The sequence below is a fragment of the Gymnoscopelus braueri genome (genome assembly GCF_963280865.1).
Source record: "Gymnoscopelus braueri genome assembly, chromosome: 13".
Classification (NCBI taxonomy): domain Eukaryota; kingdom Metazoa; phylum Chordata; class Actinopteri; order Myctophiformes; family Myctophidae; genus Gymnoscopelus; species Gymnoscopelus braueri.
In genome coordinates this window covers 45,542,901-45,614,989 of record NC_137615.1, presented here as the reverse complement: position 1 = coordinate 45,614,989, position 72,089 = coordinate 45,542,901, and the positions used below count along the sequence as shown (strand labels likewise).

The 72,089-nt window shown below is 41.4% G+C and overlaps 4 protein-coding genes across 4 annotated transcripts; 2 read left to right on the top strand and 2 right to left on the bottom strand.

Annotated features, from left to right (window-relative positions):
* The first annotated feature begins 13,872 nt into the window (after positions 1-13,872).
* Positions 13,873-16,342, top strand: LOC308098507 (E3 ubiquitin-protein ligase TRIM39-like). Its single transcript, XM_080446895.1, has one exon. It carries the CDS (start codon positions 14,088-14,090, stop codon positions 15,714-15,716), a length of 1,629 nt encoding a protein of 542 aa, XP_080303021.1. The 5' UTR covers positions 13,873-14,087; the 3' UTR covers positions 15,717-16,342.
* An 11,224-nt stretch (positions 16,343-27,566) lies between these two features.
* On the bottom strand, positions 27,567-38,595 carry LOC308098509 (lysozyme g-like). Its single transcript, XM_080446897.1, has 5 exons — positions 38,492-38,595; positions 32,743-32,817; positions 32,321-32,529; positions 28,731-28,875; positions 27,567-28,095 (listed from the first exon to the last, which is right to left on the bottom strand). The coding sequence occupies exons 1-5, from the start codon at positions 38,493-38,495 to the stop codon at positions 27,956-27,958; spliced, it is 573 nt and encodes a 190-aa protein (XP_080303023.1). The 5' UTR covers positions 38,496-38,595; the 3' UTR covers positions 27,567-27,955.
* A 7,301-nt stretch (positions 38,596-45,896) lies between these two features.
* On the bottom strand, positions 45,897-47,758 carry LOC308098510 (lysozyme g-like). Its single transcript, XM_080446898.1, has 4 exons — positions 47,707-47,758; positions 47,290-47,492; positions 46,698-46,836; positions 45,897-46,366 (listed from the first exon to the last, which is right to left on the bottom strand). Exons 2-4 carry the CDS (start codon positions 47,470-47,472, stop codon positions 46,233-46,235), a joined length of 456 nt encoding a protein of 151 aa, XP_080303024.1. The 5' UTR covers positions 47,473-47,492; positions 47,707-47,758; the 3' UTR covers positions 45,897-46,232.
* Positions 47,759-51,971: 4,213 nt separating this feature from the next.
* LOC308098508 (E3 ubiquitin-protein ligase TRIM39-like) lies at positions 51,972-54,452 on the top strand. Its single transcript, XM_080446896.1, has one exon. It carries the CDS (start codon positions 52,203-52,205, stop codon positions 53,745-53,747), a length of 1,545 nt encoding a protein of 514 aa, XP_080303022.1. The 5' UTR covers positions 51,972-52,202; the 3' UTR covers positions 53,748-54,452.
* The last annotated feature ends 17,637 nt before the right edge of the window (positions 54,453-72,089 follow it).

The window sequence follows — 72,089 nt, the reverse complement described above, 5'->3', positions numbered from 1 at the left end:
TTGAGTGGCCCTGTCTTTCCCTATTTAGGACTGACCGTGGGTAGCTACCTGGGACGTAAGTCGGGGCTTGATCAACCCTGGCTGGGTCACCTGGGCGAGGGTGTATGTTGCGAGACCCGAAACATCCTATGACCCCAGGCTACAACACTGATGATACGTCCCAGGTGCATCCATGTGATGTTTTTTCGTTATATATATATATTATATATATATATATATATATATATATATATATATATATATATATATATATATATATATATATATATATATATATATATATATATATATATATATATATATATATATAGCTAAAATCTAAAATGACACAGATGCTTTCCCGGTTTTAATGGGTTAAAAGGGCCTCAGATTCTTTCATAGACAGAACCATCCTAGATGCATCTAATATTTAATGCCTGACATGAATGGGGGCAGACATAAATAACATGTAATCATGCATCTTGTAATGCATTTCGGGTCTAAATATGAATGGATTTGTAACACTTTCAGTAACAAATGGAGGTCTCCCAGCTGCAGAAAATAAAATATTCGCTTTCTTTTGCTAAATGCAAATGTTAAACCAGTGTGATGTGTTTACCTCACAGATATGCAAAACATTTAGTCTCATGTGTCTTTCAAGCCACAGCAGATTACAGGAGGTTGCAATAGGAGGTTCTCTCCCCCCCCCCACACACACACACACAGCGGGGCTGTAAACTGTGCCAGGTCTTGTCACTCACAGTGGCAGTGGTTCTCAAAGTGGGGTCCGGGGACCCACATGGGTCCTTGAGGGGGTTCCAGGGGTCCCCCAGAAAATCTTGGAAAATGTTAAGATTAGGAATAGTTTTAAAATATTTTATACAAGTCTTATATGGGGTCCCTGGCACAAATCCATATGCATTTGTATGCGATTACCTTGCTTATTGTAAGTTGTTCTGGATGAAGAGTCTGCTAAATGCCTAGATTGTAAATTTGGGGAGGTCCTTATTATGAAAATGTTTGAGAACCACTGAATTACAAATCAGTTTGATTTGTAAAAATAATTTAAAAACTAGAAAAAGTGCTCCTCGGAGCACAGGTCTCCGCCAGGTCAGGTAGGTTATTGTGGCCTCCTGGTGGCGCTATAATAGGCCAATGTGAAAAGGGTGCCATTTCTTCTTAGGCCTTTCACGGCAATCGGACACTGCATTCATGATTCGAGGCATTTAGTTCCAAAAGAAAATGTTAAATTAGACCTGCTGGTGGCGCTATAAAAGGCCAATCTAAAAAAGGGTGGCATTTCTTACTTGGCCTAGTGGGAATCCGTGTGCAAACTTTCATGGAAATCATGCTGCGTTCATGATTTGAGGCATTTTGTTCAAAACTGACCTATCCTGCAAACTTTGGAAGCCAATGTTAGCCAATTAGGTTGGAATATGGAAAATCGGACAGATCCTTGTTGATCACATGACTATAGAGATACTGTGTACCGATTTGTGTGATGTTTGGACAAAATCTGTAGGAGTAATATAAAGAAAAATGTTTTTTGCACAAATCGGCCTCCTGGTGGCTCTATAACAGGCCAATCTGAAAAATTCGGGCCAGAGGTTTGGCTTTGGCATCCAGGGAGTGTGTTTGCAGAGTTTTGCAGCGGCCGGGCCAACAGTGCCGGAGATTAGTTGTTCACAGACAGACACACACGGACGGACGGACGGACGGACGGACGGACGGACGGACGGGCAGACGGACAGGGTGCAAAACATAGTCTCGCCTTTCAGACAATAAACGTAATTCCTGAAATCCTGTATTCGTACAACAAATAGCAAAATAATTGCCGATAGACAGGCTTACAGCGCATCCCATCGCGTTGTAAGCTTATAGAATTTAAAAAAGAAAAAAATCTATATTTTGATGACAATTTTAGAGCCATGGATTTTTACCCAGATCTCCCCCCCCCCCCCCCCCCCCCCCCACTGACTACAGGGGTTGATTAATGCAAGGTGCACAGGAGCATTTCGATCACGACCAATCCTTTTGAAATTGGAAGCCTTGTGTCTCTCCACGAGGCAAGATGTGGGCTTCACTCTCCCTGCGCTCTACGCTTGAAGCAACTTGACACCTCCACAGCATAATCCCCGCCCCGGATCGTGACATGAGCCGCCGTACAGAGCCTGTCACGTCGAGTCGACTAACTCCTTTATCCTGCAGCGCTCATGGCTGTCCGGCCGGCGAGCTGCAGTTCACTAACGAGATCTGATGGTCTCCAAAGCAGAGGAGACGTATAGTATAGCTCACTGAAGGGTAATTCCGTTTGCTGTCGGGCAGAAACCTCTTATTTCCATATTTGAACTTTGTTGTGTTTTTTTCCGTAAATTAACGCCCTATTTGATCTTACTACAGCATCACACAAAAAGCTTCAAAAGTAGTAGATCCGCAAACGACGCGTTTTGAGCTTGTAGATCTGTTACTTTTGATACTTTTGAATCCGTCAAAGTGACTGTTTTGGACATACGAGGTTTCCACCCCACAGAGACGATGTAATCTGTAAGACGATCCTACAGCTCGGTGCAATTTAAGGGGTAATTCAGAACCCTGTGATTTGTTCTCAATTTGTGCTCCATTGTGTGGCGTGCTGGTAGCAACCGTTCTACAAGGATAAATCGGGCTTAAAAGCATAAATATAACTAATAGGAGTATACATTTGAAGTATGAATTGGGCTTAATACTGTTTCACCTGTGTTTTATACACATCGTGATGTTTTGAATGGATCTTTTAATTGATAAACCATCGGGCATATTTGCCTGATGAAGACCTAGAAGGTTGAAACGTTGCATAAATGAAAAGTACTTTTTTTTGGAGCTTGAGAACAGAGTGCGGACTTTCTTCTTCTTATCCTTAAACCATTAGGCAAAAATATTTTTCCCTATTACACAAGTTTGTCACATTCTGTCACTTTGAAGTCCAAGCTCAATTAGAAAAACGCTCATAAAACTGCTCAATTTATCCCAATTTAGTTTAAAGAGGTCTTGATTGACAGATCACTCCAGGGGCTCCACGGTGTGCGTGTGTGTGTGTGTGTGTGTGTGTGTGTGTGTGTGTGTGTGTGTGTGTGTGTGTGTGTGTGTGTGTGTGTGTGTGTGTGTGTGTGTGTGTGTGTGTGTGTGTGTGTGTGTGTGTGTGTGTGTGTGTGTGTGTTCACATCATCTTGAGCCAAAAAGGAAGGCAGAAAGGCACATAAAGGTATGGCTGTCGCTCCCAATCTCTGTCCCACCATTAGAGCACTGTTTCCCAAGCAGAGGTTCGGAACCAAATTATGAGGGTCCCCAAATTATTTTGGCCCCCAGAATGATTAGCTTAATGTGCAGCTGTTTTCTCCCTCAAAAGTAAACAAACCAACATACAGTATAAGTGTACACAGGGTACCTGCACATTTCTAAAGTGACAATTTAGGGACTTTTAAGAATTGTTTTATACCAAATTGACCAAATTGTCAAATATTACATAAAAAAGAAACAAATATTGTAAAAATAGCAGATCTACAAGCTCACAACGCCTCGCAGCGCTTGTAGATTGTAGATAGCTTGTAGATTTATCTGTGTCAAACTAAATGTAATGGCTAGAATTTCAAGTGCTTGTCAGGGTGGGGGGTCCCCAGTACAAATATGATTATTTTTGGGGGTCGAGGCCTGAAAGGTTTGTGCACTCTTGCATTAGAGTGCTCTTTACTGCCTCGTGTGCATGTGCGACCATAATGCAGGGGAGAATGGAAGCTTCCAGTGACTTTTTGGATTTAATTTAAGGACGTGCACAGACATTTCGCTGTTGTCCTATGGTGGAAAAAGGGCACTAATTTTTATGAGTTCGGTTATAGGCTACTCGTATCTCATATCGCCATGAATTAAATATCATAATGTCAAATAGACATTTCTGTGTATGAACTTTCCAGGCAATAATTGAAGACGGTGCCAGGCAAAATGCTGTTGTCTAGGTCCCACAACACAACACTTACTGTAGCTTCATATTGACTGTATGTAATGTACTGTAGCGTTATTAAAGCCTACGCATCCCGTATCTCTACAGAGCACACACATAACCCTTTCAGACCGGGAAAGCATCTGTGTCATTTTAAGATTTCTTTGGCTATTCAAAAATAGCAGATCTACAAGCTCATAGCGTGGCACCGAGTGCCACGCTATGAGCTTGTAGACCTGCTATTTTTTAGAAAAATCGTGAAAATGTGTGCAAATCTTTGAATATATTTTCTTCTGTAGCACACATTTTTAACTCTGTTACAACTTCTGGGGGGTCCCTGGAACAAAATATTTTGAGATGGGGGTCCGCGGCCAAAATTTATATAATTTTGGGGGTCCTTGACATGAAAAAGTTTGAGAACCACTGATTATAGCAACATTTTCTTTTTTTTAAACTAGGATTTAGAAGACATTTGTAGAAGCAAAGATTTGAGTTACAAATGTTTGCTTTAAAAATACATATTCAAAGATTTGCAAAAATGCTCACGATTTTTCAAAAATAGCAGATCTACAAGCTCATACTGTAGCGCGGCACTCGGTGCCGCGCTATGAGCTTGTAGATCTGCTATTTTTGAATAGCCAAAGAAATCTAAAAAAGACACAGATTCTTTCCCGGTCTTAATGGGTTAATATAATGGTCATAACTGAGGAGTTAAATTGCATGTAGCCTGCAGCCTGTATGCGAGCTAGCCAGCAAGCTAGCAAAGACTGGTTCATGTGATGGCATAATATAAGGCAATATTGCAAAATGTCATGCAAATGTGACAAGCTGGGGATTTTTGGGAAGCATAATAACCATGTGTTGTGAATAAAAATCTCCACATTTCGCGGAGATTTTTTTATTCAAGGAGCGTCCTGCATTGGTTATTCCATTTTTCATCAAACATTTCCACAAGGTATTTAGACTCACCCAGAGCCCTCACACGACGGCAACAATATCAAGTTGCAGTTTTTTATTTATTTTTGGCAGTATGCTTCATTTCAGTTAGGAGGATGTGGAGAGACAGGCAACCAACGGGTAGAGAGAGAGAGAGAGGAGAAACATGCAAGGAAAGATGGGACTCGGATTCAAACCACGGCCCTCATGCTCACAAGGAGCCAGTGGTGGACCTAAGTGCATTTACTCAAGTATTGTACTTAAGTAAAATGTTTAGGTACTTCTACTTAAAGACGGGGTGCCGTGATTTTCAGTGATCCCCCCCCCCCTAAAACATAATCATCAGGTATTATAATACTATAGTTCTATAAAGAAATAAAGGCAATGACAAAACCTGGAAAATACTTGTGTTTAAATTAAACAAACAACACAACTGTCTCTGTAAACTTATGTTATATCAATCATGAATTGTCAACTTTACAATATTTACCTCTCATATTCCATGTAATGGCAACACAGTGGAAAGCAGCAGCGGTTGAACCATTTGTGGATAATAACATTCTGAGTTGCTGGTTGCACGTCTCGTTTATAGGAAACCTACTAAATAGGGTGACCATATGTTCATGCTACCAAACCGTGACCGTTAAATAAACCACAAGTTCATACACGTGCATAATGTGCATGGATACACACACCTAAGGCATTTTCATTAGGATGGGGGACAATTATAGCAATTTAGCTCTTAGTACACCTGCATCTGTACCACTGCACTATGGCTAGAATAATGAGTAGACACGGCATTGATCTGAAAGATTGTACAGTCAGTCAGTGTGATGTGCAGTGGTGGAAAAAGTACTCAAATGTTTTACTTAAAAGTATCAATACTGTAATGTAGAAATACTCTGTTAGTCCGGAATTCAAAATTTGCTTGAGTAAAAGTACAAAAGTATTGGTATCAAAATGTACCTAAATTACCAAAAGCAGAAAGTACTCATTATGGAGCACGTCCCATTTCACAACTTTTCAAATGTACTGTATAAAATGTATAAAAATCTTTTGAAAATTGCAGATCTACAAGCTCACAATGCGTCACATCGCGACGCACTGTGAGCTTGTAGATCAGCTATTTTCAAATGGCCGAAATGTATAATAGGCTGAAGTGGTTAAAGGTAGGGTAAGTGATTTTCTTTGGTTAAAATAAGTGTTAAATAGCTCTATATTCTGATAGTACTCATTGCTATAGAGTGTTTGTTCAGTAAAAGGAGTCTCCTTAATTGTCTCTCCAGCTCTTTAAAACAGAAAATGCATTTTAGTTTCAGCTTCAGTTTAATTTCCAATTTTATCCAATCAGGATAGAGAACTCAATCAGGATATAGATTAAACAAGTGAAATTGGAAGTGATGACACTAAGAAATGAGCAGGCAAAATTGGAACTGGAACACTATAAAAATGAAGCTTAAAAATGGGTACTTTCTCCTGATTGGCTGAGATTTTGACACCTACCGGAAAATGTATTTTCTGTTTATTAAAGAGCTGGAGAGACGGGGAGACTCCTGTCAGTACTTGAGTAAATGTACTTAGTTACTTTACCCCACTGGTGATGTATTGTGGTCTCTGCGAATGCAACACATCAGCCAGGGCTTGTAATAAAGGGAAAAAGGATGAAAGAGAAAATGGACGAAGAGAGCCACAAAGCAAGCAGTAATGCCTTTGTGGTGAAAGGGCTGCATATTGTTATGTTATAGTCATGCATGCTACAAAGGATCATAACTCACACAGATCCTGGCAGATAGCTATTATGTCCTTGCAGGTATGTAGTTTGTGATAATGAACGGTTATTAGCATATTTTCGTAACCAATGCGTTACATTGTGACCTGTTTGGAGCTTGTAGATTGGCTATTTTTGGCGAGGTATTTAGTGTAGAGGAGAAAACCTGAGGGGGCTTGGGAGTCTTGGGAGACCCCAGTCAACCAAGTATATTGAAATATAGTCTAGTAAATTCGGCAATAGGCGATTAATTGTTATCTTCCCTAAGCCAGATACTTTGCTGTCATTAACCTGACATTTCTTACCACAAAGTTGGGCTTGTTTTGTTTTTTTCTCATCAATATCACATCCCCAAATACCTGAAGGAGTAGCCTATCATTCACTTTGAAGATGTCACAACAAAGGGACCACCATGACGCCTTCAAATGTAATGTTCTGTAGGACTTCAGGGCCCGGTGTTCCATCTCACCGTGCCATATGGGACCTCCATCTCTGCAGGAACAAATACAAACACAATGCTTCTATCTATCAGAAGCTCTAAGTCAGATTTGAATTTCAAAGATCCCTAGTTTGGTATACATTAGGCCACGGACCCCCATAACTCTTGAGAGTGTACAAATGGAACCAAATGGACCCGTAAGGGTCCATTTGGATCCATGTGTGCACTCTCAGAGTTAAAGATCTGTAAGGGTCCATTTCATTCTTAACTATCAATCATTTAACAGGGGACCCCCTGGAAACCCTCAAGGACCACTTTGAGAGAGTGTGTGTGTGTGTGTGTGTGTGTGTGTGTGTGTGTGTGTGTGTGTGTGTGTGTGTGTGTGTGTGTGTGTGTGTGTGTGTGTGTGTGTGTGTGTGTGTGTGTGTGTCTGAATCGGGCCCCCACAACACTGGCCCCTGGATCAGCCTACAACATAGTCTTATGGACTCATGCAGTAGATTTTTGCGGGACAGTGCAGGCCAATAACGTTCTGAGAGTGCTGCTTGTAATTGAACTAGCTGTGTTCAAAATGTTTTAAAGAAATAATTTGAAATTGAGAAAGGGAGTGATAAATTAGACAACTGTAAACTGTAAAACTTGAATAGACACAGTCGAGACTTATCAAAACTGTTCTTCTTAGCGACCATTTTTCATCCTAAAAACTTTGCTCACCAAAAAATATTGCCAACACAGGAAGAACAGAACACTCAAGGTTGTGTTTTATTGTTACATCTTATGTACAGGTACATAAGAGTAAAACTTATTTCGTTCGGCTTCTTTACCAGCAGAAATGTGAGCAAGGACATGCTCATAAAGTGCTGCTCAGACAATGTAATCAGTGACTGCTCCCACAGAGAGGCACAAGGCCAAAGCGGATGTGTGTGTCTAGTGGATTGTTGCCTAAACAATGAATCAAGACTGCAATCAAGTGAGTGCTGACTCACATTATCATTTTACTTCCTTCAATTATTTTCTGATTACACATAAGTAAGTGACCACTGGGGGGGGGGGGAGACAGCATTAACACTACTGTGTGCATGAACAACATAAAAAGTGTTTTTGCTTTCAAGTAATGTCATTACTTAAAGCACCCAATGACCACCTGATGTATAATCACACTGTAATGCATTAATACTAGCCTGGTTCCAGACCAAAGACCCCGCCCACTCTCTGAGTGGGGCTCCTCTTGGTCTGGTGTCATAATGTGAGCCTATGGATTTTCACTGTAGAAGAAATACCTGTCAAATCAGAGTCGGAGGTGGGGGTGGGTCTAACGACATGCCAATCAGCGCCACGGGGCGTTCTCAAGCTGTGCGACACTAGCCTGCGACGTCACATGTAGGCGGATCCTTGGATCTCTTGTGATTGGTTTAGGGAAATGCTAATCCCCTCCCCCAAGTAATGGACTACAGTGCAACCAATTTCAGACTGAAGCTCCACGCAGCTTCAGTCTGATAATCAGGCTACATTAATAACATTTTTATAATGTATTTACCACTATGATTGCAGAACACACACACACACACACACACACACACACACACACACACACACACACACACACACACACACACACACACACACACACACACACACACACACACACACACACACACACACACACACACACACACACACACACACACGTTATAGATTAACTGTATACCTGAACGACAACTGCCTTTTTGTTTTTATGTGGAGCACATAAAAGCTTTCTGTTTGTTTGTTTGTTATTTTTGTTGGCATATTGGTATTGGAGCAGTCAGAGCTCAGATTATTGTTCAATAATTTAAAAAAATGATAACAAGAATTTCTCCCTGCATGCCTATCTGTTTGACTGACAGTTTTATTGATCACTGAGATAGCATAGACTTGGAATGAAGTTGGTTCAATGTTGAGGAAAAAAGTTTCTATGCAGTAAAGCACTTTTTCCATGTTGCTGTAGCTTACAGTAGCTTCAGTGTAGTGAAGCTTCATTTAATGTAGAGTAATTGGTAGCTCAAGTGGTTCTCAAACATTTTCATGTCAAGGACCTCCAAATCGATGTACTGCATTTACACACATCTACAGCTACATTGCGTCGTGAGCTTGTGGAGTGCTATTTTCGATTAGCCGAAAAATAAATCAGGGCTTAGTTGACGCTTAATAAGTGTGCAAACTGTTCCTCAATTTTCTGGGGACACCCCAGCATCCTCGGACCCCTGGGGGTCCCCGGAACCCACAGTGGGAATCACTGGCTTAGCTCACTACACTTTTCAAGGAGCTTGTCAAACACTGCTTAGTTTCCATGGACCAGTGGAGTGAACCTACGGCCAGGATAAATTGTATGGAGATTTACCCATGGTTTATTTAACAGCAGGTGGTCAGACCTTTCATTTGAAAGTAGCTTTAGCACCCAGTCCACATTATGCAGTTATCCTTGGTCAAGATGTGCCCACAGATTTAATACAGTGAAAATAGAATAGTCAGTGAAAATAGAATAGCCAAATGAGTACCAGTGAGCTACAGGTAGAGGGTGCTACAGAGGGGTCAGATCCAGACCTTCTATTAACATGGTTATTACCAGGTCTCACTGTGTGAAAAAAGGCACTTAGAGAGTTACTACGATGCAGAGTTGGAGGCAGTTCCCATTAAAGCATCCAAGCCCAAGGCCTGCGTATCGCTACAACAACTCTTTGTGTGTGTGTGTGTGTTTGTGTGTGTGTGTGTGTGTGTGTGTGTGTGTGTGTGTGTGTGTGTGTGTGTGTGTGTGTGTGTGTGTGTGTGTGTGTGTGTGTGTGTGTGTGTGTGTGTGTGTGTGTGTGTGTGTGTGTGTGTGTGTGTGTGTGTTTTAGAGCTATTTGAATTGCAGAAAACTTACGAATAATGGTTAATGTGACCAAATTCACATTATTCATATAGGCTAAACGCCTGCATATTTTCTACATAGCGTCAACTACTCTTCCTGTGGCTTCCAGCAGGTTTCCAATAACCTACTATAGTTGAGGCATACAGTGTCTGCTGACAAGTGGTGGATGTGGTGGCCCTGGTCTTCTCCTCCTCCTCCTCTGCAGACTGTTACAGCCAGTGTTGCTATATGTCTGCTTATTATAAGCGACTTTGGGCTTGCTTTTCTGTAAATATTGGTAGTTGCATTTCTTTGGCCTTGCTTCTTAAGTGTAGTTGCTTATTTGGGCTTGTTTCCTAATGTCATTTAAACAAATGGTTTTCAACCCATTTTCATGTCAAGGAACCCCACATTATTATGTAATTGTCTGTGGACTCCCATCTGAAAATATTTTGTGCCAGTGGAATGTTTCAAAAATATTCAAAAAAATGTTTGTTTTGAAAATGGCAGATTTACAAGCTCACAACACGTTGCGTCGCGACACGTTGTGAGCTTGCAGATTGGATTATTTTCAAATAGCCAATGTATATAGGTTGTGCTCATACAAGCGGCCTTAGTCGCTTATTTTGGGCTTGTTTTCATAGACCTGGTTGCTTATTTCTCTCGCAAAATCTGGCAACGGGGGTTACAGCTGCTGTGATGAAGATTGTAGTGTCCTTCGACACCAAAAAATACACTCGACTCACTCACTTACACACTTAACTTATTCAGCTGACCCATAACAAAGACCTTATTTAAATGTTGAATAGATAACAATGGCCACCCACATAATTTCGTTCTCAGGTTTCCTGCTGCCTGTAATGAAAATAAAAGGAAATCTGCATGCAATAATTTAGCTTGCTGCCTATTCTCTGACTTAGCCAACAAAATGATGTACATGGATGGTCGCATACCACTTACAAAGGCGGGTGAATGCTTATTATACAAGACGTTTAGCAATTGTTATTATTGCTGGCTTTGTAGAGGATAGTGTTACCGTACTTGAGGACAGGAGGAGATCAAGTTCGACCAACTAAACTAGTTTTTAGTTTGGCAAGGTACTTCTGTTTTGTTTGGCATTAGGTGTATTCAGGTATTCTATGTTGATGAACCATGCCAGTGGAACAATGGCATTTTTTACTTGTGAGTCAAAATAGAGGTGTACATGATGAGTGATTAGATAAAGAAGGGCATGGTAGGATTTAAAGGAATGCAGTGTGTGTCACAACAACTAGGTTGATGCGGTATCCTGCAGTCAGCAGTCGAGAGAGAGAGAGAGAGAGAGAGAGAGAGGAGAGAGAGAGAGAGAGAGAGAGAGAGAGAGAGAGAGAGAGAGAGAGAGAGAGGGGGGGGGCAGAGAGTTTCTATTGTTGTGTGCACATACACTCCGCTACCGTTAAGTGCACATCACTACCAGGGGCCTCATACTAGGGTTTATGGATTACAACCACTACATTAAGAAAGAGGCATCATTGCTGACAATCCGGCCAATCACTGTCGTGTCATCAACGTACTTGAGGATGATGTCGGAGTTATGTGTGGCTGCAGAGTCATGTGTGTACATGGCCATGGGGGTAGGGGAGAGGGCTCAGCCCGCATCCCTGGTGTGTTAAAGTGCTGAGGGTCAGGGCGTTGGGATGCCCTTTCTCACCACCTGATGGCGGTTCAAAATAAGCACTAAAAAGTACTAAAAAGAAGAAAACAACACTACATTGTAACCTAGCGAGCGCACCCACAAAATGTTGCTCCTTTCCCTTCCCCCCTGCAGAGTGTTACAGAGCTGTGACAATTTCACTATCCACCTAGATAATTTCCTTCTCAGTTTTCCTGCTGCCTGTAATGAAAAGCAAAACAAAAACTACGAATGAACTGGTGCTGCTAATCTCTCTATAAAAAAAATGAGGTTTAGGAATGACTTATAGACAACATAATTATGTACATAGATGGTAAGTCCACTCTAGCATACAGTACAAAGGTGGGTGAGGGCTTATTGTACGTCAAGATTGCTGGCTTTGTAGATGACAGTGTTACTTGAGAACAGGAGGAGATCAAGTTCGACCAACTAAACTTGTTTTTGGGTTGGCAAGGTACTTGGCATTAGATGAACACAGGTATTCTACGTTGGTGGTTCTCAAAGTGGGGTCCTCGGGTGGGAAAATGTGTTAAAACCGCATAACAACCATTTTAACCACTTTATCCATTTATGCGTTGGCGATTTAAAAATAGCAGATCTACAAGCTTGTGCCGCACTGCCAGCTTGTACATTATGCTATTTTTTAACATATTTCGAATCATTTCCCTGGTACAAAACCTTTTCAGATGGGGGTTCGCGGCCAAATACATATGAATTTGGGTGGTCCTTCGCATGACAACGTTTGAGAAACACTGTTCTACGTTGATAAAAATAAAAATAAAATTACAAATACTTGAGAGTCAAAACAGACATAGCCTACATGATGAGTGATTAGGTAATGAAGGGCATGGCAGGATCTAAAGGAATGCAGCAGTGTCAGAACAACTCGGTTGACGCTGTATCCTGACAGTCAGCAGCCATTCAAGAGGGTGAGGAGTAATTGTGCTAGAATTTTAACTTATATTGTTATGTTGTTCACCTTTTGTCATTGTACTCCAGTAATGACTGTCACAACTTGCGACAGAATCAAAGAAGAATATATACTCATGCACACACACGCACACACGCACGCACGCACGCACGCACGCACGCGCACACACACACACACACACACACACACACACACACACACACACACACACACACACACACACACACACACACACACACACACACACACACACACACACACACACACACACACACATCATCTTTAATGTACAACCAGTTTATGGTGATGATTCCTGGGGGTCACTGTCTGGACAGCTGAGGTGTGCAGACATTATTCCTTACAGCGTCTAACTTATCAACGATCACACTTTATTTTGTTTCTCCTCTAGTTGATTTTATACCTATAACACTAATGTCCCCATATCTCCTGGTCTCTCTCTTCCACTGACATGTTGGTTTGATATCTGCTGGTTACTCTCTTCCAGTATGGAAACCTTTGTAAGCAGGCTGTGTGTTTCCCACTGATGTCTAGCCACGCCCACCAACACTACACCACTGCTGTCAAGTTGAGTCCTTAAAATCACATACGTTTACTTTCCTCACCTGAATGATGGTGAAATCAGTCCTGCTGACACTATGTGTTGAAGCATCCTTGAACAAAACACAAGAACCCTAATTGATCCTGATGAAGCACACTTGCATGGCTGCCAGTGAAAGTTAATGTGTGTGCATTGTAAAGTCCCTGCTATTGTTCCCTGTTTACGTCAAGTGTAATAAATAAAAGACTCTCCTGACATCTCATTAAACCAATTCAATGTTTGGAGCATACGCTACAGTGTGTAGATTCAGGGTGACTTTGTGACCACTGAGATGTAGAGCTGTGTACAATGAATAAGCACACATTTTTACTTTAATTTCTCCCAGGGTTTAAGCGGCCACATTTGCATTGCGTGTCAATATGCTAACATGTTTTCCCATAAATACCCTGTGTCAAAGACATCACACCACTTGCCTGTTTGGCGACATACCTGATGGCCTCGGGCACAAACTGCACGAGGGAGTTTCTGTCTGTCTGTCTGTCTGTCTGTCTGTCTGTCTGTCTGTCTGTCTGTCTGTCTGTCTGTCTGTCTGTCTGTCTGTCTGTCTGTCTGTCTGTCTGTCTGTGTGTGTGTGTGCGTGCGCGAACCTTGCAACAGGTCTATGGTGTGTCAAAGCCCCGCCCCCAGACTCACCTGAGTCGACAAGATGCATAATTATTCAGTTCCCCACCAACTTCCATTGAGGGAGGACAGGCTGTCTTTCCACAGCTACAGGAGGGAATACTGACCCAGACCACTGGAACCTGCTGCTGACTCTGTCAGCTGAATGGACTTTAACCAGAACCAGGATTCACAGTGAAAGTAAACTTCAGGGAACATTCTAGAAGAGGAAGTGTTACAACCACTGACTGCCTGATTTCCTGGCTTGAGCAAAGTGTTTGTAGTTTCACACAGAGACAAAATGGCCTCAAACTCGTCTCGCTCAGATGAGAATTATTCCTGTTCTGTGTGTTGTGACATCTTTAAAGATCCTGTTGTCCTGTCATGTAGCCACAGCTTCTGTAAATCCTGTCTGGAAGACTGGTGGAGAGAGAAGAAAATAAAGGAATGTCCACTTTGTAAGGATAGACATTCAAAGGATCCGCCCTGTAACCGGGCTCTGAAGAATCTGTGTGAGGACTTCATACAGGAGAAACATCAGAGAGCTTCAACAGGGTCTGAGGTTCTCTGCAGTCTGCATGCTGAGAAATTCAAACTGTTTTGTCTGGAATGTGAACAGCCAGTGTGTCTTGTGTGTCGAGATTCTAAAAAACACATCAACCACAGTTTCAGACCCACTGATGAAGCTGCCCCGGATCACAAGGAGGACGTCCAGAAATCGCTGAAGCCTTTACAGGAGAAACTGGAGGTCTTTAATACATTTAAAACAAACTATGATCAAACAGCAGAACACATTAAGTTCCAGACTCGGTACACAGAGATGCAGATGAAGGAACAGTTTAAGAAGCTTCATCAGTTTCTACAAGAGGAAGAGGAGGCCAGGATCAATGCTCTGAGGGAGGAAGAGCAGCAGAAGACTCAGATGATGAAGGAGAAGATTGACATTCTGATCAGAGACATAACAACCCTTTCAGACACAATCAGAGCCATAGAGAAGGAGCTGAGAGCTGAACACATCTCATTCCTGCAGAACTACAAGACCACAATGGAAAGAGTCCAGCTCACACTGCAGGACCCACAGCCGGTCTCAGGAGCGCTGATAGACGAGGCCAAACACCTGAACAACCTGACCTTCAGAGTCTGGAACAAGATGAAGGACATTGTCTCCTACACTCCTGTCATTCTGGACCCCAACACTGCCCATCCAGGACTGATCCTGTCTGATGATCTGACCAGTGTGAGATGTGGACCGATACAGCAGCTTCCAGGCAACCCAGAGAGGTTTGACAAAAGGTACCTTGTCCTGGGTTCTGAGGGCTTTAACTCAGGGACTCACTGCTGGGATGTTGAGGTTGGAGACAATCCAAACTGGACAGTAGGTGTGTTACCAGAGTCTCTTCGGAGGAAGGAAACCACAAGTCATAGTTTCTTGGGTTTCTTCAGTCGGGACAACGGCTGGGGAATAGAGTTAAACGAAGGTAAATACACAACAGTCGACTCATCAGGGTCACGCATGGTTCTCTCAATTCAGAAACCCCAGACGATCAGAGTCCAGCTTGACTGGAATGAAGGAAAGTTGTCATTCTCTAAGCCTACTATATACACAAACACCCACATACACACCTTCACACACACTTTCACTGACACACTCTTTCCATTCATTTGCACTGATCATATTCTCCCAGTGAAGATTTTACCAGGGAATATCAGTGTATCACTGGTTGACGTGGTCCGCACCAAGATATATGCATTGCCCCCTCTCTACCCCCCCAGTGTATCACCGGTTGACGTGGTCTGGGCCAAGAAATCTGGAATGCCCCCTCCCCCCCTCCCCCCCTCCCCAGTGTATCACCGGTTGACATGGTCTGCACCAAGAAATGTGGAATGTTATCCACCTTCGCGCGACTACCCCCCGCCCCCTCGCCGATGACGGGGTCAAGAATGCCCCCTCCCCCCCCCAGTGTATCACCGGTTGATATGGTCCGCACCAAGAAATTTGGAAAGCCCCCCCCCTCCCCCACACCGATACTATGAATAATTAATTCCAATCAGACTATTAACGATTATGGAAACGCCCAGACAAAACCTATACATACAATCCATTAGAAACTCTTAATATAATAATTAAAGGCAGATACAATAGCTAGGCCTCATTATTCTTGCATAACACATGGTCATAAATAAAATATTTATTGGAACATTAGCCTACATTTAGGGAGATTTGGCCTTTTATAGACAGAATTGTCGGTCCTCCATGTTTCCTTAATTTTAGAAGAGAAAGGAAAATACATTTGAGGCAGAACAGAACACATGGAAAAAAATCCCAAACTGCGCATTTCCGTCTATAAACCAAGAGGACAGCGGCATAGCCTACTGTCTGTACAGTAGTTGCGAGGTTGAGATGAACAGAGCAGCAGCAGCTCAGCGCAGTCAGGGAGCCCACAGTATCCACGCCTCTTCTGACTTCCTCCACGTTATTATTAGGCAGATTAGCCTACTCTCACGGTAGTTACGCCGCTGAAGGTCCAGTGCAATGAGGGAGAGAGGGAGAGACATATGGCACTGTGCAGAATGTATCTTACCAAGTTGCTTATTTCTAACCTAAAATCTTTTCACATACATATTTTAATTTGCTGATTAAGTTTACAATGAGTAATACACCGTCTGGATGTCATCTTGAATGAGATTCAAAACGGAGTAGCTCTGTAATTAAAATCAGCTGTGTTTGGATGAACGTGCAGCTATGGGAATCACACAGGTGAACGAAATCAAGACGTTTTCGTTCACAGGAAGTAATTAACACATTGACTGCCAGAATTATTTCAGATTTTTTGCAGTTTATTGCCAGAGATTTTTCATTGAAAAAAAAAAGTACTCAGGAGCCGAGATACATAATTTTTAAGTTTTAAGTTAACAAGGAAGTGGATAGGAGTCTAGATCTTCGAAAAATCATATCTCCTTTGGGTGAAATTTAAAAAAGAAAAGTAAAAAAAAAAAAAAAAAAGTTTTTTCTAAAAACGAGTTAACTCGTTCTTGGCAATCAAGTGATGGATTCTAAAAACTAGTAAAAGCGAGTTAACTCGATCTAGGCGATTGGCTTTTTAGGGACTTTTTATATAAAAATAGACAATAATGGGGTTTCAAATGCCCATATGATGACCACGGATATGTTCTAAAAGTGTGAAAAACATATTTTTCATTTCACTAGACCTTTAACCCTTAGGTGTTCAGTTGTGAACAATAGCTTGTTAACTCCATCCCTAACCACCGCTAATCTATTGGTGATCTTTATTTGAAACCAGAGGACAATAGCCACACATTAGCCAACACAAAAATGCAGATGTAAACGTTGGTTAGTGTGCGTCTCCACCCCCAGAAGGGTCTAAGAACACATTCATATACATTTATTTAAACTGTTTAATGATACTAATACGGATATCTGTTATACTGAGAAGGTTCTTAAACATTCAAACTTTGCTAGTGTAGAACAAACAACACACACACACACACACACACACACACACACACACACACACACACACACACACACACACACACACACACACACGAAAAAGAAAACCGATCATATTTACTGTCTTTATACATCAGCCAATACTCATCATTATAAAGTCATAGATCATATTATCTAGTGTCCATTGTTTATTATCAATTTTCTATGTAATTATTATATCAGTATTTTCAATTTATTTTGTTATATCATTGTTTATGTTAAAGAGGTTAATGGGCATGAATATCTTAATATTGGGGATGTATATACATTAACTCAATTGTAACAATATTTAGGATTCAGGGTGCTTTAATACAAAATGTTTCAGATTACTGATATTATACTAATATACATTTATGGTTGCACTTCTACACAGTTTCCTTATGAAATATAGAATCAACACTTTGGATGAATTTCAAAAGATTTTACTCAACAATTGAATTCATTATCTTATTTTTTGTTTCTTTTAGTTCATTATTGTTTTATTTAGTGTGCATAGAGAGACAGGGAACTGACGATAGAAAGACTTGCAACAACAACATGACTCCTACTGGAATCAAACAGGAGAGAGACTATAACCATGTGGTTCACTCTGTACATATTCATCAACCAGTAACTATTCACCAACCAGTAACTATTCACCAACCAGTAACTATTCACCGACCAGTAACTATTCAACAACAGTGACTATCCCAGAATTTTCCTTCAGCCAACAACCTGTCTGTTGTGTACTTTTATTATTATGTAGTGATGTCCTAGTGTTTCCTGTTTTGCCTTGTTGCCGCTAACTGTCTTGTCTCACCTGTCTTGTAATTGCAAATGTACTGTAGTTGTTCACCTGTGTTGATTGTTCTTCAGTTCACCTGTGTCTAGTGAGTTTCCAAGGGTATTTACAGTATACATGTCTGTTTACCTTAATGTTTTTTTAATCGACTGTTTTTTGTGGGCTGGATGATCTTGTTTTACTTTCTTCCCTGGCATTTGGGTCCAACTTTGAAAACCCCTGCCCTAATCAGTGTGTCATTATCTTTTTACATATTCATCTGACATAAAATTATTCAGCAATGTGACTGATATGTTACTCTGACTTTTAAATTGAAGTACTCTAGGGTTGTGTACGATACGAAGCCACTGAGTGTGTTAAGGTGTTGTTTTCCTGGCTGGCAGAAAGCCCTAAACCAGACATGTCTGATTGTATCCCCTATCTCGTATAGCGTTAGTGGAAACCTTGTGTCCAAAACGGTCACTTTTCAGAAAATCTAAAAAAGAACCTTTGTTCCAATGGATCTGGTATAGTTAGTATTAACAAACTCTTGTTAATACTTTTCATTGGTTCAATATTTAGAAAACCCACAGACACACTTAATCACTTTGACTTTTCAGATCTACAAGCTGTCAACGCGCCTCGATGTGACACGTTGTGAGCTTGTAGATTGGATATTTTCCTGCATTTGTATGATGGAAAACACTGTTGTATAATGAAGAATGGCATTCATTTACGAAAAACATAAAAAGTTGAAATGTGGAGACTGGAGATATGAGGTTTCTTCTGCCTGACTTTGACGATAGAGAGAAACAGCAATGCATTACTTGGTAACGACCTGCTTTGATTTTACACAGCATGCATAAAGGAGCTAAGCACCTCTGCTAGAAGTGTTCTTCTGAATTTAAAACGTATTAGAAAGAAAAATAATTGTTTTTAACTCATACAGACTCATGTAAATGTTCACAGCACATAACCACTAGCATGACTTAGTATCCATGTAGAAAGAAATTGACACAATAGAGGCATGACCCCATACATACAAAAAATGAGTTGCTCCTGGAATAACCCTTATTACTAACTGTTCTGTATATATATTGTATTATGAAGAGGTGGGCTGAGGCGGAGGCCTACAGGTACATTGCCCTCATTCACAGTCAATTCACCATAAAACAACAAAGAAGATAAGATAAACTTTTATGGATCCTCGGCATAGCAGCAACAGCAGTAGGAGTGAAACACTGGATTAGGTACAGGTAACATTTCAATAAGAGAGAGATTGAGTTGTTGTAAATGAGAATTTTATTGAATATTAAGACATTTTATTATTCAATAAACATATTTGGCAATTAGACTCCGTTAACATTTATCGTACATATGCAACGTACATATGTATAAGATATGCTGAATAGGGAGAACCCCCCCGGAGTCTAGACGCTGGTGGTGGCAGTGCACAGAACCTCCTTCCTTCTCAACTCTAGACGATTGAGGCATGGTGGAGTTTGGGGATGGAGGTGGGTTGCTTGTTGCATGCTGGAAAGAGAATGGCCGCGTTTCCCAAAGAGATTCGTAGAGATGCTGCGTTGAGCATCTGCGCAGGTTCTACGACGGGTCTTACGTGTGTCCACACAATCTGCGCAGTACCATAGCAGCCACGTAGATTTCAGCTCATGCGAAGCCTACGCAGCTTGCGTAAGAGCCTGGGACCCGGTGAAACCTACGCTCTACCCTCATTAGTAGCAGCTGGTTGTGCCCAACGTGCAATCGCTTCCCACGTCCACGGCGTTACGTGTCTGCTAAAACTACATTTGGGAGACAGAATGGCGTATCCTACTCTCCTCCTACTTCTGCGAGAGGCGTAGCCCTGCAGTGCTGGCCTACGAAGCAGTTTGTTACTAGCGCCCTGGGCCGGTAGTAACACCCATCGTAGCGAAATAGATCTATGAAAAGACCGACCGACCGACCGACCACACACACACACACACACACACACACACATTTAATTTATATATATATATATACATATATATATATATACATATACATATACATATACATATATATATATATATACACACACACACACACACACACACACACACACAACGCGGGCAGCTGCGCTGCTTCTAGCCCTGATTCAGAGCGTTAGTGGGTACAGCCACACATGTCCTTAAAGCGTCCGTCAAGTTTCCGTACGGACGCCGGAAGTCCCATCCACTCCCATGTTAAGTTTAAAACCGGAAGTACCGTTCCGTTTTTTTTTTAACATGGGAGTGGATGGGACCTCCGGCGTCCGTACGGCAACTTGACGGACGCTTTACGGACATGTGTGGCTGTAGTTCACTAATGCTCTGAACCAGGGCTTGGTCCTCTATATGCATGAACCCGAAGTTTACAAATTGTACTCTCACGGATGATCCGATCGTCTGATAAAAATATTAAGCATATGCCAAGTTAACTAAAGGTATATAAATGATGCTGAGCTAAACATGTTTACTTAATTTCGAAGTTTTATAGTTAAACGTTATGATGAAAGTCCCCAGTTCCTCTCACAAAGTGACAGCTGTTGCGCTCGCCATGTTTATGAATGGTTAAAACATCTTTTGAAACTAGCAGATCTACAAGCTCACAACACTTCACAAGCTTGTAGATCTGCTATTTTCAAAAGATTGTAATACATATTAAATTTGGGAAATGGGACATTCTGCATACCTTTACTTTTGGTATTTTAAGTATATTTAATTTACTTGCATAATGGGGACACTTTAGTGTTTTATTTAACTTGCAGATGTCAACTCACCACTGTAATTTCATTCATACATATATTATTCAAAAGTTGTATTTGGAGTGGACTGCTTCAGGACATCTGACAGTTGGCTCTGGTATTTTTATGATCCATTTCACTTTCGCAAAGGGTGTTTAAACTGCAGTGTAGCGGCAGACAGCACTACGTAGTTTACGTCGGCTTTACGTAGACTTCGTCCAGGAGGTCTTTACGTCTATGCTGTCTCGCGAATGTAGTTTTAGCACACACGTAATGAGAACCTACGACGATGGTGCCTCCTGAAGCCAGTTTAGATGCCACGTAGAGCACACACAGCTGCCACTAATGAAGATAGATCGTGGCGGGGTTGCTACTGCGCATGTGCGTGGAGGCTCTTACGCAGCTTCTAGGCTGCGCATGAGCTCATTTTCGTTTGGGAAACCTGGCCAATGACAGCAGTGAGGCAGTGATATTTAAAGGCGGAGTCCAACTGCCTGATTGGCTGACTGCAGATTGGCTGACTGCAGATTGGCTAGAAGTGCACACGCTTAGCTGTGAATGACAACTCAAGATCTTCTTTATTGAATTTGCGCTTAGAGCTACATTTCAATAAGAGAGAGATTGAGTTGTTGTAAATGAGAATTTTATTGAATAAGACATTTTATTATTCAATAAACATATTTGGCAATTAGACTCCGTTAACATTTATCGTACATATGCAACGTACATATGTATAAGATATGCTGAATAGGGAGAACCCCCCAAAACGTCTTACCGTGTCAGGTGAGACCTGAAATGAAATAACCTGTTGATTCCTGCACTTCAGGAGTCCTAAAGCGATGTCCACCGCTGTGTGGAGCCGCACCGCGACTAGGATCGAGAAGGACGGCTCATGATGACCAGGTGGTCCAATAGAAAATGTAGAGGACTAGAGCGTGATTTAACAATGACAGCAGATTTAAAGATGTCAATGAAAAGCTAGAGGCCTTAAAGGCCGGCAATTAATTGAATTTTAATGACGTGAGAAACCACCACCACCAGCTATATGCAGCTGAAGATGAAACTGTACTTAAGGCATGTTGGAGTGTTTAAGCTGATAACAGAATCAGGATAAATAAACAAGGCAATGGCATAGGGACAGAAGACCACCAACCTGAAGAAGAGGTAAAATTATTTACAACGCTGAAGTATTCCTATTGTAAAGGGATGGCCAGAATTCGATGAAATATGGGATAATCCGGCTACATTAGTCATTTGGCAGACGCTTTTATCCAAAGCGACTTACTTACTTATTGTACTACCTCTTAAGTACAATAAGAGGTAGGGAACGAAAACTACTAATCACCAGAAGTCTTAAGTGCATTTTCTGCAAAAACAAGCAACCAAGAGTATACCTAGCGCTAAGGTAAAAGTGCAATATATCAGCTACCTATTTCCTTAAACAGATGAGACAAAATAGCAAAATCAAATGAGCAGGAGCTATAACAAGTAAGTGTAAGCTAGAACAGCTAGTGATACATGTAGCTTAATGATTAAGCTGAGTAATTCCTGACGCCAACTGGCAGAAACCCATTGGAGGTGGGTTGCTTGGTTGCTGACTGAAGGAGAATGACAGGTTAGAGGCAGTGATATTTTGAACATGTAGCTTGATGTTAAAGTTGAGTAATTCCTGTGATGCTTGCTGACTGAAGGAGAAATGACAGGTTATATGCAGTGATATTTGTGGATTGGTTCCCTTCTCTACTTTTCTAATCTCCTACAATATGCAGTTTTCTAAAGTTCATGTCACAGAGTGGAAAAGTACTTGCTTACACAAATCTTCACCCATGGCTCGTCTGTCTCAGGATTAGTGAGTCCTTAGCGCCACTGCCACTTAAAACGTACTTATCTGTTGACATGACCTTTATCCAACCATACATGCATAGACATTATTAACAGATTTATTATAGTTTTAAGACTTTAATAATTTCCTTCCATTTGATGGAATGAAACCCAATCACTGATTGGCTGACAGCAATTAGACTCCGTTGCATTTTAACGTGCATAGATAGAATAGGAATGAAAGCCCCAAAATAAATAAAAGTTTAAAGAGGAAAGTTACACCCGTGAAATGGCCCACTAGCCAGCAATGGCTAGAATGATGCGACAGCCATATAATGACTTATGAAATGACTACTGAGTTACAGAATGCAGCCAGCAATGGCTAAAAGCGCATATGGGATGGCTCAACATGAGCCGAGTTAGCCAGAAATGGCTAAACAATGTGAGAGCCATGGAATGGCTTGAGAAATGACCACTTGGTCAGAAAAATGCAGCCAGCAATGGCTAAAGCACATGGAATTGCCATAAGCAATGAATGAGAATAGCATTCGTAAAGAATGACCGACCAGGTCAGCAGAAATGTAGTCAGCAATGACTAAACGTGCAGCCAGCGATGGCTAACGCCCATGGAATGGCCGTATAGCAATTCAATCAGAAACACTCTCGTCTTAGTAGATTCAGTTCACCATTTATTGACACAAATGGAAACAATTAAGCTTGGCGTTAACGCTCCGCTCTCGGGAGAATATTCAATGAATTTTGTCGAAGCAGCCTGCTAAGCATATATTCAGAGAAAGCTTATACAAATCCCCATAGGGATATGACAATAGCAGTACATTGACATATTAGTTAGAATTAGCAGATATACGTGATACACGAGTATTTGAGCCTAAATGCAAGACTCTAAACAAGCAGATATACATGATAACCACAAGTATTTGAGCCTAAGCCGGACTCTAATCAAAAGGTGGAGGCTAGCAAAATGCATTAGTTCAGCAACCAAGAAAGACCTAGAGAATAGAAGCCGTATTTAAAGGATCCTCTTTGCTCATGCGTGAGCTGTGATTGGATAATGAGTGTGTGACGTAATGAATGGGGAATAGAAAGCTGATGTTCACATCAGCTGACTGACCGCTGGTTACAGCTTTGGCGTGCACGACTTCCGTGTCCTGCATGAACTAACGCTATGCTTCATTTAATGAGAATAGAATTAGTAAAGAATGACCGACCAGGTCAGCAGAAATTTAGTCAGCAATGACTAAAACGTGCACCCAGCGATGGCTAAAGCGCATGAGATGTCTCATGAAAATGACCACTGATTTAGCAGAAATGTAGTCAGCAATGACTAGAACGTTCAGCCAGCGATGGCTGAAGTGCATGAGATGTCTCATGAAAATCACCACTGATTTAGCAGAAATTTTGTCAGCAATGACTAAAATGTGCAGCCAGCGATGGCTAAAGCCCATGAGATGTCTGATGAAAATCACCACTGATTTAGCAGAAATGTTGCCGACAATGACGTGCAGCATAGCATGACCTCTCTCTCTACAACAATGACAATGACGTGCAGCATAGATGACCAGCTAGGTCGCAGAAATTCTGCCAGCAATGGAAGGCTACACGGCCACATAAATTTAGCCGGCGATGGAAGGCTACCCGGCCAACACAAAGCTGATGTTTAGGTATTGGCATGTATGCCACGAGGTGAATAGCTCAGTGGAAGTCTGCATTGATGAACAGACGAGGCCTTCAAACCTGACTTTCCCAGTATCCAAGGTGAACAGCATTCATCCCCATCGGCATTAGGCATCCCATCACCATGCATTAAGCCGGACATGGAAAAAGAATCACAAAGCAGAATATCAATGAATGCTGATAAATGACTTTGCGTGATATCGCTTACAATGAATGGAGGTAGTGGCCATTGCACTAGTAGTAACTTAGCATGTTCATGATCGGCACGTTTGCAGAAACTTTAGTACGAGTAGCATTAGCCGACTATAGCAGTGGTAGCGATGTAGTCCACATCATTAGCATCATAATTAGCAGACATTTTGCCAGCAATTGCAGAATGAGTAGCATAATGCAGTAGCCTAGGAATGCAGTCAACATATTTAGCATGATCATCATGATGGCACTAGTAGCATGCATTGACTGCAGAAACAATGTCAGCAGTTTTAGCCTAATCATGATCAGCAGTCAATGTTAGTAGCAGTTGAAGAACGACTAGCATTATCTGAGCAGTAGAAGCATGCAGTGAGGAGCTTTAGCATATGGAGACCATCGTGTTGATGGCAGCAATTTAGTACAGCAACTTTAGCATCTACATGAACATTGAGATAATGGCAGCAATTGAGTGCTGCAACTTTAGCATTAACATGAACATTGAGATGATGGCAGCAATTTAGTGCTGCAACTTAAGCATCAACATGAACATTGAGATGATGGCAGCAATTTAGTGCTGCAACTTTAGCATCAACATGAACATTGAGATGATGGCAGCAATTTAGTGCTGCAACTTTAGCATTAACATGAACATTGAAATGATGGCAGCAATTTAGTACTGCAACTTTAGCATTAACATGACCATCATGTTGGCAGCAGTTGAAAGTAGCATTAGTTGTAAATGCAGTAGACAGTGTTAGCAGGCTTATGACCAGCCTTGCTTTTTACAGCAATTGTAGCATTAGCTGAAGCTGTAGAAGCAATGCAGACGGCAGTGTTAGCAGACTCGTGACTGACCTCATGGCACCAGCAGAAGCAGCATGGCTGTAATGTTTAGCATAGCAGCAGCTGAGTAAAATTACATTAGCTGTAATGATAGTAGACATGTTAGCAGCAGCTTTAGTAAAAGTAGCATTAACTGCAGTAGCGATGCAGTCAGCAGCATAAGCGATTCATGACTAACCTCATGTTTGCAGCAGTAGTTCAAATAGCAGTACAAATAGCATTAGCTGACTTTAGCAGTAATAGCAAAGCAATTGAAGCATAAACATGGCTTTTTTTTTATTCTTTTTTTTTATAATACAATGAGATGGTTCACTCTTCTCCATCCTTCCTAAAGCTGCCTAGTGGCAATGCAGACGCAGCATAAGCACACTCAATACTAGCCTCATGATAGCAGTTGAAGTAGTATACTTGTAATGTTTACAGTCATGATAGCAGCAGACTGAGTAAAAGTAGCATTAGCTGAACCTGTAGTAGCAATGCATTAGCATTAGCTGAAGCTGTAGTAGCAATGCAGTCAGCAGTGTTGCCGACTCATGACTGACCTCATGGCAGCAGCAGTTTGACGTAGCATAGCTATAATGATTACAGTCATAATAGCAGCATTAGCTGAAGCTGTAGTAGCAAGGCAGTTCAGCAGAATTTGCTGACTCATGACTGCAGCAGTTGACATTGTATTTGACATGATTAGCAGTAGCCTGAGTAAATGTATCATTAGCTGTACTTATTGGCAGTCTTGGTGTAGCAGCTGTAGCATGAGCTGTAATGATAGCAACAGTTTTAGTAGTAATAGCTGTAATTATTAGTAGTTATGTTAGCAGCAGTTTGAGTAGAGGTAGCATTAGCTGAAACTATTGCAGACAGGAGTTAGCATTAGCTGTAGCAACAGTAGCAAGAGTAGTCAGCATTATTAGCTGATTCATAATGGCTATTCGTGATAGCTGCACAAACTGTTGAAAGCAGGGATGGAAATGAAGGCAACCATTGCATCTGGAAGTAATGTGGTCAGCTTGTTGGATTAGGCTGTAGCACCAGCTGGTGTTTGATGAAAGCAGCCCTAATCATGGAAGGAGTGAGGTAAATCCTCAACACAACATCAACTTAACAAACCCTGACTAAAAAAGATTGAGAGAAAAAAGCTGATGATGAGCTGCCGTTTTGCAAACTCTGTGTGTAAGCCACAGATCACAGAGAGAGAGTACACTTTGCTTGTTGCATGCTGGAAAGAGAATGACAGCAGTGAGGCAGTGATATTTAAAGGCGGAGTCCAACTGCCTGATTGGCTGACTGCAGATTGGCTGACTGCAGATTGGCTAGAAGTGCACACGCTTAGCTGTGAATGACAACTCAAGATCTTCTTTATTGAATTTGCGCTTAGAGCTACATATAGGAGTAAAGAGACTAACTAAGCAACGTTAGCAACTTCCTCCTGGGGGATCCCGAGGCATTCCCTGGCCAGTGTGGAGATATAATCGCCCCATCTGGTCCTTGGTCTGCCATGGGGTCTCCTCCCAGTGGGAAGTGCAGCGAGGACCTCCCTAGTATAGGGAGACGCTCGCGAGGCATCCGTACTAGATGCCCGAACCACCTAAGCTGGCTCCTTTCCAAGGGAAGGAGCAACGGTTCTACTCAACCTTACATTCTGACATGGTTTAACATGTACAGTCTATCAATGTATATTTTAAATGAAATGTACAGGCTATCACCAGTGAATATATGAACAAATATATTGCCAATCAATACATGAATGGATGTAAATGTATGTTCCCTCATTTTGAGAGTCTGTTTCAAAGCTGTTTAAAAGTTTAAATTCTGCTCCTGTGTGCTATCAAGCAGTTGGTGCACATACCATCAGAGTATTTGTTCTAGCTCTCCTATAGGCTGTGGTACATGTCATTCATCTTCTATAGCCCCTCCTTCCTTTCTCTCCACTATGCATATAGCAATATTACTTTAAAAAATAATTGGATAAAAAAAGAGATCTCAGAGCTACCATTTAAATGAAGGCAGTTTGCAATGTCAATTGTACTTTGGAAATGAATAACCCAAGAGAGCAAGTCTAATGAGTCCAATACATCTGTTTATTTATGTTAAATGATTTCACATCAGCAGATATTTGACATGAATACATCTGAGAAATGTTTTTCATTGTTTGATTTCAGTTTATTTGACATGAACATCATAATTACATGGACAAACCAGACGTCAACAGGAGGCTTGATGAATTACTATAACTATAGAGTAAAGTGTACAATTAAAATGTGTTTTACTATTATATGTTTTAATGTGGTTAGAGAGGCTTGTGATCATGATGCAATATGACAGGTGTGAGAGAATCATTGCATGCATGCATGCATGCATGCATGCATGGTGCAATTTGAAATACAAGTCCCTTCTAATAAACGGAAAACAATTTAAATATGTACAGACCTTAATAAATACGCTTTACCTGTCTAAAAGGTTTAAATCTTACATGACTTCATTAACTATAGACATTATTTCTTGTTTAATCAGTAAGTCTATATTGACAGGCCTATTATATCATTGGGACATAGACGACTATTCGCCACCTCTTCCAGGTTGATGTTATATATAATAACCTTGTCCCTTGTAATACTGAGCTCTGGCCACCACGTCACTGGAGTAGTCTTGACCTGTGGTAATGGCATCCACTTGTTCATAGGAGTGAACATTGTCTTCCCCCATATTGTAGGCTGCTAGTGCTCCTACAGAAACAGATTAATAGTACAGTCAGAGTCAGTGGTCGACAAGGTACTGCAACCCCAGTACTTGAGTCAAAGTATAGATTCTCCTGACGAAATTGGGCTTAAATGGTTAATTCATTATGCACTTTTTTCCCTTCCTGGAAATGTAGTGGAGTCAAAAGTACAACATGTGTCTTTGAACTGTATATATATATATATATATATATATATATATATATATATATATATATATATATATATATATATATATATATATATATAGATACTGTAGATAGATAGATAGATAGATAGATAGATAGATAGATAGATAGATAGATAGATAGATAGATAGATAGATAGATGCCTTTATTCAGATATTATTATTAATATTATTATTATCATTATTATTATTATTATGTAGTGGAGTGAAAGGCATAAGTATCCCAAAACACAATGACTCAAGTAAAGTACAGATACTCAAAGAATTCACTTAAGTAAAGTACTCAATTAAATGTATTCATTTTGTTACAGTCCACCACTGCAGTGCCATATGAGAACATTGGCTGTGCTCTGGACATAAAACAGAAACTGAAACAAAATGGAGCATTTGGTCATTCATTAAAGCTCAGATTAAAAATGAATGAATAAAAACTAACCTTGGAGATACATTTCATCGGTCCAGTCATCATCATCAAACTTGTTCTGCATCAGTTTAAACTTATCGACCAAGATCTGAGTGCCTTGTTCAATGTGACCCTTGCTGTTCCATGGTTTTATTACAGTGTGGTATCTTTTATCAACCTACAGAGATACAATTACAATGAAATTCATTGTGTTATTAAACAAAGTTTTCCTAAGAAGACTAAGAGCTAATAAAACTTGAATATTGTCGCTGTCGGGTGGTGACCTCATATGTTCAAAACTGTTATTTTACAGGAAATAGACAAAAGAGCCCTTGTTCCAATGGATTCAACGTGTTTCTTATTTAGGCTGATACTTTTCATTGGTCCAATATTTATTATATTATTTATAAAACCCACAGATACACTGAGCCACTTTCACTTAAAATAAATAAACAGCAATGTAGCAGATCTACAAGCTCACGACGCGTTGTGAGCTTATAGATGGGCTATTTTTGCTACTTTTGTGTGACACTGTAGAACAGACCTGGGCAACTGGCGGCCCGCGGGCCGTATACGGCCCTTTGGTTGACTCTGAACGGCCTGTGTAAGGTTATTTGGAAATGTCAAAATAAACATATTTTCTCATTTTACCTCATGCATGGACTAAAGCTGCATTGCTTTTATTTTGAAGTTTCAAGACATGCGCATGATTGGATCGTTATCACACGCACACACACGCACGCGCGCGCACGCGCGCGCGCACGCGCTCACACACACACACACACACACACACACACACACACACACACACACACACACACACACACACACACACACACACACCCCCAGCAGTGGCCAGGTGACTGACTGCACACAGCGGGGGAAACGTGTGTTGTTTACTGATCAAGGCCGGGTCACAAGACGGCCTTACGGGGGCAAAAATGTCCGCTCGTGGTAAAAAAAGAAAGGTAGATGGCGAATGCAGGGTGTTCAACAAAAACTGGACTGCTAAGTATTTATTTACTGAAGTCGAAGGTAAAGCCGTATGTTTAATTTGCGGGGAGCATATCGCCGTGTTTAAGGACTACAATTTGAGTCGCCATTACGAGACCAAACCTAAACACGCGGAGAAATACAAAAACTTGACTGATGCTGAAAGGGCAAAGACATCGGAAGCTTTGCTAACTGGTCTGCAAAAGCAGCAAGGCCTCTTCACCAAGCATCATGCTGCCAGGGATGCAGCAACCAAGACCAGCTTCGTGATATCCCACAAAATCGCTAAAAACAGTAAGCCATTTGCAGAGGGGGAGTTTGTCAAAGAGTGCTTGGTGGAGTCTGCAGCACTAATATGCCCTGAAAAAAAAGAAGCGTTTGAACAAGTCCCGCTGTCCAGGCGAACGGTGACGAGAAGGATTGAGGATATAGCAGGGAATCTGGAGTCTACGCTGCAACGTGAAGTGGGAAGTTTTGACTTTTTCTCCTTGGCTTTGGACGAGAGCACTGATGTCCGCGACACTGCCCAGTTACTCGTATTTGTCCGTGGGATAACGTCGGACTTCAAGATTACGGAGGAGCTGGCAGCAATGCATTCGATGAAAGGGACAATGACAGGGAGTGATCTCTTCACAGAGGTAAATGTGTGCATGGACACGCTGGGTCTGAAATGGGACAGACTGGCAGGTGTCACATCTGACGGTTGCCCAAGTCTCACAGGGAAAAATGTCGGACTTTTGAAACGTATGCAAGATAAAGTGACAGAAATGAATGCAGATCAGAAATGTTTTTTTTTGCATTGTATTATCCACCAACATGTGTTGTGCAAGTCAGTGCTAAAACTTAACCATGTTATTGATGTTGTTACTAAAATGGTAAATTTCATCAGGTCACGGGGGTTGAATCATAGACAGTTTGTCGCGCTTTTGGAGGAGCATGAGACTGAGCATCGTGACATTGGCTACCACACAGCAGTCAGGTGGCTCAGCCTGGGCAAAGATGAGGAATGGATGGCAGATTTTGCATTTGCTGTTGATGTGACTGCACTGATGAATGAATTGAACACCAAACTGCAAGGCAAGGGACTTTTTGTTCATGAAATGTACAGCCTGGTGAAGGCTTTCATGAGAAAGATGCTGTTTCTTTCAAGCCAACTGGAGAGCAAGACTCTCACTCACATGCAAACCCTGAAAGAAGTCACACCATCAGCTAATCATCTCCGCAGGTACTCATCCATGTTAAAAGCATTGCATGGTGAGTTTTCAAGGCGATTTGAAGATCTCAGAACAATCGAGGAAGAAATGCACATAATTTCCTCTCCCTTCACCTCCAGCGTGGATAATGCACCCATGTTCAGCTTGAACTCATTGACCTGCAGTCTGATGCAGTACTAGCAGAGCACTTTAAGTCAGTATCTCTGCTGGCTTTCTACTCTTCTCTCAAAGAGGAGAACTTTCCAAACATGAGGAGACATGCTCAGAAGATGTTGGTTCTCTTTGGCTCTACCTACATTTGTGAACAAACATTTTCAATGATGAAGTTTAATAAATCCAGGTACAGATCCTCTCTCACTGATGATCATCTGTCAGCTGTGCTTCGCATCACCACCTCAGACATTCAACCTGACTTTGATGCACTTGTTAAAGCCCAGCAGAGACTAGATTTATCTCACTGAACAAGAAAAAAGAACTTAAAAATATGATGTATCTTTCTTGGTTAATGTTTGGAGCACAAAGACAATATTGAATATTGTGATGTCTTAAGAATTCTAAGAATCTGCAACTTTCCAACAGTATATGAAACTCAATGTGTTTTGTAGTGAATGTGACTGAAAATGTTCACTAATATGAGTCACAGATGGTTAAAAAAAAAGCCTACCTAATATTGTTTTGGGAAATTTGATTGAATAAATGACATTTGTTGTAACTCAACCTCACTTTTTCATTGCTTAACTATAAAAGTACTTATTATGCACAATGCCCATTTCACAAGTTATGTGTATAAAATCCTTTGAAAATAGCAGATCTACAAGCTCACCTGCAATGTGTTGTGAGCTTGTAGATCTGCTATTTTCAAATAGCCAAAGTTTATATATATATATATATATATATATATATATATATAGGTCTGAAGTGGTTGTATGTTTTTTTTAATAATAATCTAAATCTACAAAGTAACTAGTAACTAAAGTTGTCTAATAAGTGTAGTGGAGTAAAAGTACAATAATTGATTCTGAGATGTAGTGGAGTAGAAGTAAAAGTACTGAAAATTGGAAATACTCAAGTAAAGTAAAATACCTCAAAATTGTACTTAAGTACAGTACTTGAGTACATGTACTTAGTTACTTTACACCACTGATAAAACATACTCTTACCAGCTTGTCAAAACAATGCTATTTACTGCTTTTTATGAAGAAATACAATTAGTATTATGCAGAATTGAGTTCAGCCTTTTGGCCCGGCCCTCCAAAATATTTGATGTTGTTCATGTGGCCCCATGGAAAAAATAATTGCCCACCCCTGCTGTAGAATGACGAAGTAGGGCATTCATTTACGGGGGAAAACACATGAAAGGTAAGACATATGGAGATACAAGGTTTCTGCCCAACAGCAATGATATATAGTCATTACCTGCATCAGTCCAAAGCCAAAACCATCGTAGCCCAAGTATTCAGGAGGTTTAATTACATTCGGGGAGCCAGCCCTGGATTCTCTTGAGATGATGCCGGCAATGATCGCTGGATCAACACCCTTCTTTCGTCCCACACTTTTGATGATGGACTTATACTCGGCCATTCGACCCAGATCAGTCTGAGCCATGGTACGTGATGCCTCAACACCTTTGAGAGTGATTGAAAAGAGAAGAAAGTGTCTTTAAGTTGGTGGTTCTCAAAATGGGGTCCAGGACCCTCAGGGTTCCTGGAGGGGGCTCTTAATGGACTCTTGTAACTCTCAGAGTTACGGAGGTCCTTGAAATTAAAGCATTTGAGAAACACTGCTTTAAGATGATTAACATAGTGTATATATGTATGACTATTTCTCTTAGAACTTACCTTTTCTCAACCTGTCCTGGTTAGCTGTGACCTGTGATGCCCCAGTAGTTGTAATTCTCGTGATGTCTCCAAAACCTAGAAATATCCAGTTCAATCATATCATTAAATTAAAGTAATAACTGTTATATTTGGTGGATGTCCAGATTTATTTTGTTTTATATTGTTTCTTTACTTGTATTTATTATTATTATTATTATTATTATTATTATTATTATTATTATTATTATTATTATTATTATTATTATTATTATTATTATTATCATTATTATTATTATTACCCTTATTATATTTATGTAAAATGTTTAGGTACTGGAGTATTTTTATTTCTACTCCACTACATCTCAGAGGCAAATATTATACTTTTACTCCAATACAATTATTTGAAAACTTAAGTTATTCTTTCGTTTCTTGTAAGAAACTTACTTGTGGGATATCATCGCTCTCTTGCGATGCACAGAGCACAACACAGTAAACTCCCGGAACAGTCTTCGATTGGATAGGGTTCTGTGACGCAAACCGGAACCGGTTGGGTTATAAAACCCCCAGCGTCACTAGGTCCGTCCTCTTCCTTCACTCTGCAGCAGCGAAGCGCACGAGTCCTGAAGACAACACAACTAGCAAACCTCGATAAACTCGACAAATCCCAACAAAACCCATCGTGAGGGCACCCAGTGTCGCTCTACGGGCGTTTTCGTTAACTAAGTTTATCGTTTGTTAGATTAACGCTCCCACGTTACTTGAATTTTCTTTCCTATCCTCTCAGTTTTTCTGCCACGAGAATAAGCTAAAGCTAAGAAACGCAGTTACCCAGGCAAGGAGCCGCTGCTAACAGCTAAGCTAGGCTAGTGCTGAGCTAGGCTAGTGTTAACTAGCCTTCGTTCGTCTCGTGGGAAACAAGAGGAGAAGATGGAGGCGCCACGTGTCTGCGGCCTGGAAGGCTGCAGTCTGCTCGTCGCAGCGGACGACGTGAACGGCTCTGCTTCTCGTGTCTGGGGCCGCACCACGCCAGGATCGCCCTGACCAGCCAGGGGATGAGGACGCATGCAGGCCCTGTGACGACTTCACCGCGCACCAGCTGGAGCCCGCCTTGACCAGGCCAAGGGGCTAGCGGCCTCGGCTAGCATCGGCGCTCACCCCGACGCTGGCCTAGCCATGGCCTTCATGGCGTCGGTAGTGAGCGCAGGCCCAGGCATGGGCCCACCGCTGCATGCTGCCCCACTTTCCAGCGGTGCTGTGAGGAAGGTCCGGCGCGAGGCGGCCCGGGGGGCGCCAAACTCTTCACCGGTCGGTGCTCCTCTCTCCCTCCGTGTCCCTCCCCGCCTGGGGCGGTTCACCGCTGGACGACATCGACTCGGACGGCGATGGCTTCGAGGGAGACGACGTCTTGGACGAAGGGGGAGAGGAGGACGAGCTCACCTCCTACCAGGTCGGCCAGGAGGTGACGATGATCAGCCTGGATCCTCCTGCGGCTCCAGCGGCGACGGCAGCGGCTCCTAGCAAGGCGACGGAGCCCCCCGAAACCGTAGCAGCCATCCTGAAGCGGGCGTTCTCCAGAGGCAAGTCTGGAGCGGCCCATGGAGGACGTAAGAGTGATCATCGGGGCCCCCATCCTGGGGTGCCAAGGCCTGGCACCCCTCCCTCCCCGGCGGGACGAGTCGACCGGAGTGACGACGCCTCCCGTTTCCATGGAAACAGGCACGTCCTCCGAAGCGGTGAGCTCTTCATGTCCGTTGCACGGACGGAGGCTACCGCTGCTGCCCCCCGTGGTCTCCCTCCCACTGGCTACGTCAGTCGGGCCGCAGTTTCACCGGTTACCTTGGTAACGAGGCAGCGCTCTTCGGAGCTGATGACGTCATTGACCCCCTCCAACCCCACGAACCCTCTGGCTCGTTGCATGACGCAATGGAAAGCTTGCAAACCAAATCCCTGGGTGCTATAAACGATAGTAACGCTACGAGAAGAAGTTGTGTCTCTGCTGAGCAAGGGTGCTATCAGAGAAATTATCCCCGAATCAGAGCCGTTGGTTTTCTATTCGGAATATTTTCTGGTGGAAAAGAAGGGGGGGGGCGTGAGATTGGTGGACGAGTATAGATCTCAAAGATGCCTATTTTTACGTCCGAATCTACCCCGCGCACCGGAGGTTCCTATGTTTTGGCTTGGAGACAAAATATACGGATACACGGTGCTCCCGTTCGGCATATCACTGAGCCCTCGGGTTTTTCGTGAAATGCACGGACGCGGCTGTTGCCCCGCTACTGCCCCTCATAGACGCTTCCCCGATGATCAGAGCGATCGGACCAGGAGCGTCACGAGTTACCTTGGTAACGGGCCAGCGCTCTTTGGAGCGGGTGACGTCAGTAGCCCCCTCCAACCCCACGAACCCTCTAGCTCGTGGCCTGGAGCAATGAAAAAATTTGCAAATCCAAACCCCTGAGTACTTACGGTCCAAAAAGGGGTATAGGTCGCAGTTTTCCAGCACACCTCCTCTGACAGACGAGGTTATTTTCTCTCAAACGTCAAGCCAAGCCGCTTAAACGCTAAGAGAGGAAGTTTTGTCACTACTGAGCAAGGGTGCAATCAGTGAATTATCCCCGGATCAGACCGGTTAAGGGCTTCTATTCGGAATATTTCCTGGTGAAAAAGAAAGGAGGGGGCGTAAGACCTATTCTGAACCTAATAAGGTTTAAATAGAATTCTGAAGGTCTTCAAAATTTCGAATGCTGACAACGGCTCCGTTGTTACGCTCGATACGACAGGTACATTGGTTGACGAATATAGATCTCAAGGATGCCTACTTTCACGTCCCAATCTACCCCTCACACCGGTAGTTCCTGCGCTTGGGCTCCAAGGGCAAGGTGTACGAATACACGGTGCTAAGTGGCGAGCCTGTCCCAGGACAGGATAGCCGGCTCCCTGGCATGTGTACGCTCTTTACGCGTCTCCCTAGTGCGTGACGACGCTGCAGTGCTATGTCAACAAGCAAGGGGGTCTGGGCTCCCTTGTGTTGGACAGATTAGCACGCAAACTGACGCCATGGGGCATGTTGCGCCTGGCCTCGTTACGCGCCTCCCATGCTATGGCGCATGTTGCACCTGGCCTCGTTACGTGCCTCCCATGCGTGTCCACAAAGGCTACTCAGCCAGGGGGGTGTGGATTTCTTCTCAGAAGGAATACCCCATCGACTACCTGGAGCTGTTGGCGGTCTTCCTCGCCCTCGGACGGTTCGAGGACCGCATTGTGGGGTGTCATGTTCTGGTCAGAACGGATAACACCATGACTATGTCCTATGTCAACAGGCGAGGGGGTCTGGGCCCCCTTGTGTTGGACATATTAGCGCGCAAACTGACGCTTTGGAGCATGTTGCACCTGGCCTCGTTACGCGCCTCCCATGTGCCGGGTCTCCTCAACAGCGGAGCGGATCTACTGTCCAGAGGCGTATTCCGGTACGGGGAGTGGTCTCTCCACCCGAGGGTGGCTGACCTGATCGGGATCCGGTTCGGACGGGCTCAGATTGATCTGTTTGCGTCCGGAGGGAATGCGAAGTGTCCACGATTCTTTTCCTTGAATCACAGGGATCCCTCCATGGGGGTGGACGCGTTGGCACACGTCTGGCCGGACGTTCTGCTGTATGCTTTCCTGCCCTTGGACCTGATCCTTTCCGTTTCGGAGCGGGTCAGGGTCCAGGGTAGGACGGTCCTGCTGGTGGCTCCAGCAGGGGGAGTGTGGAGGTTGGAGTTTTGCTCCTCTCCTCTACACTGAACCCTGGCCTCTCCCGCTTTTCAGAGATCTTCTGAGGCAAGGCGGGGTTGAGGTGTTTCACTGGTCCCCCAGGGTCTTGGACCTGTGGGTCTGGCCCGTGAAGGGCTGGTGGAGGGCCGGTGGCGGTCAAGACGGTAGTACGTGTCCCTTGAGGGCACGTTTACTGCTGCTGGCCGTCCGTTGTGGAACCTTGCCAGAGGCTTGGCCTCTGTGACCCTGGCTCAACCATGATGGCGCCTGAGGTGTCTTTCACGGTTTGGGTAAGGTGGGACTGTGGTCCGGAGAGGTTGGCATGTGCTTGGCTGGCCTCCCTTCTCCTGGCTGGTGGTCTCCATCTGCTTCCCTGGGTCCGGCTGGGCCATGTCCAGGGATGTCAGGGTGGGACAGGGGCCTAGCTCTCTCTGGGAGATCCCTGGCTTGCCTGGCTGGCCCCTGTCTTGTTTCCCTTCCTTTTGACCCAAGGGGTCATGCGTCTGGGGGTCGGGGTCTTGCCGGGTGGCATGACTTTTGACCTTGGGGCGTACGGGTTGGGTAAGGTTGCTCCTGGGACTCCCCAGGGGGGTCTATGTGTCCCATAAGTAAGTTTCTTACAAGAAACGAAAGAATAGCTAGGGGTTACGTAGGTAACCCCAGTTTTCTTAGTTTCGTAGTAAGAAACTTACTGTAAACTCCTTCTGTGCGCTTCAACTAGCGTGCAGAGTGAAGGGTATCAGAGGACGGACCTAGTGACGCTGGGGGTTTTATAACCCAACCGGTTCCGGTTTGCGTCACAGAACCCTATCCAATCGAAGACTGTTCCGGGAGTTTACTGTGTTGTGCTCTGTGCATCGCAAGAGAGCGATGATATCCCATAAGTAAGTTTCTTACTACGAAACTAAGAAAACTGGGGTTACCTACGTAACCCCTAGTTACTAGTTACTTTGTAGATTTTGATTATTATTACAAAACATACATAACCACTTCAGCCCTATTTAAACTTTGGCTATTTGAAAATGGCTGATCTACAAGCCCACAGCACAACGCGATGCGACGTGTTGTGAGCTTGTAGATCTGCTATTTTCAAAAGATTTTAATACATTTTAGAGATATGATAACTTGTGAAACGGGAATATTCTGCATAATGAGTACTTTTACTTTTGGTACTTTAAGTATATTTTGATGCCAATACTTTTGCACTTTTACTCAAGTACTTTTTGATTACATACTTACTTGTAACAGAGTATTTCTACATTGCAGTATTGATACTTTTACCTAAGTAAAACATTTGAGTACTTTTTCCACCACTGATGTGCAGTGACAAATATCACCTCCCCACCCGGCTTCCCTCCCCCAAACACAGGCCAATTGTGTTCGCATACGCTCAACAAAAACATAACATCCACTGCTGTGGATTCTAACCCCCAGACTCTGTGGTGCAGGTACTTTACCACTGTGCCACCCAACCGCCCATTAATTCTTTATTTTGTTTGTTTTAGAAGTGTCTTGGATGTCTTTAACTCACACACTTGTTTGTTTATTATTTATGTAATTATTGTTTCAGCATCGTAGTGATCATGTGATTCTGTGAGATTCTGAAGCTTTGTCTACAAGATGGGAGTTTTCTTTTTCAGGAGCCATCCATTGGTAACATATATGTTCCAATGGAACAAATGTAGTTATTATATTTAGTCATAAGCTCTTGTTGATACTTTTCATTGGTTCAATACTTATAAAACTAGACACAGTTAACCACTTAAACTTTCATGAAAACATATTCAAAAAGTCCAATCTACAAGCTCGCAACGTGAAATCGTACCATGTTGTAGGCTTGTAGAACGGCTATTCTTGCTACTTTTGTGTGACAATCTAGTAGGATTATTAATTTACGGGAAAACAAGGGGGAAAAAACATTAAAACGTTTATATATGGAGTTATGAGTTTTTTGCCCGACAGCACCACAGCATTCAAATGAAAATAAATCAAACTAGAAAACAGAGACAATAAATCTCACCCATTTCTGTTTTCGGTTGATGATCTTCTTAAAGCAGGAAGCTGAACCCAAACTGGCAATGCTACTGTAGCAGAGACAGAGTTGTGCAGATCCAGCAGCATCTGTCTGCCTTTTAAATGGGAGAACACTCGTTATCTAGTTTCACTATGAGAAGCACTTACACGTGCAGGACGTATGTATTCTTGTGGTTGACAGCAACCGTTGCAAGATAGTTACTATCTTGCAACTCAAGACAAGCAGACAGGAACTTAGCCAACTGTCAGTTGGTGCGTGCCCAGCGCAGCAAAACTGCCAAATGATGACCAAATATTGGGGCATTTACCAACAAGCTACAAGCTCAAGCTACAAGCTATTTTTAGAGGGGAAAAAATAGTACAGGTCGGAGGGTTCAAGTGTTTAATAGATGTTTCCACACAAGTGGACTTTGTATGGACAAGCGTTATCTAGTTTCACTATGAGAAAAATACATTATTGACCCAGGGAGGGACATTCAGGTGTCAGCAACAGCAGTGAGAATGAAACATGGGAGAAGTAGAGCCAGGTAAGAGGAAGAGTCAACAACCAAATCAAGATCAATAGGAAACAAATTAAAAAGGTAAAACACTGAGCTGCTGGCTATTGATATGTGCACTGGATCTCTGAATGGGTGGATAAATGTAGTACAGTCTATCAATACATGTAAAGTGAATATTAATGAATATACATTTATTTCGCTATACAATATGAATAAATATATGTAAGGTTTAACAACAATGTGTATATGAAGTGAACGCATGGTCTATCAGCACTGAGCACACACACACACACACACACACACACACACACACACACACACACACACACACACACACATACACACACACACACACATACACACACACACACACACACACACACACACACACACACACACACACAAACAAACACTTTTTTTGAAGAGTGAAGAGTGGCAGCTCTAGCTGTGTGCGTGCGTGCGTAAATTAAACTTTACTCAGGTTATGATATGAAATGTAACGTGCCCTGTGGTTGCTGGGCCACACCCGCCTTGGATCTTCGTGAGCATGATATGTGTATATTGGTTACCATATACAAAATTATTTTGTTGTGATTAAATAATACACTCAGACACTATAGTCACAGACTTTGGTAGGTCACCAGTTCATGTGTAACTAGCAATTAATAATAAAGTGGACAAATGAAGTGGACATTTAAAACTTTTACTCATTTATGATGTGAACCGTAACATGTCCTGTGGTTGCTGGGCCACACCCGCTTTGGGTTTTTCTTGAGCATGGCAATAAATACATAAATTGACATAAACACATTTGTATCAACACAGGTCTCTGTCTTCATACACATCAAAGCTCTCCCCAAGACCTTTTTTCCTGAGTGCAATACATGTTTTTAATTGTTTATAACGGGTTAGCCAAGTTTTTTTAAACACCAGCAGCTTGACGAGGGGCTGAACATCTGTTTTGCGCTTGTGCGTTCACGTTAGGGTTGCCACCTTTCAGAAATTGAAATAAGGGACACTTCTTTCGGCCGCGCGGCAAAGCCAGCCCCCCCCAAACCCCTGAAATGCATAGAAATCTATGAAGTCTATGAGTTCACAGTCACACAGCTCACAGTCACACAGCAACGAGAGGGAACCATATGTCTCGCCCAGTCGCCCAGTCATTCATATTTATTCCCCGACCTTAAAATACGGAACAAAGTGTGTCCCTTATCAGTTCAATACGGGACACATCTTACAGTTTCCAATTGCGGGACGATTCCGTTTATATGGGACGGGTGGTATAACCCTAGTTCATGTGTAACGTGTGACACACAGCCTATAACCTTTACTGGATGTTGTCATGTTCATAAATGTACTGTATGTTGGTGTTAACTGAGTTCCTTGGCCCGCCGGCAGTTTCCACAATAACCATGACATAGATCGGCGAATCATATTGGTAATCATATTTAAAGCTCTCAATGCATCACTTTGTGAGCTTAATTGTACAGTCATTGCCTATTGACTTTGTCGTTTTTTTTCTGGCATCTCATGCGTGTCACGCAGGACATGTGTTATTTCCACTTATTTCCACTCTGTGCCACTAGGGGCAGCAGCGGTCTACTGCCTGTCTGTCCGTCCACACTGCCTAGAGCTGCCTACAGTTACTGTATCCTCTCATAGGCCTACTTTACTTTACACTTTTGTATTATGTTTTGACACTTGCTTTGGAAAATGTAAACGTATTTTTTCTCATGCCATAGCTCATTTGAATTGACAAATTGTTTGTTTGTTTATTTCTGTGGTGGTGTTTCAGTGGCACTGATGAATAAAATAATTAAGCATTTTGAAATAGCCTAATGTTGCTATATTAAATAATTAAAATATATATTTAACTCTTAACTTCCTAGAAAGACAGAGAGATATCATGTCTGTTGCATACAGTACACATGTGACATTTATTACCTCGCGCTCCTGCATTAATAAATAAATAAAATAAAGTAACGGGCGTCAACGCTCCTATCTGCCCCTTTTAACCGTTATTTCGTTATTTCTATTAACCGGTTATTCTATGAAATATATTTATAAGATTTTCCATATTGCTGTCAAGTTTAGTTTAGTTTTATGAGCACATTGTTATAATATAGAAACAATACATGACGAGGCACAAAGCTCTGTGCGGCTTTCATCATAAAGTTTAAAAATAAAAACTTCGACATTAAACAAATATATTTAGCTCATCATCAGCTATATATTCTCAGTTATCTTGGCATATGCTTAAATTTTTTACAAGATGATTGGATCATCTGTGACAGCACGTTTAATAAACGTCGCATTTTCATTTTGCGCTGATGTCTCGTTCAACCCATGGTGCTGTTAAATATTATCCATCTCTCTCTCTCTCTCTCTCTCTCTCTCTCTCTCTCTCTCTAGGGTTAGTGACGGTTTAAAATGCTCATGTTTATTGCATGGTCTTCTTTCTGTATCATCTCTTTGACTTGCTTATTCACCATTTCAGATCTATCGGTCCAATAGCTTCTCGCTTAAACGTGTGCCTCGCAACCTGAAGGTTGCCAGTTCAAGGCTCACTTCAGGCAGACTTCGTTTGAAGCGCAATGCAAACAACATGACTATCAATGAATTCATTTGCAAATGATAACATGAAATGCTTAATTGAGAGTATGTTTTTTCAATGTATGATATACTTCATTCTGAAAATAGCCGATCTACAATCTCAAAACTTTTCAGATAGCAACGTGTTTCTGAGCTTGTAGATCGGCTCCTTTCACTGGTTTCGGTTCCGAGGAGACATACAATTTCTCTATTGGTAAATCTCTCTAAATATGAAATACCCAGCCATGTAGCAGGGATTGTTGAAGCTGAACATGGTCCATTTTTTTTTACATTAATAATTTGCGTCCTTTGAGTCATTATGTCAACTCCAATGCATACTGAACAGGGATAAATTAAACACTGCCTTAAAATATTGGCAGTGTTTTGTATTTTCTTTATAATTAAGTTAAAATTCAAGTACAACTAATTAAGTCAAAATTAAAACATATTGAAGTTGGGACAACTGAACCTTTTTTCAAAATTCTAATAAATCAAACTTTGATGTTTTATTTGTATATTCGTTTCGAACACCATTAGTAAAAAGTCCTTATAAAAATAATGTTTAAGTTTTCCCAACGTAAATGTGTGTCAGTTTGACTCTTGACCCTTCAGTTCTCACACTACAGACAGACAGACAGCCAGACAGACAGAGTAAAATACAATGGCCTGCCCGACTGCATGTGAGTGGGGGGTTGGGAATGTCCATGAACTCTTCCAGTCATGAACTTCCAAATAAGCCAAGTCCCTACCCCCACACACACACACACACACACACACACACACACACACACACACACACACACACACACACACACACACACACACACACACACACACACACACACACACACACACACACACACACACATATCTTTGCCTCTTCCTCAGCTTTTTGGCGGAAGGGCTGTATATATATAGTATATAGTATATTATAATTATAATGATTCTTATATATATAGTTATCTTGGCATATGCTTAAATTTAAAATTATATATAATGATCATGGTCTACTAGAAGCGGTCTCTCGTTCTCTCTCTCTCGTTCTTCGACAACTGTTAATAAAGTATTCAATCAATACTCTGTGCGTGCGTGCGTGCGTGTGTGTGTGTGTGTGTGTGTGTGTCAGGACCAGTGGCGTTTGGTGGAGTCTAACGTTGACCGGGCCAGAACCGGTTTGACGGCTAAACTGGTTTTTAATGCACTCATTAACAATTCGGCCGAATGCAAATGAGCCCCACTTGAAAACAAAGGCAACTTTCTGTGGTCGGCTACAACATGAGAGGCTGCTAATGTTGCACAGGGACAAGCTGGGTTTACAGACCAATATAAACCAAACACATTGGGCAATTGAAACTTTTATTTCAATTGCCAGCCAGGACCATCCACGTTCAAGCCGAAGGGAGAGAGCACTGCCCAGGTGGTCGAACCATCCACGCTCAAGCGCCGAGTTTAGAGTAGCCAAAGTAGTGAAAATAGCCTTTCTTTGAGCGCACTGCTTTTGTGATCGCATCGCACAGAGGCTGCTGTACACACTCTACAGACACAAGCACGCAGAGATTTAGCTATTTTATGGATAGATATATTAGATGTCATTAAATTATTTACTGCAATATTTCACCCGCGGTTTATCCGATATTAATTAATAATTATATTTGATTGACCCAAATCCAACCTAAACTGCGGTTAACACTGCGGTTAACACACACACACACACACACACACACACACACACACACACACACACACACACACACACACACACACACACACACACACACAGTGTATTTGATTGCATACTTTATTAACAGTTGTCGAAGAACGAGAGAGAAAGAGAGAGAGAGAGAGAGAGAGAGAGAGAGAGAGAGAGAGAGAGAGAGAGAGAGAGAGAGAGAGAGAGAGACCATTGGTTCTCAAAGTGGGGTCCGGGGACCCCCAGGGGTGTAACTCTGAGAGTGTACAACATTTGTACACTCTCAGAGTTACATTAACATTGATTTAACGATATAAATTCAAAAATAGTAGAAACAAGTAAGATAAATACTACACAGCAAATGATGCAAGAAAAAAAAAAAAGCCAATCTACAAGTAGGTCTACACGACGTGTATAGTAGTATATAATAGTATATTATATTAATTATAATTATAATTATAATCACACACACACGCCAGGCAATGTGAGCTTGTAGATCTGCTATTTTTTTATGACTCCCAGGTCAGGACTCAGATCTCATCTGTCTGTCTGTCTGTCTGTCTGTCTGTCTGTCTGTCTGTCTGTCTGTCTGTCTGTCTGTCAAAACAAAAGTCTGTCTGTCTGTCTGTCTGTCTGTCTGTCTGTCTGTCTGTCTGTCTGTCTAACAAAATAAAAGTGACTCCAAAGCGCCACCTCGTGGTAGTATTTGGAACTACATTTACTGCACGAGTGAGTGAGGCAAATGAGGAGTGTGATGTCAACATGACAAACGACAAAGTCAATAGGCACCGACTGTAGATCAGATATTTTCTTAAGGTTCTTTTTAAGGTTTTTGTATAATGACCTGCCCAAATTAGGGACACCAGGTTGAAACTGGTTCAAGTTTTGTGTTGTTACATGTATCTCTTCGGAAATTATATGCATAGTTGTGATTGGCCATACCACCGCCAACACTGCTAACAAATAGGCTAACAAAGGTAACAAAGGTGGAGGTAATAAATATGCTGATTAGGAACATAGTGTGAGGCCACAATTCAGAAATAGTGAATATGCTGTGTGAAAATAGATTTCAATGGCCTTATCATAATATTGTCATATTGCTTGTATGTCATATGCCATTTAATGTGTAGACATGATTGATGTTCCAGCTTGGGAAGGGGAAAAAAACACTCAAGGTTCAGAGCAAGTAGGAGTACAGTACATTATTTCTATTATTTGTGCAACAACTTGGCAGTACTTCATTTTTCCAAATACTGTATGATCAGATAATGTTCAAGGGTATGAGGGGCATTTCATTTTTTGTTAGTCTGATGGTCATTTACTGTCTAAGATCAAAGTTATTTTATTACATAAGTAGATAAATTACACCTTATTTCAAACAATTGATACATAGACCTACTCCACTTCTATTAAAACAATTAATACTAGAATAAGTGCTCCTCGGAGCACAGGTCTCCGCCAGGTCAGGTAGGTTATTGTGGCCTCCTGGTGGCACTGTAATAGGCCAATGTGAAAAGGGGGCCATTTCTTCTTAGGCCTTTCACGGCAATCGGACACTACATTCATGATTTGAGTTATTTTGGTCCAACAATGTGTTTTGCTAAATTAGACCTGCTGGTGGCGCTATAACAGGCCAATGTGAAAAGGGTGGCATTTCTTCCTCGGCCTTGTGGGAATGTGCGTGCAAAATTTCACGGAAATTGCACGCTGTGGTCATGATTTGAGGCATTTTGTTCAAAACGGACCTCTCCTGCAAAATTTGGAAGCCAATGTTAGCCAATTAGGATGGAATATGAAAAATCGGACAGATCTGTGTTGATCACATGACTATAGAGATACTGTGTACTGATTTGCGTGATTTTTGGAATATTTCCTGTTTTGGATAATGAGTAATATCCAAAAATGTGTTTTGCACAAATCGGCCTCCTGGTAGCGCTCTAAAAGGCAGATGTGAAAAATGCAGGGCAAAGGTTTTTCCTTGGCCTCTAGGGAGTGTGCGTGCAAAGTTTCACACAGATCGGTGCAGTTATAGGTAAAAACGCGAAACGGCATGTTATAGCGCCACCATGTACAGTCTATCAATATACAATTAAAATGAAATGTACAGGCTATCACCAGTGAATATATTAATTGATCTATTGCCAACGAATACACAAATGGATGTATAGTATGTTCCCTCATTTTGAAAGTACTGAATCACAAATCGTAAGCTGCACAACATAATTCTGTTTCAATGCTGAAGTCTAAATTCTGCAGTTGTGTGCTATCAAGCAGTTGGTGCACATACCATCACAGTATTTGATTATACTGTAGCTCTCCTATATGCTGTGGTTCCTTTCTCTCCACTATGCTTATATAGCAATATTACTTTAAAATAACTGGTTAAAAAAGAGATCTCAGAGCTACCATTTAAATGATGCAGTTTGCAATGTCAATTGAACTTCGGAAATGAATAAACCGAGAGCGCAAGTCTAATGAGTCACATCAGCACATATTTTACATGAATACATTTGAGACATTTTCTTCATTGTTTGATTTAATTTTATTTGACATGAACATCATAATTACATGGACAAACCAGACGTCTATAGGAGGCTTGATGAATTACTATAACTATAGAGTAAAGTGTACAATTAAAATGTGTTTTTACTATTATAGGTTTTAATGTGGTTAGAGAGGCGTGTGACCATGATGCAACATGACAAGTGTGAGTGAATCATTGCATGCATGCATGGTGCAATTTGAAATGCAAGTCCCTTCTAATAAACAGAAAACAATTAAAATGTGTACAGACCTTCATGAATGCGCTTTACCTAAGTCTAAAATGTTTAAATCTTACATGACTTTATTAACTATAGAAATTATTTCATGTAAGTCCATATTGACAGGCTTATTACATCATCGGGACATAGAGGACTATTCGCCACCTCTTCCAGGTTGATGTTCTAAAAACCTTGTCGTTTGTACCACTGAGCTCTGGCCACCACATCATTGGAGTAGTCTTGACCTGTGGTGTTGGCATCCACTTGTTCATAGGAGTGAACACTCCCTTCGCCCATATTGTAGGCTGCTAGCGCTCCTACAGAAACAGATTAATAGTACAGTCAGAGTCAGTGGTCGACAAAGCACTGCAACCCCAGTACTTGAGTCAAAGTATAAATTATCCTGGCTATTAATCTATTATGCACTTGTTCCCTTCCTGGAAATGTAGTGGAGTCAAAAGTACAACATGTGTCTTTGAAATGTTGATACTCAAATAATTTACTTACATAAAGTACTCAATTAAATGTATTTGTTATTGTCCACCACTGCAGTGCCATATGAGAACATTGGCTGTGCTCAGGACATAAAACTGAAACAAAATGGGGCCTTTGGTCATTCATTAAAGCTTATATTAAAAACAAACTAACCTTTGAGCTGCTGATCCCTGCTCCACCCAGGAAACTTGTTCTGCATCCGTCCAATCATTTGGACCAAGATCTCAGTGCCTTGGCCAATGTGTTCCGCGCTGTTCCATGAGCCTGCTGGAGTGTGCCATCTTTTATCAACCTACAGAAATACAAATACATTCATTGTGTTATTAAACAAAGTTTTCCTTAGAAGTCGTGAGCTAATAAAACTTGAATAGTGTCGCTGTTGACCTCATATGTCCAAAACAGTTTTTTAGGAAATAGAAAAAAGAGCCCTTGTTCCAATGGATCAAATTTTTATTTAGTCACAAGGTCGTGTTGATACTTTTCATTGGTTCAATAATTATTGTATTATTTATAAAACCCACAGATACACTGAACTACTTTCACATAAAATAAATAAATAAATAAATAGCAAAAGATCTACAAGATCATGACGCGTTGTGAGCTTGTAGATCTGCTATTTTTGCTACTTTTGTGTGACGCTATAGAATGACGGAGTAGGGCATTAATTTACGGGGAAAAAACACATGAAAGGTAAGAAATATGGAGATACAAGGTTTCAGCCCAACAGCAACGATATGGTCATTACCTGCATCAGTCCAAAGGCATTATGATTGTCGCCCCAGCCTCCAGTGTGTGCAATTGTATTCCCAGCCCTGGATTCTCTTGAGATGATGCCGGCAATGATCGCTGGATCAACACCCTGCCTTTGTCCCACACTGGAGATGATGGACCTATAGTTCTTCATTCGACCCAGATCAGTCTGAGCCATGGTATGTGATGCCTGAACACCTTTGAGAGTGATTGAAAAGAGAAGAAAGTGTCTTTAATACGGTGGTTCTCAAAATGGGGTCCAGGGACCTTCAGGGTTCCTGAATTGGGCTCTGAATGGACTCTTGCAAATCTAACTCTCAGAGTTGGAGGTCCTTGAAATGAAAACGTTTGCGAAACACTGCTTTAAGATGATTTATATACTGTATTGATGACTTTTTCTCATAGAACTTACCTGAGCAGCCCAAATTGTCCTGCTGAGCTGTTTGCCAGGATGCCCCAGTAGTGTCAATGCTCCCCAAACCTAGAAATATCCAGTTCAATAATATTATTACATTCAAGTAATACGTGTTATATTTGGTGGATGTCCATATTTTTTTTCATATTGTTTCTTTATTTGTATTTATTATTATTATTATTATTACCCTTATTATTATTATTATTATTATTATTATTATTATTATTATTATTTCTTTTTTTATTTTTTTTATGCTCTTTACATGTTTTTCCCTTCCCAATTTAGTCATTATGCCAATGAATTCCTCCCCACATACATTTCTGCGTCACTGCTGATGTATCCTACTGGCTCACCTACCATAGGGCTCCCTGCTGACAGGCTCCGCCCCAGCCTGTAGGAGTACGTGCAGTGACAAATATCACCTCCCGCCCGGCTTCCCTCCCCCAAACACAGGCCAATTGTGTTCGCATACGCTCGACAAAAACTTATCCACTGCTGTGGATTTTGTTTGTTTTAGAAGTGCACCAATATTCAAATGAAAATAAATCAAATAAATCTCACCCATTTCTGTTTTTAGTTGATGATCTTCTTAAAGCAGGAAGCTGAACCCAAACTGGCAATGCTAGCAGAGACAGAGTTGTGCAGATCCAACAGCATCTGTCTGCCTTTTAAATGGGAGAACACTCGTTATCTAGTTTCACTATGAGAAGCACTTACACATGCTATACCATTTGTAAATTAATAGATGTTTCTACAATAGTGGACTTTGTCAGTTGAAACAATCGTTATCTAGTTTCACTATGAGAAGTACTTAAACTTTATACCACGTGTAATTAGCAACATGAACCCCAGCATCCATAGGGGGGAGGGGGGGCATTATGCCAACAAACTACAAGCTCAAGCTATTTTTAGAGGGAAAAAAGAGGGATAGTCCAAGTACAGGTCGGAGGGTAGTGGTTAATAGATGTTTCTATAAAAGTGGACTTTGTACGGACAAGCCAGTTTCACTATGAGAAAAATACATTATTGGCCCAGGGAGGGACATTCAGGTGTCGGCAACAGCAGTGAGAATGAAACATGGGGGAGGTAGAGCCAGGTCAGAGGAAGAGTCAACAACCAAACCAAGATAAATAGGAAACCAATTAAAAAGGTAAAATACTAAGCTGCTGGCTATAGATATGTGCACTGGATCTCTGAATGAGTGGATATATATACAGTCTATCAATACATGTAAAGTGAATATTAATGAATATACATGTATTTCGCTATACAATATGAATAAATATATGTAAGGTTTAACAACAATGTGTGTATGAAGTGAACGCATGGTCTATCAGCACTGAGCACACACACACACACACACACACACACACACACACACACACACACACACACACAAACACACACACACACACACGCACGCACGCATGCACGCACGCACGCACGCACGCACGCACGCACGCACGCACGCACGCACGCACGCACGCACGCACGCACACACACACACACACACACACACACACACACACACACACACACACACACACACACACACACACACACACACACACACACGCGTGTGTGTGTGTGTGTGTGTGTGTGTGTGTGTGTGTGTGTGTGTGTGTGTTATAATATATAGTGATTAAATAATACACTCAGACACTACAGTCACAGACCATAATGATTTTTTGTTGCAAAAAGTTAAAGCTAGATGCTCCTAGCCCAGACCATTGACATCCAAGAACACCAGAAGTGGCCATGCAGGCAGATCGACTGCCAATCTGTGTTCTTTGTTTCTTCATGACAAACCTCTCTTAACCACTTAAAGCCGCATTATGTAACGTTCCTCTTCTAACCCGTATTTTAACCCTGTATCCTGTGAAAGTGCTGATTTTTTTTTATTTATTTTTTTACCATTGAGCTAATAGAGCCTGCCTGCTTGCTCACTGGGTAAATTGAATCTGACCTTCAGGTCAATTTTGAGTCAGATCCTGTGTCTAGGTGAGACATGACCTTTGACACGATCTAAATGTCTCAATAGAAGAGCCGAAATACAACCACCCCAATGTTATATATTGTATTATCAACATTACATTTTATTAATTTAAAAAAAAGTTACATAGTTCCGCTTTTAAGTCCAGTAATTGTACTGTAGATCAGATATTTTCTAAAGATGTTATAGATCTTTTTTGAAGGTTTTAGTCTGTAAAGACATTATAGGGAATTAGGGACACCAGGTTGAAAGTTGTTCAACTTTTGTGTTGTTACATGTATCTCTTCGGAAATGATGTGCATAGTTGTGATTGGCCATACCACCGCCACACCACATCTAATCACCATCAAAAGTTAGTGACTTTTTCCTATACACAAAACTTTCCACTAAATGTCATCCAAACCTGTTCAAAACATAGAGAATGTAGATAAATCATCCAACTCCACCGTTGAAGGTACAGTACTGTAATAAATATGCTGATGAGGAACATAGTGTGAGACCAGATTTTTTCAGAAATAGTCTCAGAATATTTTCACATTGTATTGCTTGTATGTCATATGCCGCTTTGTATTTCATTTAGTGTTTAATGTGTAGAAATAATTGGTGTTCCCGATCGGGAAGGGGGGAAAAAAACACTTACGGTGCAGAAAAAGGTAGAAGTATATTATTTGTGCAACAACTTGGCAGTGCTTAATTTTCCAAAAATATCAAATATGATCAGATAATCAGAGAAACAACAAAGAGGCCAACCGGGTGCTCACAGGAGAGAAAATGTCTTAAAAGAGTATTGAAGGTGCTTCTAGGATCAGCGGGAATGTAGACTTAAAAAGGAAGAGGAGATCCGAGCACTCAAATAATGTGGAGGAGAGGAAGTAAAAATAAAATAAATTTGTTTCTATAAAAATGCCAACATGTTTCGACTGGTTAGGGTCCTTAAACCATGCTCCACACATTGACGTGTGTGGGACCCTTATCATATTGTTGCTGTCGGGTGGAAACCTTGTATGTCCAAAACCGTTCCTTTTAAATTTTATTTTCTTTGAAACCTTTTAAAATAGTGGAAATTGACGATTTACAAGCTCACAACGCGTCACAATGCTTGTAGATCTGCTATTGTCAGTACTTTTGTGCGACACCCTTGTATGATGAAGTTGGGCATTTCTTCATGAAAATACATAAAAAGTTGAAATGTGGAGATACAAGGTTTATGTGTGACGGCAACGGTGTACTACCCTGTTATCTGCTGTGTGTGTTGGCAAGGAATAGTGTGACGCAAACAAACTACAGCCTACTTATACTTTCACTTCCTCACTATCCAACGCTGTTATCAGCTGTCTGTTGGAGAATGATTATAAAGATAGCATATGATCCACATAATCCTAAAGAATATTGTTTCCCAGAAACTATCAATGACTTGTTTCATTTTCTTTAACCTACTTGACTAAGGGACAATTCATTGAGCTTGTCATGAGATAAAAGTTTTAATAGAGTTAAAATACATGTACAAGCATTATACTAATGAAATAAATGTATTGGTTACCATTTACAAAATAATATATACTGATTAAATAACACAATCAGACAGTCACAGACTTTGGTAGGTCACCAGTTCATGTGTACAGTAACTGTCAATCAATAATAAAGTGGACAAATTAAGTGGACATTTTAAACTTTTACTCATTTATGATGTGAACTGTAATTGGGAAGACTGTATTCTTGGGAAGACTGGGCACTAGGTGCACTGCCTGTGAGATTGAATACTTTATTAACAATGATTATTAATACCAGTTTTCCCGGTGCCCAGTCTTCCTGGTGCCCAGATTTCCCTAGTGTCCACTCTTCTCCACCCATAAGTGCCCATTCTTTCAAGTGACCACATGTCCCTAATGCAATTTGCACACAAGTGAAGCACTTAAAATATGTGCAAGTTGTATTTTGCACACAAGTGACCAATGGAGAATATTTGCACGGTTGGCCTAAAATACAGTACAAGTGACCAACGAAAATCTCTGCAGATAATAAAGTCCAATAAAATCTTCCATAGTTTCCTTCCCTGTGTGTGTGTGTGTGTGTGTGTGTGTGTGTGTGTGTGTGTGTGTGTGTGTGTGTGTGTGTGTGTGTGTGTGTGTGTGTGTGTGTGTGTGTGTGTGTGTGTGCACGCACAACTTTGCAACAAGCCTGTGGAGTGTCAAAGCTCCACCCCTTACCAGACTCAGCTGACAGAAAGCAGGAAACAGAAACTTACACTCCTCACTGACGAAACACACAGAGAGACAGACGATAAGATTCACATTCAAATCAAACTCACAACTTCCAGTGACGGATGACCCAGACCACTGGAACCTGCTGCTGACTCAGTCAGCTGAATGGACTTTATTTGAACAAGACTCAGGATTCAAAGTGAAAGTAAACTTCAGGGAACATTCTAGAAGTGTTACCACCACTCAATGGCTGATTTCCTGTATTGAGCAGAGTGTTTGTTGCTTTATTTAGAGACAGAATGGCTTCCAAGTTGTCTTTCTCAGATGAGGATTTAACCTGTCCTGTGTGTTGTGACATCTTTAAAAATCCTGTTATCCTGTCATGTAGCCACAGCATCTGTAAAGCCTGTCTGCAGAAATGGTGGAGAGAGAAGGTAATAAAGGAATGTCCTGTTTGTAAGACAATTAATTCAATGGATCCACCCTGTAACCTGTCTCTGAAGAAACTGTGTGAGGCCTTCATACAGAAAAGACTACAGAGAGCTTCAACAGGGTCTGAGGTTCTCTGCAGTCTGCATGCTGAGAAACTCAAACTCTTCTGTCTGGAATGTCAACAGTCAGTGTGTGTTGTGTGTCGGGTTTCTAAAAAACACACCAACCACAGTTTCAGACCCATTGATGAAGTTGCACTGGATCACAAGGAGGATATCCAGAAATCACTGAAGCCTTTACAGGAGAAACTGAAGTTATTTTGTAAAATTAAAACAAATTATTATCAAACAACAGAACACATTAAGGTCCAGACCAAACGCACAGAGAGAAAGATTAAGAAACTGTTCAAGAAGCTTCATCAGTTTCTACAAGGGGAAGAGGAGGCCAGGATCAAAGCACTAAGGGAGGAAGAGCAGCAGAAAAGTCAGATGATGAAGGAGAAGATTGAGGGTCTGATCAGAGACATATCAACCCTTTTACATAAAATCAAGGCCATAGAGGAGGAACTGAGAGCTGAACACATCTCATTCCTGCAAAACTACAAGACCACAATGCAAAGAGTCCAGCTCACACTGCAGGACCCACAGCCGGTCTCAGGAGCACTGATAGACGAGGCCAAACACCTGGACAACCTGACCATCAGAGTTTGGGACAAGATGAAGGACATCGTCTCCTACACTCCTGTCATTCTGGACCCCAACACTGCCCATCCAGATCTCATCCTGTCTGATGATCTGACCAGTGTGAGATGTGGAGACATGCAGCAGCTTCCTGCCAACCCAGAGAGGTTTGACCACTTTCACCGTGTCTTGGGTACTGAGGGCTTTAATTCAGGGACTCACAGCTGGGATGTCGAGGTTGGAAACAGTACATACTGGGCAGTAGGTGTGTTAGCAGAGTCTTTTCAGAGGAAGGGAAAGAGAGGGGGTCAATGCTGGAGAATAGGTTTATATAAAGGTACATACTTAGCCGGCTCATCAGGACCAATCACTGTTCTCCCAGTGAAGCATAACCTCCAGAAAATCAGAGTCCAGCTGGACTGGAAAGAAGGAAAGCTGTCATTCTCTGATCCTGATACTGACACACACATACACACCTTCACACACACTTTCACTGACACACTCTTTCCATACATTAACACTGCTGATACTCTCCCTCTGAAGATGTTACCAGTAAAGGTCAGTGTAACTGTGAATGAAGTAGTTGATGATGATGACGACGACGATGATGATGATGTTGATGATGATGATGATGATTATGATGATTATGATGATTATGATGATGATGATTTTGATGATGATGATGATTATAATAATGATTATGATTCTGATGATTATCAGGGATGGCCCTAGGATTCTGGTGGCCCTAAGCAAGATTTTTTTTGGTGGCCCCCCAAACACTCCCAGGGCAACCACCAAACTAAACGCATGCACATACACACATAGAGATGGACAACTTCAAGTGAATTAACAACAAATCTCTTGCTTTATTTAGAAAGGATATAAATAATGTACTTGAACAATTAATCATTGAAACGTTCAAACTGATAAATAATCGACATATTTAATCACGTGCAAACTATTCACAATTAACTTAAGACTACACTATTGCACTACACTATTGCACACAACAATAGCTATAGGCTACTGTAAAACTATACCTAGTCAGCTTGACCATCATATAAAAAGAAAGTTCTCAAAGTCCTCCTTGTCAAAATAAAAGTAAAAGTCTTTCAAAATAAAGTTAACACCAGAAAAGTATTGAACAAGCTGTAGTCACATCAGAGGAAGGAGTCGATGCCTCTGATGAATCAGAGGATGATCCATCAGTAGTAGCAATCTTGTCAGCTGATGAGGTGGATGATCCTGCTGGTGCAGAGGTTGCTCCAAAACATTTCAGTAATGACCCTGAAAAGATGAAAGATTAAATGTATCTTACAGTCCTATTTATAAACCAAACAACAGATGGCATTGTATCTAAATGTGTAAATTATCAAATTAGCACAATATGTCCAAATGATATTATATTATAATCTACAAAAATACTGCTTTATTGTTTGTGTGTCAGGTTTTCTGTTGCTTCCTGAGTTCTTGAGATTGTTTGTTTTGCTGTGTATTTTAAGTGATGTTCTTTAAGTAAAGTGTGTTTTCAGTTTAACTCTCGTTTATGTGTTTGTTTCCCGTGTTTGTCTGGGATTTTTATTCAAAAAATAAATGTTTCACAAAATAGGAACGCTAGTGTTAATGTCGTTATTGAGTCAGGATTGAGGCTACTGATTCCAGATATAGTACTAAATAGGAATCCTTTATTTGCATTACTACACTGTGTACAGGAGCTTGCACTGTAGTGTCCAAGCAGCCAATATCCTTTCAGTGTGTCTATGGGGTTCACCATGTATTCTGTTGTGCTCATGGCACTGTTAATGATTATAATCAGGAGCCTGAACATACTGAAACATTTTGTTTTTGATTTGCCACTCAGTACCACTATTGTGTTTGCACAAAGAATAGAACAATTCCATGTAAAAGCCATGCCAGTATAATACCCACATGTCCATACACACATACAAATTCTATTCTAATACTAGAGAGAAATGATGGATGAAAATGTTCTTCAATAAATTTAATCTGAGCATATATTGCACACTTCATGAATCACGTTGAATGTGTGGGTATTGCTTCTCCATTCATGAATGTTCCCCCACTTAATCACTGTGTCCAACTTTGAAACTTTGAAACATGACAATGTGGTACAAATTAAATCCATAATTTTGCAGGATTTCCTCTGTCAAGTTGTCTAAAGGTGACTGCCCTGAAAGTGCTGGCAAAAGTGAGAAGAACTGGGGCTCCAATTTCTGTAACAACTTTATTGTGGCCTACTGGACTTGCAGGTTTACATCAAGCACATTTAAGTACTCTGTTATATCCACTGTCGATGGTAGCGTCAAGGAGAGAGAGAGAGAGAGAGAGAGAGAGAGAGAGAGAGAGAGAGAGAGAGAGAGAGAGAGAGAGAGAGAGAGAGAGAGAGAGAGAGAGAAAGAGAGACACATGAATAATGCTGATCATCACATGAATAGAAAGGAATGCCTCAGCCATACTCAGATGCTAAATAACACTATTGTTGCTGTGGGATGGAAAACTTGTAAGTCCAATCCTGTTCCCTTTTTTCGTATTATTTTGAAAACGTTTTAAAATAACGAAAATAGCTCTACAAATATCTCTACAAGCTCACAACGTCGTGAGCTTGTATCGGCTATTTTCACAACTTTTGTGTGACACACAAAAAAAACATGAACAGTTGAAATATGGAGATACAAGGTTTCTGCCCGACAGCAATGATACGGACAAGGACAGGAGAGAGGAATGGCTGCTCAAAAAACATGTCTGCCAGACAGTTAGAGACAATACAGACAATTGTTTTGTATGCAGGTTGGGTTTTCATTCAGACAAAAACAAGCTACTGTATGCTGAACAGACTCGCATAGCAATGTGCCTGCATTTCAATGCAAATGTTTCCCAATGAAACTAACGGTGGTAACATATGCAGGCAACTCTGTTAAAACTGCTAAACTTGACTCTTATGCTATGCATGTGGGTTGCGCTTTGTAATAGAAAAAGAAAAACATCTTTCTAGACTGATGCTAGGCTTGTGTACAGGTATATCTTTCTTTAGTATACTCCAGTCTTTTCCCTCATATTCCAAGTCTCCTATTGTTTTTCCATGTGTATGTTCCTTGTGTTTGCCTGGCGTTTATTCATTAGTTTCTTAGTTGCTTTAAAAAAAAAAACCTTGCAACCAAACAGCCTGTCCTGTGTCTGGGTCCCATTCTCTTGACTCACATTGTGACAGGGCAAAGCAGGTACTGCTCAAACTTTTTTAACTGCAAAGGCCCCCATAACTCTGTATAAAATGGAACCAAATGGACCCGTATTTCGTTACATTATTACACTCTCAGAGTTACAGACCTGTAATTGTCACCCCTGCACACATAGTTATGGAAGCTGTCAGGTGTTTTGTATACTGTTTTTACAATGCTGGGACTAAAGTCTGCATGTCACCATAACCTGTGAATTCTTCCAAGTCTGACACCTGTTTGTTTTTTTTACTAGTGTGACTGGCACGCCCTATAAATTGTGTTCAGACAGATTGATGAGACAGTCAGACAAGACGGTCAGTTGTCCGTCAGACAACGAGGGGCATCAGGGTGGGTTTGTAGTGGGTGAGGTGGAGAGCAGCCTGTAACTGGCTCATCTCACGTCTCACAACAGAGATGTCAATGACACAAATCACACCCCATTCCCCCGCCCCCCACTCATGGGGCAGTTTGGTTCTGAGTGACTCAGAACCAAGAGTGCCACAGCCAAAATTCATTGTAAAAAAAAAGTGCTCAGGAGCCGAGATACAGCCTTTTTCAGTAAGAAGTTAAACAAGAAGTGAATGGAGCAGCAAATCTTCAAATCATCATATCTTGGGTTCTGAACTTTTTTTTTTTTATTCTTTTTTTTTTATGACGTCTTAGACGTCACGTGGCGCTCAGGGCGCTTCAGGCCATGACGTCTTAGACGTCATGTGGCACTGAATGAGGGACCCCCCAAAATAATCATATTTGAATTGAGGCATTACATTTAGTTTGACCTGGTTGCACAGATAAATATTGTGAAAATAGCTGATCTACAAGCTCACAACGCCTCGCAACACGAGGCGTTGCAAGCTTGTAGATCTGCTATTTATTTTTTTTATTTTTCTCCTTTTTTGGGGGTATTAAAAAGGTATTAAAAGTCCTTAAATTGTCACTTCACTGTCATCTGGGGACCCCCCCCCAAAAAAAAAAATCATGTGGGGACCCCTCTGGGGGTCCCGACCCACAGGTTGAGAACCACTGCTCTAGAGGACAGCCCTGAACATCAGTGTCTGGCTGGTACTGATATCAGCGTAGCGGCTTTCAAGCGAGAACACAACCCTCTGGGTGTATATGCCAGCCTCCTGACGGCGGAAGATGCAGACTTTTTTTCGTCGTTTGTTTTTTCTTTTTACCCCCTTTTCTCCCTAATGTATAGTCGTTATGGCAATTGATAACTCCCCAGTCCCCACACAAATTTACAGTTACATTTTGTTTCTCTACTGTGTCCAGTCTGAGAAACGTTGTCTAGTGTGGCGTACGGTGCAGTACACAGAGACTCTGTCTCTGTCAAACGGACCACATGTATGTCCAGGATAACAGAGATAACACGCGCAGAAAGGTTGCTATTTTGAGAGAGAAATGTCCCGCAATATGAATACATTTTGGTTTTAGGTTTTATTTTGATGATAACTGTTGTATAATCGCAATATTACACTCGAGGGTGTGCTTTACCTTGATTATTAGCACTTCAATAATCACGGTAAAGCACACCCTCGAGTGTAATATTGCTTAATTCAAACCCCTGACTCCGTAGTGGTGGGCAGCTAATTTTACCACTGCGACACCCAAGCGCCTGGATGTGGACATATTGAAAGCTGTGGGTATGTTTTTGTCACAATGTTAGCCAAATATAACACACTTGTTTATTACCACACTTGTTTATCACCTCTATGTTTTTAATTGGACAGATATTTTGATGATATATGTAACAATCTGTTTAAGCTTAAACAGATTGTTACATGCATAGGATTGATGGTAAAACAGTGGCAATACATGGCCTACATTCTGAGCCTTGGCTTCTTCCATTGTTCAAATCTCCATTTTTCTTCATGGATCTTTAGAAGTTTTTTGTTTTGAATTGATTATTATTGAATTTTTTAAAGCAGCAGTTACATTGAGTTAAAGCCGCCAAATGGATGAGACACAAAAAATCTTGTTTCCATTCAACACTCAAACAACTTGACGAACAGAACAGTGCAACAAACAACCACACAGAATAGAAAATATAAACAATATACAGTTTAAACCTTATCGTGATAACAATATAAAAAGGAGGTGTGGGTCAGGAACACGTTTAACTATTTACATTACACTGCAAGTATGGGGCGCAGTGGTAGAGTGCCTGCCCACCACCGCGGAGGTTGTGGGTTCGAATCCGCCATCCGGCTTTGTCGATCATCTATACGAACACAGTTGCCCCGTGTTCGGGGCTGGGGCGGTGCCTCTATGTCCTCCTCACTGGTAGGTGAGTCAGTACTGCAGCAGACTAAATTGGGAAGAAAATGGCGTAAAAACACACCCAAAAAAAAGCACTACACTGCAAGTTGTTCCTGAAGATTATATGTAAATCAGAAAGATGAAATGATTGCAGAAACCCCTCTTGACCAAGGACACCTGTTTGCTCGATCCCACTTCACTTAAAGAACTCTTTGCTCAGCCATTCCACATGGCAGCTGGGTAATGCAGTTCCACAGCTGAACTAATTAATTTCACACCTCTGCTTTAGAAGTCCTGACTCCCATCTCCAGTCCCCCTCAATACTTTATTATTATATTATTATTATCGTCGCTGTCGGGCAGAAACCTTGTATCTCCATATTTAAACTTTTTTATGTTTTTAATGTTTTTTTGGGGGGATAAATTAATGCCTTACTTCACCATACTACAGTTTAGCTAAAATTGCCGATCTACATGCTCACAATGCGTCCCGGGACGCGTTGTGAGCATGTAGATTCTTATTCTATTTTTGACATTTTTACTATGGGAAAGTAAAGCCTGCATGGTGACACGAGGTTAATGGGAAAGTGGTTAAGTGTCTCTGATATCGAACCAATGAAAAGTATTAAGAGCTTGACACTAAATAAATACATCGGATCTATTGCAACATAGTTTATTTTTTCCATCTCCTGAAAGGTGACTATTTTGGACATATGAGGTTTCCGCCCGACACGGCCGAGTCCGACAGCGATGATATTTATACACCCCAAAAAAAGCAGCTTGTGGCTGGACTCTGGATCAGTGGTTCTCTTTTTCAAGTCAAGGACCCCCAAACTGTTATGTATTTTGGCGTGGACCCCCATCTGAAAATGTTTTGTGCCAGGGACCCCCAGAAGAGAAGATTGTTCAATATATATACATACAGTATGTAATTCTTTTATATTTTTCAAAACATTTAAAACATTGCAGATATGCAAGCTCGTAGTGCAGCACAAAGTGGCGCGCTATGAGCTTGTAGATGTGCTATTTTTCAATAGCCAACATATAAATGGAAAAAGTAGTTCAAGAGATTGTGACGCTATGTTAACTACTTTTGCTCCTATAAAATTCATTAATTTCATGGTTTCATTAAAGACAAAACCTAGATTATGTATAAGAAGTGGTACTTTAAGGGCATTGATCCAAATGGACATATCGTCAGTGATGGACAAAGTAACATCAGCCCCAGTAGGCCTACATGAGTCAAAGTTTAGATACTTCTGGTCATATAATAGGCAAGGCATGGCAGTTTTATTTGCACATTTCAACAACAAGTCAATTCAATGTGCTTTACACAGAACATCAAGCAAAGGAAACACAATTACACAATGATATTAGGATTCATAAAACAAATGAAGTAAAAAAAAAAACTAAACAGATACAGTGCAGAAGAGAAATAAAAATAAAAAGAAGTGTAACTCAATCAAAGGCAGCGACAAACAGAAAGGTCTTTTGTTGTGTTTATAAATAAATCAGAGTGGCAGCAGCAGACCTGCAGTTTTCTGGGTGTTTATTCCAGATATGTGGTGCATACAAACTGAATGCCTAGGGCAGACCTTTCCCAGATGACCTGAGAGATCTGGATGGTTCATGTAGCCTGACAGCCCGTTGCGGGTTCGGGTCTCGCTCCCGACGGCCTTTTCTGCGTGTCTGTCCCCTACTCTCTTTCCCCGTTTCCTGTTTACCTACTGTACTATCAATAAACACATAAAAAGCCCCAAAATGTAGCAACTATTAAAAAGTACATTCTTTTGAAAACAATTAAGTATTAAAAAGTACAAATTACAAAGTACATTTTCTCTTTAACACATTCCATGCCAGAGTTTAATCTCATAATGTACTCACCAGTGCCAGCGTTTTATTGTTGTTTTTTTGTTTTTTTCATGTCGCCACAGACCTCGCTAAATAAGTTAAAAGTGCGTGTTCATTTGGTTCTAAACACACCGCGGATCTGTGAGAAACGGCCAGCGAAAATAGTTTCCAAATCCGTGCCGCCATCTTGAAGATACAGCAGATCAACGTTAAACAGTGATCAGCGAGGAGAAAAACAACAACCGAGAAAATCGAGTTTTAAACAGGATCCCAGACAGGAAGCGGATACGATCGAAAAAAACGGAACCCGAATAATTCTGTTTCCGACCGGAAACCGGAAACGGAAATGGATAAAAAAAAATCGGAAAGTGCACCTGGGGCGATTACAATGGGAATCGGCGGTTCGCGTAGATCTACGCGACTGGCACGCTGCGGCTTTAAATAGGTTCGCGTAGATCTACGCGACTGGCATGCAATGTGTTAATATCAATACATTGCAGTATAAAAATGTACATACAAAAATGCATAGATTTTCCAGAAATGTGATACAATATGAGATAAATTGTTTTTGTCAGGGAGACCCATGTAACTGAACAAACACTCTATATTTCTATCACGATATAGAGTTTAAATCAGGGGTGGGCAAGATTTATTTCCAGGGGGCCTTAATGACTTAAAGTGAGTGAAGGGCCACACATTGTACAATTGAATTGAAACGTGAAACACATGGTGCTGTATTATATTAAAACTGAGCCACATTTATACAGTATCTTATCTTGTCTGATATGCACCACTCCAAAGGTCACTGATCAAACACATTGCATTATGTTATAAATATGGACTCAAGGTTGACTGTTTCACTGTTACATTATAAACATAAAACATTTGAGTACATACGGAGGGAGGAATGATGGTAGGTATAGTACTCAAATGGTAAATATGAATTACTATTAATTGGAGTCGAGTTAAAAACATTTTTTCTCAAAACCATTAACATATGGCAGCCTTTTAGAAGTTTTTTTTTGGGGGGGGGTCATTTTGTTTTTCTTTGAGGACTTGGCGGGCCGGATTAAGATGGTCAAAGGGCTGGGTCCGGCCCCCGGACCGTATGTTGCTCATGTGTGGTTTAAATGTATTAACAAAAAGATAAAACTTTTAGTTTTAACCCGCACAAAAAAATACAGTACCTTCAAGCTACAGATGTGATTCCAAGCTGCCCGCTGAATTCTTGTTTGCCAAGTTGAGTTCAAACACTAGGTAGTCTGATCAGAGACCGTACTGTATGCTGCATGTCATCCCTTCACTCTCTCTCCTACCGTTCCTGTCTGTTCACTGTCAATATCAGAATAAGATAGGAAAGAAAGCCGAGGAATAAGCTTAAGAAAAGGAAAAGAAGATTATGTGTGAACAGTCATGCCCGCAGGGCTCTTCACTTACATCCTCAGCGTCCTCAGAAGGCGATGACAGCACTTCCACTCAGTCCATCCCAAACATGCTGAGAATGCTTTATTTCACTCCTCTGGGTTCATAAGTAGCATCTCAGTAAAATAGATTTCCTATAGCATGTCTGGACTGTTATTGTTCTCTTAGTTTGTTATAGTTATTCATTGGCAGTTATAAGGCACAACAGTTAGGATACAGTTACAGCGCAAGAAAAAATACTGTTGTAGATACAGCAGGGTAAAGACGTCACACAAAAAAGAAGCACCATCAATAATGAACAAAATATACAACAGTATACACCCTCAACAATCTCTGCATAAAGCAGGACACAAGACATAGGCAGTGTCAGACAGTGTCCTTACTGCAATGACATGTTGTTACTTCAGAGCTAATTAGACTATTGAACGAGTAGAGCGACCATCGTGTGCTTCATTATTTAAATTTTCATGGCTACTGGCACAAAAGACAGACCCTAAGTCTAATTTATTTCCCCTTGGGGTAGATTAATCTATCATTTCCCGCCTCCTGCTCAATTGCCCCACAATCTGTGGAGGGGTTGTGATTGGTTGTCCAATGTCCATGTTCATGATCATGTGTTAGGGGACAGACAGACAGACAGACAGACAGACAGACAGACAGACAGACAGACAGACAGACAGACAGACAGACAGACAGACAGACAGACAGAGGAAGAGGGCGAGGGAGAGGAGGAGGGAGGACGAGAGGGATAGGAAAAGCAGGAAGGACGGATAGAGACGGGGGGAGGGAGAGAAAGAGAGAGAGAGAGGGAAGGATATATACCACAGATGTAGTAGTTAGATTGCATTAAGTTAAAATAAGGTTTGTAGCTTTTACAACAGAGGACAGGTAATGAAGACCTTATTACAGCATGATGCACTCTCACAGCATGTTAATTTAAAGGCTGTGTTGTGTGCAGAACAGTTTGTTTGTTTGTGTGTGTGTGTGTGTGTGTGTGTGTGTGTGTGTGTGTGTGTGTGTGTGTGTGTGTGTGTGTGTGTGTGTGTGTGTGTGTGTGTGTATGTGTGTATGTGGAGAAGCAGCTAGCTCGTTAGCAGGCTTGGTATATTCATACCACATGGTTGTTATTATTGTACGACCATAAACCTTCTGTTGCACATCCCCATCATTTAAACTGCCAAGATTCGTCAAAAAATCAACAACTTGTGAGCCATATGCTCATGGGCCATTATGGGAAATCTAATCACAGACTACTACCTAATCAAAAGTCAATACCTACCCACATGCGCTCTGGTGGCGCAGTGGTAAAGTGCCTGCTCACCACCGCAGAGGCTCGAATCCACTGGTGCATCCGGCTTTGTCGAGCATCTACTAACACTATTGGTGTGTTCAGGGGAGGGAAGCCGAGCGGGGAGGGTGATATTTGTCACTGCATGAACTCCAACAGGACGGGGCGGCACCTGTCGGTCGGGACGAGTAGGACGAAGACTATACGTCCTTCCGGTGGGGGCTCCTCACTGGCAGGTGAGTCAGTCAGCGTGATCTAGTATGAGAGTGACGACACTAGCATAGACTCCCAATGTAAGAATGGAATGTGGGAATACTCTGTCTATCTCAATGAGGAAGTTCCAATGTTTGGAACTACAGCCCAGCGGCCCGCTTTGCAGCGAGATCAAAGTTTGACAGAACTCTCAGACTCTATGGGTCTGGATTGAGTAGGATACAACAGCAGTGACAGAACACAAATGTGTATGGGGGAGAATTAATTGGCATAACAAATGTATTGGTGAGAAAAAGGGGTACAAATTAAAACATAAAGCTACCCACAGCTGCTGGTGTATAATTAGAGTTGTGATTTCGGCAACTTCCATCCCTGAAGTTTGGTTGAACTCCTGGAATGCTCGCCAGAAAGTTCATCCACAACCACGTATTACCCTAAAGACCACAGGTTTTCAAAGCGGTCAGGTCGGTCGCCAGGGGGCTCCAGGGAGGGCAATTGAACATTTCAATTAAATTCAGATTTTATTCATAAGCATTTTGTGCCAGTTTAACCACTTTCAACATGGCACATTGGCCATTTTTGTCAAAATAAAAGTTTTTTCCCCCAACTTTTCACATTGCGTCGAAGTGTTGTGATTCTGTCATTCAACGGTGCTGTTTGCCACAAATAGCAGATCTACAAGCTCACTGCGTGCCGTGACAGGTTGTTAGCTATTTTCGAGTGAATACGAGATGTAGACTCAGGCATCTGCGGGGTAACATCAGAGAGACTGGCGAATGCAGGCGGAGCACGTAACAGTGAACTCGGAGCATCTGCAAAAAGGCTGTAATGAATAATGAACTATGTTGTCCATCAAGAGTATTTGAGGGAAGTAAGGTCGTCGACCACGGTACGTTACGAATAACCAATGAGGCAGAGAGGGAGCAACAGTACGGTTGGTGTTGAAATGAGAGAGTGTCACAGAGTTATGGGCGTCCATGGTCTAATGCAAACCAAAGTGGGGGCCTTGAAATGAATAAAAGAAAATTGAAAACAACGGGAATAGAGACTCAGAGTTTGGCCTGTGAGTTTGATATCCCCCAGGGGTTTATTGGGTCTTGCCATTTTATTAATTTCAAGGACACCCAGTTTGATATGCATTAGGCAATGAACGTCTATTTTATACGTTTCTTTCTTTTCATCTCTGGGTCCAAAAATCTACTGAAGTGACCTTGAGCAATTAAGGCATTAAACCCCAAACTGGTCCAGTGGAACTGCTCAATGGACATCAGTATAAGACTAGTTGTCAGCTCCCTGGTTTTAATGTGGGTGTGTCTGTGTGCAGGGCGTGGCTGAAACTAGCATCCTAGCTTAACTTTCTTTCTTTCTTTCTTTCTTTCTTTCTTTCTTTCTTTCTTTCTTTCTTTCTTTCTTTCTTTCTTTCACATCAGAATGTTAAAGAGCTTGATATATTTTGTTGTGCTATCTATTTTGGCTGCTATTTTCACGCACTGAAAATAGCCGTTTAATACACAATTATCCTCTAGTCTAATGTATTTCTTTTTTACGGCCTCCAGGCAAATAACGGGAGAAACAAACACACATCTCAATGGAAACAAGGCGTTTAAAGATACTTTTGTGCAAATCCCGTGCAGACACCCCGAGGCAGCCTCTGCGATAGTGGCATCTCTTATTCATTGTTATTTAATAAGTATGTATTTATCTTTAGTGCTGTTGACCGCAGTAGATGAAGTAAAACGATAAGGGAGCAATTATCCTCTCCCACTGAGCTTTTTAAGGCAGCCAACGGACATTATTGTGATGACTTTCTATACTCCCATGGCCAACAAGGAAGGCGTTGTTTTATTTTCAGGCTGCTTATGGCTGTTAGACCGTAGCTTTGCCTCACAAACAGCATTGCTTCCTACGTGACCATGCCTTGGGTTTTAATTATAGGAAATAACCGCCTGCGTCTTTCTATCACCGCAAGGGAATTAGATAAACACGCACAAATTGCTGTCGGGCAGAAACCCAGTGTATCCATATTTCAACTTTTATATGTTTCTTCGTAAGTTAATGTTTCATTATACATGAGTGTCACACAAAAGTAGGCTATTGAAAATAGCCAGTTTACAAGCTCACAATGCACAACACTTGTACATTGGCTACATTTTTTTAAACTTAAAGTGGTTAATTGTCTGTGGGATTTATAAATACGTATCCAACGAAAAGTATTTAACAAGAGTAAATAAATGATAACCACCATACTGGATCCATTGGAACACAGGTTATTTTCCCAATTTCTTTAAAATAGACATACTGTACAAGGTTTCCACCTGCCAGCAACGACATACACCAAAGCTCTTTTATTTTCTGTATAAACTAACAAAATGCCTCAAGGATGCCTGGAGAAAATGGAAATGTTGACAGATGGCAGAAGGGCCACTACAGTGGACCGGGCTAATGGGAAAAAGTGAAATGTAGCTTCTTCTTTTTTTGTTTTGGGTTTCTAAGAACACACCGATAAGACTCTAGAGACATTCCAGTACCGTTGTGACAATGTGCTGGTCATGGTGGGATGCTGGCTGTCCGATTAGCCTTTCAACTGCACAGCCACAATCTTCACATTTCTGCATCAATTTCACCTTTGGATAGTAACTTTAAAGTACGTTTATAGTAGCCTGGTAAACCCTCCCTCCGGAAATCTCATTTCCATTTGATTTCAGGAGTGAGTCTGGCATGATCGCCCATTCTGCAATATTGGCTATGGGCTGGAGTTGGGCGGGAGTAATACCGTTGACTGACAACCCCTTCAGCCAATGATCGTTTTTCCCCTTCAGCCAATTGCAGTGCATTTTACCACCTCCAGGACAATGTGACGCAACGGGACTTTTGAGATGGCCATGCCCAAAATAGGTTGCCTTATTCTGATACATGCGTGTCACTGCCCGCCCCTGCCGGTTCTCTGAATTTTTTTTTAAAAATAGGCTCTGTCATGATTAATTGATCACACATATGAAGTTAAACAACAAAATTCTATCCAAACGATATCTTATAAGTAAATTCCGTGTCTCAAAAAATAAGTTTGAGAGCGTTTTATAACCGAAAGTAAGAAGTGAAGGCACTCGCACAACCAACAATGGCTGCCGTTCGTCTTTTGTCGGCTGCACTCAGGCTGCACTCGGCTTCATTCGGGCTCACTCGAACTCGCCACCTGATTGGCCAACTGTCGCTGTCAATCACAGAACGATGAGCGACAACGCTGATAGGCTCGTCCATTTGGTGTACGGGCTAGAAACGCCCAGACAAGCCTTCAGGCCAGACTCACTCCTGAAATCAAATGGAAATGAGATTTCCGGAGGGAGGGTTTACCAGGCTACGTTTAGTACATTTGTACTCAACTAATGTACTTGAGTAAAAGTTATACCCCACTACATGTAAGAGGCAGCTTTAGATACTAGTTACTTTGCAGATTTAGCTTTCCAGGCCCCCCCCCAGCAAAATGAGAGTTTAAACTCTTAAGCCCTTATTACATTTCTTTGTCTGTTCCAAAATAGCCGATCTATAAGCTCACAGCGCGTCACATCACAAACTGTATAGATCGACCATTTTAGAAAAAACTCGACAAAATGGTGACAAATATTCTCTTAGGGGGGTCCCTGTAAGAAAATGTTTTCAAACGGGGATCCGCACAGCCAAATACGTATCAATTTGGGGGTCCTTGATATTTTGAGAAACAGAGCCCCTATTCAGGTGTGCTTGATCTGTACTTTGTACAGCAGAGGTACTTGTCAAACAGAAGCAGTGGTACTGCAACGTGCGCACCTCTGCCAGACGGAACAGGTGGTTATCATCCCCTGCAGAGAGAGAGGCCGCCTCCTGCATTATTGTTCAGCTTCCCTGATATGAAATGGGTGAGTCCCGCTGGCTCGCTGGCTCGCTGCCCGCCTGCCTGGGCGTGTGGGCAGCAGGCTGGGGGCTCCCAGGCACCAGGACTCCACATTGGGGGAGGAAATATTGTCAATTTATGCTCCATTTTAGGATGGTGTCCTGTGCCAAAAAGATAGGCTATACAAGCTCTAGTGGAGGACTTTTTTTTTAAATGAATGAATTTGAATTGTGTCCAATCTGTATAATGGCAGAGTATGTTAATATAATATAACTTACAATTGGGGTGGTTGTATTTTGTCTCCCTGCTCTTCTATTGAGACATTTAGATCGTGTCAAAGGTCATGTCTCACCTAGACACAGGATCTGACACGAATTTTGACCTGATGGTCAAGATTCAATTTATCCCCTGAGCAAGCAGGCAGGCTCTATTAGCTCAATGGTAAAACTTGCGCAGGAAACCAGGTTCAAATCCTGGGTAGAAGAGGAAAGTTACATAGTGCAGCTTTAAATGGGATTTAAGTGATTTGTTTTTTTGTTTTTGTTTGTGTTATAGCTCTATATTTCCATAGCAGACATTTCTGTGTTTCTATAGCATACTGTATGTAGAAATAACATTTTCAGGTTGCGATACCATTTTTTTCCAATAAGGAGGGAGAACCCATAGGATAAACAAAATGTCACAAAACAAAATATTTGCAGACTAAATTGGAACTGGAACACTAAAATAATGAATGAAACACTGCCTAATTTGCTATATAGTTGGACGGCATGAGCTTGTATGTGACGGCTATTTTTTGGCACAAGACAAATTATAAATCAGGCTTGAGGAGGAAGAGGATGGAGATAGATGAGAGGAAGGACGGGTCCAGACAGGAGTGTGGATGGGGGGATAGCAGTGCAAGCTGTGGCGGGATGAGATACAGCAAGCACACAGAAAACATTAGAGAGAAGAGCATATGAGCCAAGATGGGGCTGCGAGTTACATAATCTATAGGAAACCCCAGGCTGTCCCCCTTGATTGGATTGCTTCAACATCCCAGTCTGCAAGAGTCAGCTTTAATAGCCACATCTGTTCTTCTGCCTTGGCATTTACACATTTCTTCATATAGAACGCTGTCGGTGGAAACCTCATATGTCCAAAACTGTGACTTTTTGGAATTCTAATTAAAATATAGCAAAAATAGCAGATCTACAAGCTCAAAACACGTTGCAATGCTCCGCATTTTGAGCTTGTAGATTGGCTATTCTTTTCTACTTTTGGGTGACACTGCAGTATGACAAAGTGGGTCATTCATTTACGGAAAGAAACATAAAAGGTTTAAATATGGAGATAATCTGCCCGACAGCAATGATATATATAGATAGAGCACTACAGTATGAACTCAATTATAGCTAAACCACATCAGTAACACGTTTATTTTAATGTGTGAAAATGTACCTAAAGCGTCACTGCAGGGTTGATGATTTTGTGTCAGAGTTGAGTTATGGTAATGTGGGTTATACTAACAGAAATGTGTTGACTGTATGCTCTGAGGACCTGCATCACTGACCTGGAAGTTGATAAATCATGGCAGAGTTATAATTATGTTGTTATAGAGTTATAGTTATAGCGATGTAGTGGAGTTATAGGGTAATGATAATGATCTTTATTTATATAGCACCTTTCATACATAAAATGCAACTCCAAAGTGCTTTACACAAAAAAAGAAAGATAGGAAATAGCAAAAAAATAAGCATATAAAGAACAAATCAAATGAGCAGAAAACACTCAGAAAAAGTGCATTGGAACACAAAAAGGTATCAAATTAATCATTGACATAAGCAAGGCAAAATAAATATGTCTTAAGATTATGCATTCATATCTACTGATTCAGCTATTCTGTGATTGACTGGCAGAGAGTTCCATAGTTTGGGGGCATAAAAACTAAAAGCTGCCTCATGTCTCTTAGTACTGACATTTGGAACTGATAAACGTTCAGTGCCAGAGGATCTAAGCAACCTACTTGGTGTACAGTAGGCCTATACCTATAGATCATATCATACCTGACATGTATTTTGGTGCATAGAAGTGATTTATAGATAAATGAAGATAAATAAAATGAAGAAGGACATAGACATCTAATTATATAAAGGGAGAATTGACTTCCGCCGCTGACGCCACACCCACTCCATTGATTTGCACCTCTCGCCGCTGACGCCATACCCACAGCATTGATTTCGACTAAACACAACAACTAAATATGACATGTCACCACAACACCAGCCACAACGTGCACACTGAATTTACGGGTGGCGTAGGGTACTTCTCATTGCTCACTACACATTTTCCACCTCACAACATAATTACTTCTACTCACCACATTACGACCAAAAAGGACGGGGAAACACTTTCGCGCCGTTTACCGTCAGCACAACCGAACGCCGACGGCCACAGCCGAAACAACACGAAGCGGCGGCCATTGAAATCACCCTCCTTCGCTCGCTCCACACACACATTCATTATGGCCTACCTTTCTTTGAGGTAAACTGTGAAGAATAACATTGCAAAAATAGTTCCAATCCAGTGCGTAACACACAAACAAAAAGGAGGAGACGACATAGGCCTAATAATAATAACAATAACGCTAATCTATTGGCTCACCACCATTAGCCACGACGTCATGTAGTAAACAAGCTACCCTTACGCACGCGCGCACCTTTATCTTTTATTTTATTTTGCACTTTGAGCACAGAAGTCAGAAATTAAAGACAACATTTCTGCATTGATCTCACCTCAGCATGTGGACTGATCTTAACTGACGATCCGTTAAGTTTGTCTTCTGCATTGCCGAGAATACTTTTTGATGCCTCGAGCGTTAGCCTACCACAGATGCAATATAGTGTTTGGTTTGGAATTGTTGATAGAAGTTGAAACAAGTTGGGGAAATAGACCGACATTATGGATGAGTGGCTGGTGTTGTTGGTTGACTACTGAATAACTGAGCTCACCAAAAAGTGAGCTCAGTTCTCAAAAATGTTTCACTTAAAATGTTAACCACTTAAAGGAGCAGTTCACCCCAAAACAAAAAAATATATATCAAACACACGCCATGAAGCCTTGAATTTATGCATTGTTTATGCATGTTTTTGTCACACTCCTCCTGAGCCAATAATTTCCTAATAGGAGAGTAGGAGACTCCTCAAGTCTCCTACTAGAGACGGTCATCAAATGATTGGCTTAGGAATGCGAAAAAAGTATTAATTGATTGAAAATAAGTCTTTTTTTGTGTGGTACTACTCCTTTAAACCCTGTATTAGTGAAACGGACCTGAATGGCAACTGTACTTGGTACACACTACACCAAATCTCTTTGCTGCAAAATAGCCTATCTACAAGCCCAACAAATAAAACAAATCAACAAAAGAAAATCCTAGGTAGTCACAGACTTTAATGGCTGGCTGACAGAAATGCGTTCTATTCAGATTATGAAGATTAAAATATGTAAATTACAAGCCACCATGGTTTATAATCATATAATAATTATGGTGGGTGAGGTCATCCCCTGATTGGGTGTTAAAGGGTCCTACAGTACTTATCCATTATCCCAGGTGAAACTCATCACCTGTGGTGCTCTTAATTGAGAAAGAGCACATCGTCTCTTTTGGGTGGAAACCTTGTATGTCCAAAACCGTTCCTTTTCTATTATTATTCCTAAAATAGTGAAAATCTAAAATAGTGAAAATCTACAAGCTCACAACGCATCGCGACGCGTTGTGAGCTTCTAGATCGGCTATTTTCCCTACTGTTGTGCGACACTCTTGTATGATTAGGTAGGGCATTCATTGCCAAAAATAATAAAGTAGTTGAAATATGGAGATACAAGGTTTACGCCCGACAGCAACGACATTCGGCATGCATACAGCACTTGTCAACACTTGTAACTGTGAAGTTGTGGAATTTACATAAACTTGTTAATTTCATTATGCAAATTGCCATCATCAGCTTTGCGGCGGCTGACAATGCCTCTGCCTTTGATATCCCCCCTTCTGGTCATTCATTTTCTTTTTTTAATCAAATAATTAAATATTTATATCATTAAATATTTAAAGTTTTCCTTTTGGGAAATATACTAGTCTGTTGATATGTTGATGTTGATATCAGTCTGATGTTTGATCGCAATGTGCTACGAGCTTGTAGATCAGCTATTTTCAGCATTTTGCCATACGCAGACTATAAAGTGCGGTTAGGAAAACCGCCACTCAGTTTTTTGTGTTTTTTTTGTGCGTGTGCGTGTAACTTGGGTCACATATAACACACCGATGCAGAGCTTAAAATAAACATTCCAATCCACAGTCACCCTCAAATCTCTATGTTTATCAGTTCAAATAAACGAGTGCCCGGTCCACCGCCGAGGTGAAATTGGATTTAAATTACAATTTTCCCCTTGGTTAAAAGCCATGAAGGTTAATGACGGCCAACGTGTGTGATACATCCCGTAGCTATCAAGCTGGTAGCATTATGTGTCCATAAACAGCAGCACTCTACAATTGAAATGTTCTGACTTGACTTGCAACACTTTGAGGAGACTGGTAGATATTCTTTCCAGTGTGGAAAACATTACATGTGAGTGAGCGATATAGAGAGTGACAGCAACTAAAAACATGAGACAGGAGAGTTCATAGTTCATATTTCAGTCAACACTAGAGATTCAAGTGAACTATTTTTAAGTCCACGAGTCTTTTTGTAATAGTCACGCAGCCTCGTGCTTTTGTGCATGTGTGCCTATCTGTGTGCGTGCGTGCGTGCGTGCGTGCGTGCGTGCGTGCGTGCGTGCGAGAGAGAGAGAGACGGACAGACAGACAGACAGACAGACAGACAGACAGACAGACAGACAGGCCTATAGACAGATAAAGGTATTTTGAACAACAAACTTTCTAACTATATAATATTGATG

What these genes read in the sequence shown, in the direction of transcription:
- LOC308098507 (XM_080446895.1), top strand. Translation starts at nt 14,088, where the DNA reads ATGGCCTCAAACTCGTCTCGCTCAGATGAGAATTATTCCTGTTCTGTG.
- LOC308098509 (XM_080446897.1), bottom strand. An exon ending in TTGGCTTTGGACTGATGCAG is followed by an intron (nt 28,876 to 32,320) that starts GTAATGACTATA and finishes GTATCTCTGTAG; the next exon opens with GTTGATAAAAGATACCACAC. An exon ending in CGATGAAATGTATCTCCAAG is followed by an intron (nt 28,096 to 28,730) that starts GTTAGTTTTTAT and finishes CTGTTTCTGTAG; the next exon opens with GAGCACTAGCAGCCTACAAT.
- LOC308098510 (XM_080446898.1), bottom strand. Translation starts at nt 47,472, where the DNA reads ATGGCTCAGACTGATCTGGGTCGAATGAAGAACTATAGGTCCATCATC. An exon ending in ATGCCTTTGGACTGATGCAG is followed by an intron (nt 46,837 to 47,289) that starts GTAATGACCATA and finishes GTATTTCTGTAG; the next exon opens with GTTGATAAAAGATGGCACAC. An exon ending in CAGGGATCAGCAGCTCAAAG is followed by an intron (nt 46,367 to 46,697) that starts GTTAGTTTGTTT and finishes CTGTTTCTGTAG; the next exon opens with GAGCGCTAGCAGCCTACAAT.
- LOC308098508 (XM_080446896.1), top strand. Translation starts at nt 52,203, where the DNA reads ATGGCTTCCAAGTTGTCTTTCTCAGATGAGGATTTAACCTGTCCTGTG.